The sequence below is a fragment of the Colius striatus genome, chromosome 6, assembly GCF_028858725.1.
Source record: "Colius striatus isolate bColStr4 chromosome 6, bColStr4.1.hap1, whole genome shotgun sequence".
NCBI lineage: Eukaryota > Metazoa > Chordata > Aves > Coliiformes > Coliidae > Colius > Colius striatus.
In genome coordinates, this window is record NC_084764.1 from 13,086,980 (window position 1) to 13,159,068 (window position 72,089).

Genomic DNA, 72,089 nt, shown 5'->3' on the forward strand with positions numbered 1-72,089 from the left:
TCTGGGTCCTTTCTCCTTGCTCTAGAATTAAACTGGCAGGACAACATAACAGGTGCCAAATAAGCGTGGAGTGTTTAAAATAATGTCAATGTGGTTATCTCGGTGTTGTGGAAGCAACAGCACTGAGCAGATTGACTTCCAGAGGTGTGTTCCACAAACACAGCTCACTTGACTCTTGCCTCGGCCGCCGCGGCAGAGCTGAGCGACCCACGACCCGTTCCCCTCAGCCAGGCCCCGCCCACTCACTCAGCCGGGCCCGCCCTCGGGTAGCCACCGCGCGGGCCGGGCGGCCGCCCGCAGGTAGCGGCGCGGAGAAAGCGCCGCTTGACGCCTCGGCCGGGCGGTGTCGAGCCAGCCAATCAGAGCGCGCGGGTTCAGGGCGCGCGTGGGTCCATCCCACCTGGGGTCACGTAACCTCGGGGAAATGGGGGGGAGCGGGCATAAGGGTCCGGCAGTGGCTGGTGCTGTGACAGCGGCAGTGTCGGGGAGAGCGGTCGGCTTGGCTTCCGTTCATCCCCTTGCCCCGCCCCGTGCTGGGCGCAGCTCTGCCAGGTTTAGTTACAGCGCTGGTCCTGGGCCGGTAGGGGCCGCGGCTCGAGCGTGCCCCGGGGTGTGCCGGCTGCTGGGGCTCGGCCGGCGGGGAGAGCCTGCCCCTCCGGGCCGAAGCTGTGCCGTGCAAAAAGTTGCGGCGGCTGGAGAGCCAGCTGGGCGGTGCAGCGAGCAGGAGAGCGTGCTGCGGTACCTGGTAAATCCGGTGGCTTCAGAGAAGAGCAGCCCAGTAACTCAGTACTTCCTTCTACCGATAAGATCTTCGCCTGCGCTCGTCACGGGTGGCGGCTGCCGCTGCCGCGCTTGGATAGGTTTGAAGCTCCTCCCGAGATGAGGCAGGGAGCGGGAGAGCAGCGAGGCGGGCGGCGGCGATGAGCGGGGCCGTGCTGCTCTTCCCGGCCCCCTCCATCCCGCGTAGCCCCGCGCCTTGCGTTGCTGGCGGAGCCGGCTGGGCGGCGGAGCCGCGGCTGGCGCCGACATGGGAACCTTAGGGAAAAGGAGAGAAAAGCGGTGAGTTCGCCGTTACTGCTTTATTCTCTGCTCTACCCCGGCGGCGGCTGGACAGTGTCTTGCCAGGGGGCCGTCAGCGGTCTGGCGGTGGGCAGCGGGTCTCAGGGTGGTGAGGTACCCGCCTGGGGCAGAGCGGAGGTCGCGATGCACTGCCCCGCGGAGGGGCCGGCGGGGACTTCCGCGGGGCACGGGGACGGTAGCGCGGGCGGCGGGGGCTTCGCAGGGGCCGGCCGAGGCCTTCCCGAGTGGGAAAGAGAAGGGGAAAGACGGCACGTGCCTGGGGAGGACAGTGTTTCACGCTTTTGAGTGCCGTATGCGCCGGGCTGGTGGGTCAGTGAGGGCCGAGGAGACCCTCGCGTTACGGTCGCGGCGTTACGGCTGAGCGGGAGGGGCGGCTTGACTCCCGCCCGCTCTCTGGTTACCTGCGGCACAGCCAGTGGCCCGCCGGGGCCGTGAGCAAGGCTGTCCCCTCCTTGCCGGGGAATTGCCAGCCCTGCGAGTCAGTCTGGGAGTCGATGATCATTTGCTTGCGGTCTCTTCCCCACCGACAAATTCGCTTCCCAAGCACAGCTGTGATCTCTTTTTTTTCATAAGTCACTGCTGTAAGGGAGTCTAGTCTAATCAGTGTTTGGTTTCTAACGTGTCACTGGCTGTTTTTGCCTGTCTAGTGTGTCCAAATCGGTAACAACGTTATTGTAAACTTTTTGGGGAGTGTGGACTCTGTTGCCAGGACTTGAAATACCTTCTGTCCTGTAACTCCTGTTTCATTCCTGCTGCATTGTTAGAATCCCAAACCTTGTGTTGGAAGAGGCACTGGAATAAAGTTAGGAGAGGGGTTTAAGCCTGTAAAAAGAAAACCCAGAAAGCTGATCAGGCCCTTGCCCTTTTTATTTGAGAACAGGAAGTCAGATCACAAAGCTAAGAGGGAAATTTAGAGAAAGGGGGAAGGGAAGAGAACATTCTTTGCATAGCCACTGTCAGCTTAGCTCTGGAGGATCTGAGTGATGGTCACTAGGTGAGGCCTGTATTTTCCTGACTTTGAAACTGGGGAGATTTGGGGTCAGTCTTGTGTTTTAAGTGACATCACATGCAGTTTTGTGGCTTTCACAGCATTCAAATGTGAAAGACATTTAAAGCTAAGGCTTAAAATTCACTGCAGTGTGGTAGGGTCCACTCTGTCTTCACAAGGCATGTGTATTTTCAGCTTCACCCATGAATGGTTATATGGGAATGTTTGTGTTGTCACTATCTCTATCTTTATGTAATATGCACACTGGATAAATTTCTACGCCTGTGCTTCCCAAGACTGTCAGTTTACTAATAAAGTAAAATAATAAAGTCTTGCATAGTGTTCCAAGAAGAGTTGTATGAAAGCTTAAGATAGCATCTTTAGGATGCTGGAGTCACTTGTTTAGGAAGACGGCAAAGTGCAAGATGTCCCTGCAATAAACCGAAGCAGTGGTTGTTGCCCTTTTGGGAACTCTATGGTTATACTCTCAAGTGGATTTTAATTGATTCCTATTATTTGCAGGCAAAAATGTTTTGGCACTTTTCATTGATATAATGTACCTATTTATTGTTTCATACACAATTATGAACTTGTATTCAAACAATGAACAGTCTTTAATATCTGTCAACATGCACATTCTTGAAATCTAAGATATTATATGATCAGAATACCAGCCTAAAAATAGGTAGGTGCTTTATTTTGGTATCTTTTACATTTATCAAATACATTAATTTAGTTGTATATGCAGTTTTTAAAAAACATAATAGCAAATAATATAGAATGGATGCAAATTAATCTGGTTTAGGGTTTGTGGGTTTGGGGTTTTTTATAAGTTGTGAAATGTAAATTTGCACTGATATTTTGTTGACTTAATAGTGATTTTTCCAAATCAAGTTATTAATGCTAGTCCAGTATTTTCCAATGTATGTAATAGCTGATTGTAGTTAGAATATTTTACTAATTCTACTTTTGATGGGCACATAAATATGTGATGGTAGATTAGTGCGTAACAATATTCCTGCTACATAGTTTGAGGAGGGATTGTGCTTGTGCTGAAATTGCAATGTAAACGCAACTCCCCAACAATGAAACAAGACTTCAGATAATCTTGACAGATGGTTCAAGGAGCTCCCTAGCGGTGTGCTGTACAGTCCACATTTAGCAGAGAAATAAAACAAAAAAGTCACTTAGCAGCTTGTTTGGTGTGCGTGTTGAGTGGGAGGGTTATGTCTTTCAGCACCCTACCTACAGGGTGTTAATTGTTCTTTAAATCGCACCTCCTTTCCCATGCAGTGTAAAATTTAAAACTGGATCTTACTGTATTTACTTGACTATTATGCTTTTTTTTTTTTTTTTTTTTAGGCAACCTTCCCAAGCATGCAGCGCTGCCCCTGAATCAGCACTTGAGCTGAAGCAGATCAGTCACTGTCCCAGCCTCTCAAATCTTACACAGGTCACGATGGTGCCATTGGGGCACTTAGCCAAAGGGGCCACTTTGGAAGATCTTCTTGAAACCTGCATTCAGTCTTTTGGTGAGTGTCTAAAGGTTTTTATAATTATATTATTTTTTTTTCTCTCCTGGTTACATTCAGGTCACTGTCTAGTGAATGACAGTGAGTTATTAGTGGAGCAGAAAGGCGTAACTGCACATTTTCTATCCTGTAAGTGACCATGTATTTTTAAAGCTTTATGGATCTGTGTATGCATATGTGCGTAATATATGCTAAGAAATTAGTGTCACTGTAGCTTTTGCTTGAGAGAACAAGACAGATGCTAGTCATGTACTTCTTATATGTGTGTTATTTGTTCCTTCATGTAGCAATTTGGTAAACTTCAAGTAATATTTTGTGTATTTTATAACATTCTCATACCATCTGTAAACATGTTTAATATAAACATTTTGAAATGAGCAGAATTATTTTTAAACTAGGTGAAAAAAGCTCGTTGGATTGCTCTTGCATAATATAGCTTTAAAGTATAGCTTTAAAATTGCTTCAATACAAAAGGGAAAGAATCCAAACAAAAATCACAACTATATACCTTTTGGAGACTTGTCAATTATCTATTTGTCTCTTTACAATAAGAATTGTAATACACGGACAAGCATGACTATTGACTGAGCCCTACATCTCTACTTTCCTTTTCCAACTTTTTCATGACTGTGTTTAATTTTTTTATTACTAAAATGTTAGTACTGAAGGCACTCTAAATGATTCCAAATAATTTGCTTGTAAGCAGTGCATCTGTTCTTTACTGCTGTGTCTTTCACTACTATGAGCTACTCCTACAGTGTATGTGGCAAAGTCGTAGTTGCAAAGTAGTCCTTGGAAGAGAAATGCATCAGAACACCCGCTAAAGTCTAAAATAATTAATCTATATAGTTAAATAGTAACAGGTAGTACTGATCTAGTGTTACAGTACACACATACTGTATAAACAGTGACTAATCTTTCATGTGCAATGGAAATATTTTTCTTTTCCTTAACTTTAAAGCCTTTTAATCAGTACATACAGAGAAACACACATCTGAGAAATGCTGATGAAACGTATATTTGTCAGTAATGTTTTGTTTCTTTTGGTCTTATTTTATCCTCCATTTAACTGTTGTAAAGAACCTATCCATTACATTGCTATAAAGCCCTAACTCCTAAACAAATGTTGGTTCATAGATTTGACTCACTGGGAGTAAGATAAGACAACTGAAACATGTGTAAAACCTTCATAAAGTTTTAATATCTTGACTGCCTGGCCAGTATTAATGTGTCCATGTTCTTATGCAAAAAAGTACTATAAATGTAACATTATAAAAAGCTAGTAAAATGGTTATGGTGGTTGACTTCAAGTAGTGTAGGTGAAACCCTGAATGGGAAATTATTCTTGGCTTAAAAATTTTAATACTTTTTTGATACTCTGTTTATATTGGTATACACATGCTTATGTATACTTGGATTCCTGGACATCCATATATTTTTAAGGGCTAAGATGACAAAAGCAAAAGTACATGTCCAGTTCAGCTGTATATGCATGCAAATATTTCTAAAGGGTTTCGTACTTCAGTTAGAAAATTTACCATAGTCCACTAAAACTAGTTTTCTCGAATGTTGACAAGTGGTGTGTAAGTCTAGCAAAGCTAATTGTAGGGAATCTGCAAACATAATCTGAAATTCACAAAGGACTGCTAGAATTGTGATATGTGCTACAGAAGTTTAAAGTTTCCACTAGGCAAGTCATAGTTGTGTCTATATTTGTAAATCAAGTATGACATTATGAATGATCTTAAACTATTCTGGAATTTCCCAGTAGGGTATTAAAATAAATTGTAGAGTGCAGTTGTTACAATTAGAGAACCTACATACTGAAGGTCGTTAAAGAAGATTCTTGTAGCTACAAACAAAACCACCATGCAAAACACATTTGTAGCATTGTGCCAATAAAGGAAGAGATGTAAAAAACTGTAATCTGGGAGTTTGAGAGTGGTGGTGGATAAGGAGAAAAATGGTGTTTAAAAAAAAAAAAAAAGCATAGTTGCTGAATAATTACAAGTAAACTGAGTGACTGAGCAAGTTACTTCCCATGCCTAATACTGAAGTAAAGCTATCAACCTGTACTCTAATAGTTCTGTGCAAACTGAGGTTGTAGCTTCAATCTCAGGTATGCTGACCTATAATATTTTGTGTACTTGCATAATTAATTATTATGATCTGAGAAAGTTTTATCTCAATTTTAAGAACACAGAACTGTACCCCTCTCCCCTCCAAGACATAAGCATAGATTTCCTTTGTATATTTTAAGTTTTTACTTTCTTGAAAAAGGCCTTTATTTGTTAGCTGCCTGGGGTTAAGGAGAACAATAGTCAAGAGAGATGGTAATGTATCACATTTCGGAGTATATACTGCATCACATCAATATTATACTGCACCTGATAATATTCACAGAATCACAGAATGGTAAGGGTCAGAAGATATTATGTGTACAATTAAAAATACAATTCCTATATAAAATATGCAGCTGAGTTTATGTTCCTGGGCTCAATTATACAAGTTTGGAAGACAAATGTGTAAGAGGGGCAGCTGTCAACAATGGTGTGTAAGGGGAAGTTGCCATATTTTGCCATATGTGCAGAGACTATCACAAGGAGGTTCTAACCAAGAAAGTATTAAGAATTAATACATAGAGCTGTGAAGAACACAATAATATGTTTTTAATTTTTTTCCCTTATCCATACTGTAATAAGAGGTGCATACCAAGTTTAAAAAGTGAGAAGGCTAAGATTTGCCATGGTGTTTGAAGAAAGACAGATTTTATCCAAAGTGCCAAGTTAATCCAAAACCAATGCTAAAGAGATGAGGAGCAAAGATTCAGTCTTGGAGTTAGTGCTACTGTCTCTGTATCTTGGACAGTAATGGTAGAAAATGAAGCAAGAATGTGGACAGAATGATGTGAATTACAATGGTGGTGGTCTACCTGCTCATTCCAAAAGTAAAGAGTTAGAAGGTCATTTGCTTTCTTGTTGTTTTGGTGAGGTTTTTTGATATTTTTTTTCCTTAGTTTGTTTTTTTGGGGGGTTTTTAGGGTCTTGTTTTTCTTTTTGGAACAAAAGTTTAGTCAGTGTAATTAACTTAAACATCTACTTTGGGATGATTATTGTATGTTCTTTCACCTCTCAGATTTGGTCTTTTTAGCTTGAACTGATGAATGATAGGTGATTTAGAGAAAGAAAGAGTGAGGATCATACAAGGTAGTGTGAAGTCATATACATGATTGCTACATCTGAGAGATCAGCATTACACCAGTGTTTATTCAATAACATGATGAGAAGGAGATGCTGAAAGTAGAAATGTCTTCAAGTCCCATGAAAGGTTGCATCAGGATGAGGAAGAGGGATTATCCTGCAAATGAACAGAAAATTCAGGATATAAGCTAAGGCAAGAGTTCAGGGAAAATAATATGAGAGAGTGAAGGCAGGAAGTGTCGTAGAAGAGGAATATTGGTACTGAGATTAGGAAAATATTTGTAATGATTTTAAACTGATTTCATCAGTTTAAAGAGGAGAGATTTGATTATATAGGAGAGTGATTCACAGAATCGTAGAACAGTAGGGTTGGAAGGGACCTTTAGAGATCATCTAGTCCAACTGCCCTGCAGAAGCAGGTCAACCTAGATCAGGTCGCATAGGAACGTGTCCAGGGGGGTCTTGAAGACCTCCAAGGAAGGAGACTCCTTAACATAAAGAGCTGTAGAGCACAAGTAAATGTATCACGTGATTGCATTTAAATGAAGGGGAAATGTTGCATCTAAGTGAAGCTGGCCATAACTTTTAAGGTGAAAAAGTGATTGTGTGGAAAGAAAGAATAGTCAAAATGGGTAAGTGGAGGAAAGGGGAAATCAAAGGAGGTGACTGCATAGAGAAAAAGAGCAGGAGATAGGGTAAAATGATTGAAAAGACTAGAAAATATAGAGGCTGTAGAAATGTTACTTTCAATGAAAGCTCTCCATTAGAGACGTTAATTCTTAATAGAAAGCTCATAAAGATAAAATTAAAGGTAGATGTTAATTGACAGTAAAATGGCTGAAAGATCTTGGCTTGGAATTTCACAGCTTCTGGGGGAGATTATTTATTCTGGAGGAAATCTGTGATTCTGTACTGCAAATGTGAGTAGAACAGTGGCATTAACCCCCTGTGTCCATGTTTTTTCTATTATGTAATATGTAAAATGCCTGGAAAAGAGTGTACTTTTGACTGGCAGACAGTTCTCTGAAACTCAATATGGATTTGTCTCCTACTTTGTTGTTAGTTGTAAAGACACTCTAGCGGCTTTGTTGTTGAAACCAGCAGAGTAGGATCTAATTTGCTGGCCCACTGCCATATTGACTATTTAATGCTGACAGTTCAGTAGAACACAGGAAACATATGCTTAGTAGCAGAGTCCTACTTCTTGCTACTTCTTCTTAGAGTAATCTCTGTGAGACTGCATAAATGCATGTTAATATATGTATTTAATCCAGAAAGTGTTACAAATCAGGGAGGAAAAATGTCATCAGTGTTCACTTCACCGGATATCTTAATTTGTTAACTGTATATCTACTAACTATAGAAATGAAATTATTATTCATAACAGTTTTCACCCTAGGCTATCTTGTACTACTGTGAGCTTGATGTTCTGACTGTGTGTTAGCAAGTCAGTTTCTATTGTAGCAGATCTTTTTCCTCTTTGTAACTTCACTATATGTTTGTGAATAACAGATCCCTGTTTCTTTGCTTTGACTGTAAATGTCTACCTTATAAATGTATCCTTTTTTTTTTAACCTTGAGTAAGGTTTAAGTAAGCTTGTTAAAAAAAAAACCAAACCAAAACAGATGCCTTTCAAAGGTTCAGTGCATTATTTTAGCATGCATTCAAGCTTATAGGCTCTGTAGGGTCAGAGGTCCTCTGCCTTGCCCACACAAAACATATGTTTAAATGTTTTTTACAAGCATTTTAAAACTTTTGCTATCAGCATAGTGTCAATTTGCTATCTCCCTGCTTTGTCTGCAGTGAAGTCCTGAAAGATTGCTTAGAACTACCTAAAAAACCATTCAAAGAGTGCACTTGAAAGTCATATTATATACCAACGTGTGTCTTTATAACAACATCTGAGGGTCATTTAAGAGCTCAGAAATCCCTGAGACTTAAAAATTCTAACATGAAGATATTTCTATCCTTAATCATTGAGTGTGAGATCTTACTCATTTGCCTCTTACATCCAAGTACTGGAAGCATATTCACTATTGCACACAGAAAACCTATGCTTATCTACAATCCAAGCACTTCAGTTACTGCTAGATAAGTTGAATGTGCTCAAGAGAAAAAGAAATCAGGAAACATCATCTTACAATGCATGTCATCATGTGGTGTCCCTGTACCCGGTTTCTTGAGAGATGGAAGTGCTTTAGGAAATATTTTGCAGAGCATGTAGCATAATTCTATGTGGAAGCTCAGCCACAGTAAACCATTTACAGTGGACTTAGTTGCTTATACCACTGTATCAATATTCAATATGATAAATTATAGAAAAGACATTTAAATACATGGTTACTGCTTTTCAAGGAAATTAAAAGTCAACCTCAAAGATCAGCGTTGTTCTTAATATAGTTAACATAGTGCAATTTGCAACTTCTGATAGTCATAATACTCTTAGACGTCTAGGCTGTGATGCAAATTACTCTTCAGCTCCTGATCAGTGCTAAACTATATTGTTGCCTCAATATGTGAGAAAGGGAGATGTTTGTAAGCAGAAAATCTGGAAACCACTTCCACTCTGATCTGGATGAAAGATGCCATGGAACTGTTTTGTTAGAAATCAGAAATCTGACAAAGATGCTGGGGCTGGTTGCCTCTTAGGTGCTAGCTGCCTAAAACTACAATTTAATCACAGCTAAGATTTTCTACAATAAACCCTCCCTGCATTAGCAGAGGTGCCTATCTCTGTGAACTGATAATATTTTCATAGCTCACTTGTGTGTCAATATCATGCAGAAATATATTGTCTTAGGATTTCTATGAGAGCCAAATAAGGATTGCATCCATTCTACAAAGAAAGATACAGGCAAATTAAAAATTTGCTCATTAAGAGAACTGTAGCCATTTTCTCCTCTAAAATACAGGCCATTTGAAAGTTTTAACTAGTTTTTCCTCTTTCAGTTATGTAGAAAACCACATGCTACTTTTTAAGTACAGTCTTTCAGTCTAATTAAAACAGAGAATAACTAGTAAAACAACCACAGTTCAAGTACTGAGTTATTTTTATTCTTTTACCAAAGTTACCATATACCAAATTCTAACATAGAATTCTGAACCAGTTACATCTTTCACGATATATGCACACCTACAGAAGGCAACTTTGGTCATTTGCTTTTTTCTGTTATATTTGTTTGAACAGTCTTTTGTCTTTATCTCCTGCTCCCCAATCTTGCTTGTTTCCATCCCTCTCCCCTGAAGCATTGGCTGAATGTTGAGATGTCTAGTCTCCTTAAAAGTAGTTGAAGTTTGTTCACCATTCTTCTGTATTAAAATGCTGTTCATCATTGTGTGTTAAGTAATCTGGGTTTGGTCAAATACACAGCAGAAACTTTAGTATTGCTTGGCAACAGAAACTATGTTAACTATCAAGTAATGACCTTGTGGGAACAGAGGCATCATTACTGCTCTGTAGAGGCATGACATTGTGGGAACAGAAGAGTAGCTACTGCTCTGGAGAATACTAAGTGCTGTTTAGTTAACTATTAAAGTTAATTGTGACTGTACCAAGGTGAAAATAGATTTCTTTTTTAACTTGATGCCTGTGGAAAAAAAATTCCAAAATAAAAGAAACTCTATATGCCTTTATATAAACTTTAAAGTTCCATTTAGCTAATTTGACTTCAGTCTTTTCAATGTAATTTTCCACAGTCAAGAAATAAGTAATAAAAGAAAACAAAGAAAACTCAGACTTCTTGGTTTATAAAGTAGTCTGCCATTTACTTGTATTTACTACAGGGATATGACAGAAAATTCTATCTTTGTACCTCTAACTATAACTTAAGAAAAAAACCAATAAAACTTATGTTTAGCAATGCAAAAAAAGCTTAGATAACAATGGAAAACAGTTAATTCTCCTGAGAATGTTGTATTAGTTTAATTCTCTCTCATCCTCAATCTATGTATGAAGTTGAAACAAGATGTATGTCACTTGTTCTTTAGGCTTCCTCACACATTTTACTTTCTGTGTTACTTGGTTTGGTTTGTATGTGATTTATTGTGAAGTCTTTCAGTGTTTTTATGTGTATCAGAGACATACTTTTGCATTGCTTTTTTTAAACTTCGGAAGAGGAAGGAGCTTCCATTGGACTGTTACATAGTTCAGTAGACTTTTCTGATATGCAAGACAGGCTGGAAGTTAAAAGCTAACTTTCTAAACATGATACTGCTTTTTTCCGTCATTACTGAGGTTACAAGATGTAAATGCAGCAGCTGGTAAAAGGCAAAGATTAGCTGTTGGGAGCTGTCGTCAGGAATCCTCAAACACTGCAGTTTTAATACTCAAATGTATTTATAGATTGTGTTAAGGAAAATTCAGTGCCTTGGGCTACCTATATTGTGATGAAAGATCATTTAGAGATATGCCGTACTGTCTTTCCTTCAAAACATAGTACTTCTCTGGCAGAGAAAAATAGGGTGATATGTCAAGCACTTCTTTTCCTTTTTAACCTTTTTTTTTTTTTTTTTTTTTTAAGTTTCCCCTTCAGAATATTCACTTTTGGTATGTAGTGTTGCTTTTTGAAAAGTATACATTAAAAAACAAAACAAAACCAAACTTGAACTTGTTTCAGGTTGAATAACATGTAAAATTATCAAATACGTTTATAAGTAATATTAAGAAATGCCCTGGAATGGTATTTAGGAGGCAAGACTCTTGTTTTGTGCTAGATATAGCTGATACAGTGAGGCCAATAAAATTTACACTTGAACATATGTGGCAATGAGTCTCTGGTGAAAATTTGGCATGCTGCAGCTAGCTTGAAGGAGCAGTTGAGGAGCTTCTTCTGTATGCAGGTGTTTGATAGTGCTACCTCGTGATTAGTTATATTTTATGTTTGGATTAAAGCTGTGGGATTTTTGGTTTGTGGTTTTTTTTTTTTTTTGGAACTTCATATTTTTTGGTCCATGGTGAACAACAGATATTTCAGTCTGAGGGTGAACTCTTGAGGTTTTCATTCCAGCCACTGGTCAAATATCACAGCTGTTCCCTTATTCCCCAGCTCTCAGTGGCATGGTAGAGAGAATTGGAAGGGTAAAAAGTTAGAAAACTCATGGGTTGAGGTAAAGACAGTTTAATAAGTTTAAAGCAAACCCCAAACTCAACAACCAAAAACCTAAACAAAACCAAGAAAACCATGTGATTTTATAAACCCTAATTGCTAATCACCAAGAAACTAATGCCCAGCTAGTCCCTGAAAGATGGCAGCCCTGACAAACTTGCACTCATCATTTTGTGCTCAGCAACAGAAACTATGGACCATCCCTTATGTCAGCTTGGGTCAGCTGTCCTAGTTGTGTCCCATTCTAGCTGCTTCTTACCCACTCCCAGTCTACTCACTGGTAGGACAGCATGAGAAGGCATGCTCCAGCTGCTGGATTAGCAACTAGTTTGCCTAGGAGTCTGTAAACATTAATTCCAGTAATTTATCTAGAAGTTAGAAGTGCAGACTAGGAGGCTGAGGTATGTAAGGGAGGCAAACCTGAAACAGTCAGAAATATAAGAGCAGGAGTAGAGTCAGAGCATGCTTTGGTAGTGAAATTCAAGGTCAGGAACTGGGATCTAAGAGATCTGCAATGTTGCCCAGTCCCTGAGAGGAAGCAACTTGATGTCTGTTAGTCCATTACAGTTTGAACCTGTGGATAGGGCTGACTTTAGGCTTTCTTGGATCTGATGCCTGGCCGGCCGCACCAGGATCAATCATGCAGTTAGAGAGAAGCTTTTCATAAAATACTGAAGTTGTGGGATGAATAAGTTCTAAACATGCAACTGAGTTTGGTGTTCAGATATTGACACCAGCCTCAGAAGTTTATGATTTTGTTCTTGGAGTTGTATTTGTGTTATCTCTCAGTGCTCATGCCAGCACAGCTGTGTTGCCAGGTATTATACTTGAATTATTCAAGAGTTGCCTGCAGTGTGGCTTCAGTGTCATGATTTAAAGCTTTGGAAAAAATCTGGAATGCTTAAATTGTTTTGTAGACTTCAGAGAAAGACTATTTGATTAAAAAGTTCTCATCTAAATTTGCTAAAATCAGTATGTTAAACACACTGTAGAACAATGTATAGGAGGGGTGTGTGTGTTAACTTTTTCTCTTGTTCTGTGTACTTGATCTGAATTTCCAAGGCTAATGGAGTGCTTTCCACCCACATTTCATTTGGTTTCTCTCAAAGTACACTTTAATTTCTCACAATCATCCCATTTTTCCCTTGACAAGAGCTTTTATCTTCTTGTTTTCATTTTGAAGTATTACCCACTCAGCTCTTCCTGAGAGATGTAGCTTTCCAAAAGCTGTTTCTGAGAGTGAGTAATGACTTTCCCTTGAGATTTTTCTCCCTAATGTTCTCTACCCTCACACAGAACAGTCTTATTATCTTTTTGGATGCATATTAGACTCATTCGTTTCTTAGATCTATTTACATTGTTAATGAGTATTTGGAGGAGCAGCAGTTAAGGACTTTGAAGGAGGAAGTAGACTTGGAGAAACATAAAGTTTATAGGATTTCTTCCTACATCTGTGTTTCCTTTTCTTATTTATCATTCTATTGGTACAGGATTGATCACAAAATAGAATGACTCTTTCCTTTCTGGAAAATACTGATTTGTTCTCATTTTAATTTTGGAGTTTTTCCTCCTAAGACCAGTTACTTGTATATATAAATTTACATATGACACAATAATTATAAGCATATGTGGACAATAGGCCAATTAGAGAAAAAAGTTTCAGAGCAATTCCCTGCATATTTTGGTGCTGTCTGCTGCACATGGTAGCATTCTGGTTGCATGAGGCCTAACACCACCAACCTACATACAATTTGTCAGCTGGAGAGCTCAAGACTTCACCTGCTTTCTGCTGCAGCTAAAATTAAAACAAGTATTCTCTTGCCTAATTAGCAAGTCATCTTTGTAAGAACATTGTAATTAAGTTATGTTATTTCTGAAAGATGTTAAGCACTTAATGATCTGAAGTAAGGAAATCTTCACTAAGGACAAGTATGAAGTTCCACAGAGTAATCGGTTAAAATCAGTACAGTAAAGTAATGAATATACAGCATTTCTGCAAAAAAGAATCTCACTGTGAAGGTGGATTTTAAAACTGGAAATGGTTTAATGCCGAAATTGCTGAAATCAGTGCAGAAATTTTAGGGAGATAAGTACATGCATAGAAGGATGTGTGTGCTTTTAAAATTTTTTTATATATATATGTAAATTTACATTTATAAATGTCTATGTATATAAAGGTATTTTGTACACGAGATTAAAAATAATATTCTAACTCTGATGCTAAGACCTCCTCTAGAGTACTGTATTCAGGTTTGCTACATAAAAGTGCAAACTGCAAAGGGTTCAGAAAAGGATGTCAAAGTTGACCAGAGATCTAGAAAACTTGGCTTCTGAGGGGAAAAAAAAAAAGACAAATTGGATGTGTCCTGGCTCAGAAAGAAATGAGGGGAGCAATCCTGAAATGGAGGAATTATATTGATAAGGGAAAGAGAATATTTGTTCTGTCTGCTGAGGGCTAGGTATAATGGGCTTAATCTGGTCAAATTGTCTAAAGTCTTTGATTAGACAGTAAGAACTCTGCAATGACAGAGGTGCTCCAAGTGCTGGAATAAGTCACCTGCAGAGGCTATGAAATGCTCCAGTCCTCATCACTGTAGAATTTTAACAACAAATTGAACTGGTTCTGAAGCATACTGGCTTCACAAAAGCTGATTAGGTGTTGGAGTAAGGGAACAGAGTACACTAGCTCCTAGCTCTGATTTGTCATCAGCTGAGCTTAAAGCTGTCATTAAAAAACAAAGGCTATTTTGAACTCAAAGAATCAACAGCCTAGTTTAAGTTGAATCTACTTGCTGACCCTTTATGATGGTGTTATAACTGATGAGCAGGATGGTGGCTTCTTATAAATCTGACCAAACACAATCAATTTTATGAGGACGGTTAAATGACTACCTCTGTTACAGGGTACCAAATTCCAATGTGGCAGTAAGGAGCCTGTAGTAAGGAGACTCTTGCATAAGTTTTAAGTTGAAAGGGAATAGAGTGTTTCCTATTTGTGAAGAGAAGGTCCAAGAAGTGTTCATTAAATACTCATGATATAGTTCATGCAGTTTTGTTTGCTTCTAGCCATTCTCAGATTATCTTGTAGTACTCCACCTCATGTGTTGGGCAGAGGCATTGACTTCTGGTTGTTTCAGTTTGGTCACTAAACCTTGGTACATACACCCACTTATAAATCCATGTGTCATACATATCTGTGTGTTCCATCAAGATCTTTGAGAACTTGAGAACATTAATTCTCCCAGTTTTCAAATTACATGCTGCATTAATAATCTCTGCAGGTGTCTGTAACACCATCCCCACACTATCTTCTTTAAGCTACCAAAAAAAAATACTCTAGAAATCTTGAAGAATTCTTTCTAATACATCAATATAGCATCCTGCAGCTTTCAGTTTTGCCCTTAATAAGACCACCTGGCAATCATTTGATACTTCCTTGCATTGCATGGTTTTTTTGGTGCTACTTTTTGACAACCACTGGAAGAGTTAAGGGAGTTTACAAGAAGTTATTAATGTTCTTAGCAGCTTAATCACCAATCACGTGATGTCAATACTCTGATTCATTTGTGAGTCATTTCAAATTGTACACTTGGTGATGGAGTTGTAACCTGCTTATGAAAGAAAGGCCTCTTAGACCTAGAAAAGCTAACTTTTCTTTCTTGCAAAATTCAGTTTGGTTAAGACATCCTTGACATTTTTCCTGTTGCTATATCATTGCATTTATGAGTGGGAAGATCTTGGTACAACAGTCTTGTCTATTGAGCATACTCTTTTTGTTAAGTATACTTACCACAGGCTTGGGGGCCATCAAGACCTAGTGAGAAGCGGGCAGTTTGCTCTTAAAGCCTTGCTTATTGGCTTTTCATTACTTTGGTTCTTTCAACTGTTCTAGGAAAAAGTGGTGCTTCACTTATCTTTAAATCATGGATTACAGGGAGCCACCAGCTGGGTCATTCAATAGGCTAATGGGCCTACTTTAGGATGTTCTTCCATTGCATATATGAGACTCCGGACACACAAGGGAACTTTTGTAATTGTAGTTTTTAGTACCTTTGTGCTACTAGATAGATAATAAAATACTTAGCCCTAAATTTCTTTGTGTTTTAGCTCATGTAGTTAAATAGTGGAAAAGAGTATTCAACTCCTGCTTCCTTGTTCGTTTCAGAGAATATTCATTAAAACATCTTAATACAGTAAGGGAATTTAGAGAAGGAAAAGCATGTAATCAGTGGATTATGTTTTGCTGCAGTGAAACAAAGCTAAGGCTTATGCCGAATCTTGCAGTGTTCTTTAAGATAAATTGACAAACTGAAACACACCCATTCCACTTTATTTAGTATTCACTTCGTGGTTTTTGCTGAGCAGGGTATGTGGTTAGAAACAGGTATAGAAACGGAAATGAAAATGAGTCTCAAAGTTTTAAAACAAACTGCTGGAGGTTAAAAAAGATACTGCAGAGGCATTCAGAAACATTCTTGCGACACAGTCAGGAAAGCCCTATTTATTCATACACAGATAGTTTACTGTAACTTTTGTTAACTTCCTTACACAGAGCTACCTTTAGTGGGTTAGCTCTCCCAAAAAGAAGAGACCTAGAGGTCAGAGATGTGAAAGATCCAACTACAGTTCTGAAACTGAAACTGAGTTGCAATCTCTTTTCACCTAAGGCCCATTTCTACCAGTTTAACTCCATGGATTTTTTTTAATTATAGATTTTAGAAATACAAATGTAAGAGGAATGAGACTCAATATTTTTCTTTTTAGTAACATTTGCTGTATCATGATGTATGCACTCAAAAAGTTCTTCCTTTCAAAGCTGGGCAGGAAGGTGACATTAAATATTTGATACTGCATGTGTTTATAAAATTCTGTGCTGCTACAATTCCTTGCAGGCTTGCTGTTCTGTGCTGAACTGTACTTAAGATTTTTTTTTTTTTCCTGCAGGGTGTTTATTTTGGTTTTTAAATCATTGTTGATATAATGTTTTTCTTTGTGGAGATGAGCCTTTTAGCTGAGTGAGAGAAAAACAAACTTAGTACTGCTTTAATGTGTGCAAAATAATTGGATGTTGTAATGAAATCTGTCTCTTCTGTGAGATAATCAGGTCTAGATTTTGTGAGGCATAAATGCACTTTTATTATGCAAGAAAATAGCATAAATGTACTGATGCAATCACTAATAGTAGGCAGAACGTACTGTTTTTCTCTGCATGTTTGTGAAATGGAAGAAAGATCTCCTAAAAGGCAGAAATTCAATCTGTAAGCTGGTGCCAAGTGGTACCTGTGTTATATCATGGCAGAAGAGTTTGGAATATGCACAGAGGACAAATACCCAGAAGAGAGAGTTACTTGTTATCTTTTTCAGCTGGTGACAATCTATATTGAGCACTTCTGAAAAGCTGATGATTTAATTACAGCTGTATATACTTAATAGTATATGTGCACGTAACCATTTGGCTTCCAAGTTAAGCATATATAAACTACTTTTCTGATTATACAAGAGCTGTTGGATGAAGGCTCTGGTAGAACACCAGGTTTTGTAAAATGGATGAAAATTTATACAGGCCTGTGTGTGCAAGATAATTTTACTGTTTCTGAAGACATTGGAAGAGTACAAAATGTCAGATACTAAAGGCCTGACTAAATATTGATTCCTCGTGTCTCACCCTTCCTCTGCCAATTTCTGACTTCTGTGGCTGAGTTCTTCACTGTTTTGCCCACAGTGTACCTGCTGCAATATCTAGGCAGTTTACATCCCAGAAAGTTTCTTTAGGTAACGGACGAAATTGTGTGAGGGCATGAACCAGGAATGCATAAACATGGTAATGCCATAAATCTGAGAGCTTGCAGTCTGACAAGTTACTTGCAATCTGAACTGCAATTATTTCTAGGGCTGTAGGACAGGTGGATTTTCCCCTTGCCCATAGCACTGTAGGTAGAATTGCTCCTTACAATTTAAGTGTAACTACAGGAGGTAGATTTGGAAAACAGTCTCTCATGTTCAGTATTGAAGATCACCTGGTGCATAAAGTTATCATTCTGGGATTGATAGTGCTGAGTGGGTTGCTTCATGTTCACATAGGCTCTGGCAGAATTTACTGATCATGATTTTTCTGCTTGTATTGCCTGAGAGGCTAACTGTAGTGAGCTGTTTCAACACTGTTCATTGTATTGAGTTTCTCCCAAACTGACTATGATTTTGCTAAAAGAATGAAGTTACCCCCACCAGATATATGATACCCAGCATGTCTTCTGCTTTCAGGGCTTCAAACAGTCAACTAGAACAATAACTTTACCTGTAACTGTTACAAGTCACCTTTCTACTAAACTACATTTTTCTGCATGAAATAGTCAAGCTGTCTGCCAACTTAAACTAAATTTGATGGAAACATGGGAATCTCAGAGATTTGCCTGTATAGAAGAAAGCCATACAGAACTTATCCAGAGTGCCCAGTCCAGGCAGCTGTGGGAGCCCAGCATGGATTTGGTTGGATTTCATTTGCTGTCTGGCCAGTCAGCCTGGATTCAACCACAGCATGTGTCTTGGTTTAGGCCCATTAGGGAGCAAAAGACTACGATTAGCCTCACGTACCAAAGACCTGAGGATTGCCAAAGCGCGCGGAAAGCTTAATTGCTGCTTAAGGTTCAGGACAAAACAGTTCAGGCTACTTGGCTTGAAGAAGAAAACAGAAAATAATTTAATGCAATACCAACTAAAACATAACCATAAAACCCCAAAACATAACCAAAATAAAAACAACACAGAGTGGTACAACAATGAAGAGTCCGATGCGCCCTTTAAGAACACTTTCTCCCCACTCCTCCCCTCTTCCTGGGCTCAGAGCCCTGATCCTGGTTTTTTTACCTCCTCCCCCCTGAACCACCCAGGGGGGCAGGGAGTGGGGGTTTCAGTCTGTCTATTCCTGATAGCTTCTGTTGTTTGTCTCTCCTCAGGGCAACTGGGCTCTGCAACAGTCCTCCCTGCAAGTCTGTGGGGTACCTCACACACAGGGCAGCCCTGCACGGGCTGCTCTGATGTGCATTTATCCCAAAAGCTGCAGCTCCTCTCTGCCTCTTGTGTGGGGCTGCTCTGCGGCGCTCAGGCTCTCCAGCATGGCCTTGTGCCATGGCTGTCTCCTCACACAGTCCCTCACCCATCCGAGTGCACTCACATGGAGCTGCTGGTGGCTCTCAGTCCTGCCATGGCCCTGCATGGGTTGCAGGGGTACAACCTGCATTCTCGCTATGGCTTGCAGAGGGGTCTCTGGTCTAGTGCTCCTCCTTCCTTCTCTGACTGCAGGGTCCACGTGGTCACCTCCATCTTGTATCACTCATACACCTCCTGCCAGCACTTCAAATTCTCGTCCCTAAATAGTGATCACAGAGGTACCAGATTGGCCCAGCTGGGCCAGAGGTGGGTGTGAACCCAGGAGGCGGGGAGAGTCCAAAAACTCTTTACTGGGTCTTCTCTGCAACCCCCTCCCCCTATTACCAAGCAAAAGCTGCTCCTTGCTAAACCATGACAGCATGTGTTGTATCGCTTCCATGAGGCTGATAGCTTTGAATCATTATGATGTTGTGTGGAAGAGAAGGAAAAGAATTTCAGGGGAGAGTACAGTGATAAAAGGCATGAATAGTAGTATTGTGGAGTGAAGAATAAGAGAGACAGATCTAGAGGAAATCAGGCTTTATTAGGTCTACCAAAGATTTGATGTGTTGTCCAAAAGGACTCTGGGGTTCTCTCTTCACATTTGTTACATTCCTGTAAAAGGACATGGAAACTCTTGCTCAGTGGTGAACATGGATTATATTGTTTTGCAAGTGGGCTAAGTTTTTCTTGTTCCTTGTTGCTGTTGTGCAATTCAAAAATGTTGGGGTGTTTTTTTTTCTCTCTAGTAATAGATGTCATCTCATATGCTGCAAATCTACTGTCTCACCTACCTCTTTGCCATATCATTCATTGCTTCTATTTAGTGTTTATGTTACTACTATTTTAAGTGAAAACTACATTTATCCTCTTAAAGATTTGTATTTAAAATTATTCAAAAAGGTGAATTTTCTTTTGTTTGAAAGTGTGTCTAATTCCAGTTCAGGTTACTTCAGTTCTCTCATGGCAGGCTGTAGAAAAATATCATCTGTTAGTATTTACAAACACTTTCACTACTGTCTTTGTTACAGAAATGGAAACTTTAAAAAAATGTTCTGCTACATGTGATGTCCTTGATGTTTTCTGAATATGGAAAAAAACTCCACAAGACTCAAAAGATAGATGTAGTTTAAAAGCCTTCTTCAAGTGAAGTCTCTGTAAAGCATAGTGCAAGGAAATGTGTTGACTTGTTTAGGTGCCCCACTGCGACTATGTGCATGTGGGCTTCCACATGGTTACATCTTGTTCTATGCACACCTAGGTACTGAACCTAACTTCAACGTATACTTTCATGTTACATATGTCAGCTGTAAAAAGCCTATCAAATGTCATCATTCTGTTTGGTAAGTTTAGTCACACTACTGACTGGCTGTTGTACATCAGTAACTGAATTCCTTTTCTCTACAATTCATTAACCTGTTTCCAAGGTTGTACTCATCTGCTTAAAGATGAGCATTTAAGTGTGTTGCTGAACTGAGATCATTACGTATAATTATCTGGATATTTTGAGTTCTTGTGAAACACAGCTGCTTTATTGTTTACTCCCCCTTTTTTTTTTTAATTTTGGTCTTCAAAGTCCTGGTAGTGAAATAAATACAGCTGTTGTATAGCTCTCATCAGAAAAATTATGTACTTCCTTAGTAAGTTACTGCTATCTTTGAAACAGCATAGATGAAGAAGCCTGATTCAAGTTAGTACTCTAAAAGGCTTCTTGCAAGTTATTTACTAAGGTGTATCAAGATTTCAATATGAATATTCCTCTTTTTTTTTTTTTTCAGATTTAGAAGGAAATGCATATCAAAACAACCAGCTGCTAAAGATAATTCTGGCCATGCATCAGTTTGTCATCTCTTCTGCAGACATGCTCCAGAAACTCATTGATCTATATCCTTTGTAATGTTCACCTGCTATTCAGGTAACAAAACTTGACAATTTTTAAATGGGTAAGTAGAAGATATTCAATCTATGGATGTATTACTGTTCCAGTCCTGTCATGATAAGAATCTCCAGCCAATTTTGATAAACTTAATTTAGATAATCTTTTCTACCCTCAAACTCTGTATCTGACTGGCTTTTAAAAGCACCATAATTTACAACAGGGCTTTGCTGTAGCATTAAGTAGCAGGACAGTCAGAACCTATTTTGCAGCTTAGCACACTCAGTCTAATACCTGTGGCGTAGTATTGCATTTAACTTCGCCTCATGTGCTCTTTAAAAATGGAAGAAAGTGATTGCTTGCATGTTTCTGAGAAGTAACGTTTTCTACCGCCAGAGAAGAGATTCAAACTATGATCAGACTTACATGTTTTGCAAGCTTGGTTTCTGACTCTGTGTCTAGCTCCCTGTAAAGACATTGAAGGGTAAAGACAGTTTTGAATGGCTCAGATAGTCTGGGAACCTTAGAAATGTTCCAATTTCACCATTTTCCATCCACTAAATTATGTGACTGATTTTAGATGGTTAGGATGATTTGTAACCCATCTAACTTCAGACATTCAGTTTGGAGCCCTTAAAAATATTTGGGAACTTATTCTAATCTCACTAGTTTAATACCCATCCTCATTTAAGTACTTAATATGAGTACTTAAATTGTGGACGGTATGTCCTCTCAGTGTAGTAGATTTAGACTACAGTTAATTTCAGTCATTGTGGTAGGATCCACTGTGTATTTTCATTGAATTATGAGGGTTTTTGTACTGAAAATGTGTGTAATCTAGAGCAGAAGAATCAAGATACGTGTAATATGTTTTGCGAATGGATTTTTCATGTGTTAAAAAGACATTGGCTACAACATCAAAATATGTTTTGTAGAGCTAATAGACTAAAAATGTAGATGTTTCTTTCCAGTTATTGTAGCAAGTCAAATGAAAGCTGTTGCATAGTTAGAAATGTGAGGTTAGCAAGGAAAGACATGTCATGTTTTTCTCTACTGTTACATACAACTGGTTATTAAAAGAAAATAGGGGTTTTTTTGTTTTGTTTTGGAAAAGCTTCAATGAATCATAATCAACTGAAAAGGATTTCTTCCTAAAACCAATAATTGACAAATTTGGCATTACTGTTTCAAATTTTAGCGAGATGGGCAAGTACATGAGTTCTATTAGAAATTGTGAGGCATGTTGCCAAGAAACACATGCAGAAAGCAGAATCATTTCATTACTTAACACTACTTGGTACTTGGGCTCCTACATCAGTGTTACTCATAGTAGTCACATTTGCAATAAACTTTTACTAACAATCAAGGAGTATACTTATATACACCTGTGCAAAACCCTAATCTGATATTATATGCCATCAGTAAAATGATTCCTATTGCTTACAAGTAGGGAAGTACCAAGCATTTTACATTTCATATCATATGAGAATGGCTGTGTTTTTTCCTTAACAGTTTTGTACCTATCTTACTGCTTTAGAAAATAAATCTTCCATGCTATGTGTAAAGATATGTTATTTTGTGAGGTAAGAATATTTTTGCTTGATAGCTATTGGTCTGCAGCTATCCATATGCCATACATAAGAATGCCTTTGCATATCTTAAGCGAACATTAAAAAGAAACAGCTAGACTGCTTCAGTGTTTCAAGGTCCACTTGAGCAGCTTTGCACAAAAAAGCCCAACTGTTTTTGTGCAGATTCATGGAAGTCAGTTGCATGAATTGCTGAGTCACACTTTTGAACTGAGTCTGTATGAATCTGTATCCTAAATATCAGTAAAACAGTGCTTAAGAATTTGGTAGCATTATTATGTGAATCTATTAAAAAAACAAACTGGGATATTGCAGCTGTTTTTACATGAGACAAAACTATTGTATTCAGTAGGTAATTCTACTTAGTAATTCTATGTAGTGACTTGCAATGATCACCAATCCCTGTATTTAATTTTTTTAATTAAGTATAATGAAGTTTGATTTCTCAGAAGACAAGGAAAAAATGCAAGTCTGATAATAGATTAGCTTATGATACCTCTTTTTTACACAAAATAGTAAATAAATAGTAACAGAAAGGTAACATTTGTTTTAAATGGCAAGTTTTTGTTACCTCAGGATTATTGGTCAAGTCAGAGTGCTTTGTTGTATGTGATCTGGGAACATTTTTTGCTTCTAGGCAAATTTACACATATGCATCCGTAGGAATGTGCATTTCTGTTTTTCTAACAAGCACAGATTTTTACATGCACAGGTGTTGTGAATCTGGCTGGAATGGAGTTAACTTTCTTCATAGCAGCCCCTGTGCTGCTGTGCTTTGCATTTGTGAGTAAAACACACCAACGTTTCAGCTATTGCTGAACAGTGATTGCACAGTGTCAATCTGCTTCTCACTCTGCCTCCCCAGAGTGTAGGTGGGGGGTGAGCTTGAGGCTGAGAGGGGGCACAGCCAGGACAGCTGACCTGAACTGACCAAAGGGGTGTTACATGGCAGACAGTGTCATGCCCAGCAATAAAAACTTACATGTCATTCTAAGGTAGTTGTGGCTTGGATACTGATTAGGCATCTTGTGGGAGATGGTGAGTGACTGCCTCTGCTCTGCATCACTTGTTTGTTTGGTTGGCTTTTTTCTTTCAGTCGTTTATTAAACTGTCTTTTATCGCGACCCACAGATTTTTCTCACTCTTGCCCTTCCTGTTCTCTCCCCTCCTCTGCTGAGAGGGAGAAGTGAACAAGCACAGGGGGGTAATTAGTTGCTGGCCAGAGTCAACTGATCACAATAGGTGACAAGTCACATACATTTTTATATATCAATTCCTGTATGACAGAAACACAGAAGAGTGTAGTTATCTGAAAATACTTTATGCATGTAAGACTGAATCACCCATAAACTAATAAATGTATTTAATTAGTAATTCTTTATTTAATGGATAAAATTCTGCCTAGCATAGTGTATTTTTTTTCTACGTTCAAACCAAATAATTTCAAGTTTCAAAGGAATATATAAAATTATGTAGAAGTTCATGAAGAAAAAAATCAGCATGCACACTCTCTAGATTTAATGGGAAACTAGACATTTTTAAGGTTGAATTTATTTCAAACATGTAAGTAGTATAGTTCTATACAGCATTAAGCCTAGTAGTTCCTAATTTCTTTTGAATCTTGACTGGTTTGGTGGGGGTTTTTTTGGTAAAATTAAGCACAAACATCTAAAAGCACGATTTATCCTCTGAAGTTGGTCAGAAAGAAATACAGTTCATAAACAGAACTATCTAAATTTCAGCCTTACTGATATTACAGGTAAACTTTTCTACTTTTATATTTCTGTATTTTGAATGTGCAATAGGTATTGGATTACAGAGTTCTGGGTTATGTTCAAAATGGACTCTAAACTATCCACAACTATGGAGGAATTTCAAGAACTGGTTAAAGCTAATGGTGAGGAGTTACACTGTCGTCTGATTGACACAACTCAAATGTGAGTGCCAAAGTCTCAATGTGCTCGGGAAATAAACTTTTTCTCTGAATTTCCTTTACTCAAATGTGTCTCTCCAATATAGGAGAATAATGGTCCTATAGTGGGTTAATTTTAATAAGTCACATGTAATCTATCCTTAGAATAGATAACATCATTATAGATAGCATCATTATAGATGAAATATGTATTATGTAAAGGAACAGAATACCAATCAAGGATAGCTTAAATTGAATCTAACTGCTGTGTAGGCTTTGTACCTATTCTCTACTCTAGATAAATTTTACTCTATCTAGGGAACTTAGAAAATTTGTAGTCGTAGTGATTTTGAAAGATCAGTTGAAGTCAATCATAAAGAGGAATTTTGATTGAGGAACAGGTGTGGTATATAAAAAAACCATGGTGTTTATATTTTTAACAACAAATGTCAGTTAGTGTCTAGAGCTTGACAATGTAATAAACTACATCTTCTGTTTTGTTTTATTTTAGTTAGAAAATTACTTGTCCTATCACGAATAAATCCTGTATCTGTACACCACACAGTTCTTTTCTGGGAAGAAAATGTTCCCTGTTATATGAGTGTAAGATAGTTTGGTGGAGTTGTATAACAGTGTCAATTCATACTTTAGAAGTGCACAGAGTATTTTATATCTGGTTATGAAATAAGGTATTTAGTTTTTCAAATTCAATTAAATTTTGTTCCTCCATGAGTGAGTAAGGTAGGGATACATTCATACTCAGAGGTTGGTCAAGGAAATCTGTAAGAATTATTAAATGGAGAAGCACTGGGTATGTTCAAAGAAGACAGAGTAACAGTAATTCTGGAAGTGCAATATATAATCTCATGCTGTTTAGTGATATAGTTGTATTGTACTTATGTGCTACATCAGTATATTGAAGACTAACAATTTTTTGTGGTAATCTCTAACGCATGAAAGGAGCTCTATGTTTAGAAATTAAAATAATTCATTTTTTCTTGCAGTAAGGAATTTAAAAAATGTTACTTTTGTGTCAGGGAGTGGAAAAGTTTTCTCTTCAGAAAATAACTCTGGGTAATTCTATTTCAAAATTTCTTTAAAAGCAATTCTAGAGATTGGTCTAGAAAGTTGACACAGCGTGTAAAGGCCAACACCAGTAAGAAGCGGAAAGTCTCGCTTCTTTTTGATCACCTTGAGCCAGAGGAACTGTCAGACCACCTTACCTATCTTGAATTTAAGTCTTTCAGAAGAATATCAGTAAGTGATGTGTTTTATTTTGTTTTATGTATTTGTTTATTTTAAACAAAGTTGGGAGGAATGTAGAGAAGACAACCTGCAGTGCAAGCTGTTGGAAAAATTGCATCTGTGTCTAGACTTTTTTTGTTTCACTAGGGTTGAAGGTGGCCAGTGGTACTTTTTCTGAATACATATACTTTTGCTGCGGTCACTTGAGAGAGGGAGAGTGAACCTCTTGAGCAACTGTGAAACAGAGTTGGGGCAACAGTCATTTGGAAGGCAGAGGAGTAAACCATTTGATCTTCCAAATCACCTATTTGTTAGAACAAGGGATGTCACTGGACACAGGAACAAGCAGCCTCCTTTGACTCAAATCTGTAATCAGGCTGAAACTGAATGATGGAATCTTGGAATATTCTTCTAGACTGCTCACCTCCTGTGGCTGTAGGAAACAGTGATGTGTTCTTGTTCAGTGACTAATGGACTGTCTATGTAGATGATGTCCACTGGACTTGGCTTTCCATTTTAATTGTCCATAATAAAATAAAGCATTTGAAAATGCCACTTTTTAATGTAAGAGAGGCTTAAAATATTTTATTAGGCGAGCCTTCAAGTAGACAAAAATTTTCTTGAGGATTTATCTCCTTTCTGTTTGCTTTTGTTTCACTTGTTTTCTCAGTTGTGTTGGTAGTTGGTAAGATGCTAGATTGCCTATGCACCTTGGCTTCACTTGCATCCTTGTATACTACAACATTACTTGATACGAACGTGATACAATTCATTTATGGGGGGAAAAAAAAGTGAACAGTGGAGACCAAAATCTAAGATGGCTGAAAAGTCAATTTGATGATAACAATAAAAGAAAACTATTTTTTTAAGATTTTTTGTTTGGTTTTGTGTGGTTTTTTTTTTTTTTAATACTACAATTTGAACATGTCTTGCAAAGAAAGGGGCTTTCAGTAGATTGTGGAAGATTTCACAGCTGCATGTTATTGTACTTTATGTTGAGTATGACAGTATGACTCTTCATGTTTTGTGTTACAGTTAAGTGTCAGATGTCTCAAAGTTCCAACAGTTACATACGTGTATGTGTGTTATATGCAGGGTCCCTGCATATGTTTTAGGATGAATTGAGTTTACTGAGACTTCAGATCAGAAAATACTGTGTCATTAATAAACAGCTATATTCAGTAACTCTGCAGAATGTATTCATTGTATGTTAAGCCATAGAATCCTTTTGTTATTCTAACGTGGCAGTATATACTGGGAGAGGCTGCAAATCACCTGCTGTGTTATCAGTCACTGTAATAACTATTCATAGGTTCAATCATTTGAAAGTCAGAAAGGTGTACTTGATCCTCTGAACACATACAGCACATATCAAAATCTTCCACAATGCACCAGGTATCTTGTAGCAAAGTAACATACAGGGAGGTGGTGTTCAGAGAGCAATGTCTGCAGGTGTGCTGGTGTTTGGAAACCATTTTAATTTATAGTTGTAAAAGACAGGGAGGCTATGTTGTTTTTTAAGGATCTGGATTCTGCTTTCCTGTTGAGGCTCCTAAGTTAGTCACTGCAACATCAGACTCTTGCATTATTTAAGTACCTGGGCTTCTTTACTGCATCTGCCACTAACAGTCATGTTACAGATGACCTCATTAATACATTCTTTCACCACAGTTATTTCAAAACTTTAAGTAGGATGTTGGATCTAGATCTAAATTTGTTCAACATCTTTTCTGGACGATAAGCTGCTGAGAACATAAACTAATCAAACCAATTCATAATTGTACTGAAACTGCTATGAGGTCCATAATTATGTGGTCAGATTTGAAAGATTATCTGTATAGAGAAGCTGTTTAAATTTCAAGATCCAGACAAATCTGGCAGGGATTCAAAATTCAAACAATAATTGTAAGTACGTACTACATAATGTCAGAGACAGCTCTACTTATTACTGTTAATTTTTCTTCCATTTTTAATTTCATAAGAGGACAAATCCAGAAATGTCTACTATCATATCTGCTTTCCAAAGTGTTAATAGTTCTTATTAAACAGTGATAAAGTGGAGAGAAAAGGGGAGAGGGAGAGCAAACAGCAGCCTGAGAATTTATGACTTTTTCATAAGGATCAGTGCCATTCAGCATATTTCTTTGGCCTTAAGAAAGGAAGATGTGTCTATGAATGCTTTTGGTAAGATTTTAGAATCAATGGCCATAGTAAAGGATGGATATTTAAATCCCATGTCACATTTTGTGGTGTTCGAATTCTTGTGTATTCTTGTAAATGGATAAATCAAGAGAATGGATAACATTGCATAAACAGCAACAAAAAAGCTTGCAACCCTTTGATCTGAATGGGGCGAATGGTCTAAAAATAATTTATGTGGCAGATGTCTACTGAACAATTTTAGATGATTTTGGTTAAATAAGAGAATCTCACAAGCTGTATTAAAAATATTAAGGAATCTGGTTTCATCTCAGTTTTATACTAATCTCATTGAACTTGCTTTTTTATATTAGGGTAGCTTAATTCAAAAGTATGGCCTAATTTAAGTACATCAACTGAATACTTAACTGCCTTACGCTATCACTGAGGTACTAGATTTCACTTTGAATTGAATTTAACCCTTCCTGTAGAAGCCTAGATTCAACAGATCTATGAAGCCACAGAGGGTAGAAGGAAAGCGGCAATTCTGCTAATCCTAGGGTTTACAAGAGCCAAGGCTCCTGAGATAGACATGATGCAAGTGATGTGGTATAAATTAGGGGGGGAAAAAAAGCTTTCAGTGAATTCAATCAGTTGACACCTTCTGCTTTGAACCTAAGAAAGCTTTGACAAAGGAGGGATTTCAGCCTTATGGATATTTAAGGTTCAAAATGTATTGTGTCTATTTCATTTGAAAATGTGATCTATATGTGCATACAGATCATGAGGTTTATGTGTAGAAGAGTTTTCTTTTACACTTCTCTTGTTTTTTTTTTAAGTTCTCAGATTATCAGAACTACATTGTGAATAGTTGTGTGAAGGAGAATCCAACAATGGAAAGATCAATTGCTCTTTGCAATGGTATCTCTCAATGGGTGCAGCTGATGGTTCTCAGCAGACCAACACCACAGCTTCGGGCTGAAGTGTTCATCAAGTTCATTCATGTTGCACAGGTCAGTTAAATTTTGACGTGTGGTGTTTATTTTGTCTTTCTCTGATGCAGCCCTTCAGTTGCTCTTCCCATGCTCCTACTGTAGGTTCAGTTAGGGATGTTGGCACTGGTCTCCTGGTTCATACATAACAACATGAGTATTTGTGTATGCTGTATTCATATTTGTGTATTCAGATATTACAGTGTCATGGCACAATGACTTTCTCATGTCCCTTCTGAAGAAACTGTTTTCACTGAAAAACTAGACTTGCTTTTGAATGAACTGGTGAAATTCCAAACCATGACTATGTACCTTTCCAAAGCATGATCCACTACCTTGTCTTGGGCTGTAATTAGAAGCATTTCTACTAGATAGGCCTTACTGGAAAGAAGCGGAGCTACGGAGCTATTTGTATTCCTTGCATACTAATTCAACTGCAAGTCATAACTAAGACAATAAATAGTGTTCCCTAGTTGTGGTAGACTAGGAAGAGGGGTGAGTACTGAAGAAGTATTTTGAAGACTTGGTGTATATGTAGAATTAATATCTGATTTAACAGCAGTAGGAAAGTACATGTTACACCCAGTAAAATCACAGTGCACTACCTAAATCAGTGAAATCAAATGGATAGTGGCACAAAACTTACAAAACTTCAGAGAAGGGCAATAGAGGAAATGTAGAATCTGTATGTGCATATTGAACAACTTGAACCTTTAAGTTATAAATACTGGAGGGTTTTTTTTTGTTTGTTTTTCAACACAGAAGCTCCACCAGTTGCAGAATTTCAATACGTTAATGGCAGTGATAGGAGGTCTTTGTCACAGTTCTATTTCCAGACTCAAGGAAACAAGCTCATGTGTTCCTCATGATGTAATTAAGGTTGGTATTGCTGTTCCAAGTTTTACAAATAAGATAACCTTCCGCTTTTTTGTCATTGCACACACAAAACTGAGTTTGTTCATCTGATCTTTCCCTATGAGAGATTTTGTCTAGTTTAGATGTGAACAAACTCAGCCCTAATATACACACCTTCTAATAAAGTGGTGGAATGTTAGGGATAAGTTGTAATTTCCACTTTAATTATTGTGAAATATATATGTGCGGATATATTTTTTGCTGAGATTCTGGCTACTAAAACTGTGAAGGAAAGCATAATTTTTAGCAGTGAAATCACTTCTTAAGAGTCTAAAATGCTTTATTATTTCAATAGGTGTGGGGCCAGAAAGATTTCATATAGATATGTAATGAAACTGTTTTGATCACAGTATGGTGAGCTTGAATGAGCAGTGCATACCTGGAGTATGACCTCCCACTGAGGATGTTTGCAGCTCTCAGGATCTGTAAAACCAGCTAGCAAGTTGATTTTCAATTCCAGCAATTCCATGTTGTTTTACGGATGTTGGCATTCTTAGGAGTGGACTGTATGTGTGTCCATCATTTTAGTAACTTTTTGCATCAAATTGTATGCAAGTGTTAATAGAAAACAGGTAAAATAAGACTAGTAATAGTGACTTGAAATCACACTTCAAAGTTCAACTATAACAGTTTGTGAAGGGTTTAGACAGAAACTTCCAAAAGACAACACTAATCCATTGATTTTATAATGTTAAGAGTCAGCTTTGTACCTACATAGTTTTAAACAACGGAAATATTTATACTGATAAGATTCATTTGGCCTTTACAACAAGTCCAATATTCCGTGGAAAAAAAGTTTTCTTAAAAGCACAGATGTGTCATGTTGAACTATAGCAGGAAGTTTGGTCATGCTGTGATGGGGCCATAGCACAGTGTAGGGTTTCTCTGCCAGGACTTTCCAATTCCAGCAATTCCAGACAGTGAACTGGAAGCCTGAGAAGTGCATATCACATTTTAAGGTAAAGGTACTTGCTTTTGTGATGGTCAGAGAGCTCATGCTGTGCTTATTGCATTAACTGCATAGACATCCTATTGTTCTGAGAGGACCCTATTTCTTCTCTTTGACTAAATAGGGAATGTAGGAAGACCAGCTTATAGATTAGGCTATAGATTAACTGTATATAATTACATAGTATAGATAAATTAGGTGAGGTGAATACTTAGATTTCGTCTGAAGCCTAAAGTTTTAAAATCTGTTTCAAGAGTCATTGTGAGTAAACCCTTTAACAATAACGTGGGAAATTCTTGTGCTGTAACCAACAGTAACCAATGCTGATTTTTTGTTTGTTTGTTTTATTTGTAGGTGTTTAATGAAATGACAGAACTGCTATCGTCGTACAGAAATTATGATAGTTACCGACGTGCCTATAATGAGTGCAGTAACTTTAAGATCCCAATCCTTGGAGTCCACCTGAAAGACTTGATATCACTTTATGAGGGCATGCCAGACTACTTGGATAACAAAAAAATTAACATAAACAAACTATATTCTCTGTATAACCACATAAATGAGCTGATAAAACTCCAGGAAATGCCACTTCCCCTGGAGGCTAATATGGACCTTGTTCATTTGCTTACAGTAAGTCTGTTAGATGAGACAGATAGTAAATTTTGTAAAAATAATTTCAAGTACCTTTCAAACAGCTAAGTAGAGAATTCCAGTAATTAAATATATATAATATTGTAATATTATTTTTTTTTAATTTTGTTAAGGAAATGTACAATAATAGAAGAAGAGGAAGAAGTTAGTGATAGTGATTTTTCTGGCAGCAAGGGTAGAGGTGTCAGTTCAACAGTATGCTTCCAGTTATTTCTATAAGAGAAGGGAATGGTTATTTCTGCATATAGTAGTATGCATCCTTTGTACTAAGGCAGAACTTTGAATCCTCTGCTGATTAAGCCTAAATAAGGGAGACAGGTCAAAAGCCTCCTTAGATGCATCTTGGAGACAGAAAATTGCTTCCTTGTGTTGAAACACACAAACTTTCACTTAAATGTTCAGTCCCTCAAGATATGTAGGGTTAAACATACCACACTTCTAGCCAAGTTTCTGGTACAAAAAACCTGTCAGACATAAATGTTAGTGAAATATAGTTGTTGTATTAATCTTCCAGTCAAATCCACTCAGTGACATATCACTAACAACATTGATAATACCTAGGAAGTATGTCACAATAGTAGTTTTAGATTCTCCTAGTAAGTTAAAATACTACCTTTTATAAAAAACAGAATATCCACCTTTCTTGTTTCTCTCTTTTGTTTGCTCTTTACACAAGTACCTCAGCTTGGAAGAACTACATGGGCTACTTCCACTTTCTGGTTACACACTCTGTTTTGGCAAAAAGCTTATAGATGCTTACGTGCTTGAGGCTATTTGTTCTCTCTGTGAGCGCTTGTGTGTGAAATCAAGCACATATGCCCAGGGCCTGAAACAAACTTACTGAAAGTGGTAACTTTCTTTCTGCTAAATGTATTGCATGTTTTGTCACAAATTATTTTAGGTCTTCCTAAAAGTTTTTATAGATACAATGTTTTATACAAATGGTTACTAAAATATGTTGAACTTTGGCCACAATTTCATGCAGCTGTATATGACAGGATATAAATTAAAACAAATACTGCATTTCAAAGCAGGAGCTTCTGGACCTGCTTCTGCAGGAGGGTTGGACTACATGATCTTTAAAGATCCCTTCTAAACCCTACCATTCCATGATTCTTCTAATCTGCTAATATTATAGGGCTTTTTTTTTTTTTTTTTTTTTTACTGCTTGTTCCCTGACTTTTCTAACTGCCTCTATCCTTCTGTTTCTTTTAGTCATATGCTTTCCCTTTAGCAAGCAAATCAGTTTGAAGAGGTATTAGTAGTTACATATGTAAGTCACTAATTCAGTGAAGTATCATAACATGTGGATTTTTTTTTGACTATCAGAAAGTATTTTAAGATTTCCCCAAGTATCTAAAATTATTCAATCTAAAGTTATTATTTGAACTACAATAGTAATTCTTGCAGTTGTTCCCAAAGAAGTTATTGTATATCCGCAATTAATAAGGTTGTTCATTGGATTCAAAAGTATATTTCATTTTCTCAGTTTATATACATTTGCCTGCCACAATCTCAACTCTCTGTAACAAGCTTATATTTTCTTTGGACTTGCCATAGACTGAGGCTTGTAAAACATTTACACCCAGCTTTTCTATTTGATCATGTGTTTAGTGTGAATATTTTCATGTAAATATTAAAAAATGTCATGTTACTACTCTTAAATCTTAGCTTGAAATTCAATAAAACAATGTCAATAAAACATTTGTTACACTCACATGCAAAAGCAAAGGTATAAATTTGTTCTGTTTTTTTAATTCCTTGTTTTACCCAGGTGGAATGTTTCCTGCTTTACATAACTGCTAGTGGCAGCTAAAGGTTCTCGCTAAATATATATGCAAGTCCATCTTATCGGCATTGTGTACTTCTTAGTTCAATGTGATCATAGCTGGATTGGATAAATATGCGTATTTCAACAGGATTTTTCTGAGAATCTGAGTTGATGGACAGTTTCATTGGACTGGTGCTTTTGTGCCTAGTTGCGCTATAGACCATGTGAATACTAGAGAAGTAACAGTATTTTGAGGTTACTTATTGACTGCTAATTAATACCTAGAGACACTTGCTGTGCTAATGACTGTAGCTGTGCAATATTACAGATTTCCAGATAATGATAGTAGCAGTCTGGAATTTCAAAATGTTCCCAGTTCAAGTCATGCTGAACCCTTATGTAGCCCAAGTGCATTTCTTTCTATCTGCAACCTAAATGAAAAAATAATCCACCAAAAATACTAATGTATGCATGGAGCAAGTTTATCAAGTAGTACTGACTGTTTTAGAATTAAATTGATGTGCTTTTTTTTTTTCCAGCTGTCCCTTGATCTTTACTACACAGAAGATGAGATTTATGAGCTTTCATATGCCCGGGAGCCACGAAGTCACCGAGCTGCTGTAAGGGCCTTCCTAGATTCTTAACCAAAATTTTTTAATTAGTAATGTAACTCTTATCCTTTGCATTAGTTTTGTTTTCTTTTATGCTAAATTGAAAACATTTTAGCTTTATAGACTGAGCAAAATGTGTTTAAAAACCTAAATTGTTTGGTTGATGATGAAGCCTAGATTGGAATATGCGGGAAGGCTGGCATCATATCGGATTTTATAGTATGAATACAAATGCAAATAAAGTTACTTGTGTAGAGACAGGATATCAGTCTTGGGAACTGATACTGGTTCTTTTCAATGAAGAGTTATTATGTCATTGAAATGATGAGACTCACAAGTGTTCCTGTTTTATAAATACAGAAAAGGCAGGGAATTTACAGGGCTGACAGTGAACTGTGACAATTTAAGGAAAAACTGCTGTTTTGGATGGGGCAGGGAAGAGCTTCCTCTGAAGTACCACGTAATTATCAGAAGTATGACACTGGGTCCAACAGGTCATTTTTGCAGTCACATAGTCCATTGTCACAATTGAAAGAAAGAAGTGTAATAATGAAAATCTGACTATGTTGTCCTAGTCGGTGCTGGGACCAGTACTGGTCAATATATTGATTTATGACCTTGATGAGGGATCAGAGGGCACTGTCAGCAAGTTTGCTGATGATACTAAACTGGGGGGAGTGGCTGACACACCAGAAGTCTATGCTGCTATTTGAGACCTGGACAGGCTGAGGGTTGGGCAAGGAGAAATCTAATGAAATTCAACAAGGGCAAGTGTAGCATCTTGCATCTGGGAAAGAATCACCCCATGCACTGGGGAATAACCCCGGTGTGCAGCAGGATGACCATGAGCCACCAATGTGCCCTTATGGCCAAGAAGGCCAATGGCATCCTGGGGTGTTTCAGAAAGGCTGTTGGCAATAGGTCAAGAGAGGTTCTCCTTCCCCTCTATTCTGCCCTTGTGAGACCACATCTGGAATATTGTGTCCAGTTCTGGGCCCCTCAGTTCAAGAAGGACAGGGAGCTGCTGGAGAGAGTTCAGCACAGGGCCACAAAGATGATGGAGTGGAGTATCTCCCTTATGATGAAAGGGTGAGGGAGCTGGGGCTCTTTAGCTGGAGGAGACTGAAAGGTGATCTCATTAATGTTTACAAATACTTAAAGGGCAGGTGTCAGGAGGATTGAGCCAGGCTCTTCTCAGTGATGTCCAACGATAGGACAAGGGGCAACATAAGAGATTCCAAAGAAATATAAGGAAGAATTTCTTCACTGTGGGAGTGACAGAGCACTGGAACAGGCTGCCCAAATGGGTTGTGGAGCCTCCTTCTCTGGGGACATCCCAGACCCACCTGGATGAGTTCCTGTGTGACCTACACTAGGGGGTCCTGCTCTGGCAGGGAGGTAGGACTGATGATCTTTTGAGGTCCCTTCCAACCTTTATGATTCTGTGATTCTGTGATGAAGCTCCATTCAATTTTTTCTAGCCTTTGACACCTTCCAGACCACCAGTAGTTGCAGACTGGGCCTCAGGAGTGGCCCCAAAACCTGACCCCAAAACCATCAGCAAACATGTTCAGAGGATGGTAGATGTAAGTATGGTTGACACATTTACATTGCCTGTCACTTGTAGTCTTAATCTCTGGGTATGAAAAGATGCAAAGAAGAGAAAAAGATACTGGACACATTGAAAGCTGTGGTGAGTTCGTAAGCACTTCTGTCCTCACTCATACACATTTGTGCCTAGCTGTAAATAGCAGCAGTGGCCTGTGAAGCATGGCAGGAAATGCCTGAAATGGCTAAGGAGCCAGCAGGGAGTGTGAATACAGTTTTATATGCTTCCAGAGTTATCTGCCAGAGAGTCCATTTCCACCAGGGACTCCAACATCATGTTACTGGTGGTGTCTGAAAGTGAGCCTCTCAGTGGCTTTGTTACTAGCAGCCATTGTTTTTTTCTCTTCTTTTGCTCAGCTGCTTTACTCAAAACTATCAAGTAAGCTCAGGTGATTGATTCAAAAACTCATGGAGAGGAGTAAAGAATTTTGTCCTTTCATCCCTGCTTTATCTCTTTTCCTTCTAAACCCTTCTAATATTGCTAGACATCCTCTGACACACAACATTGTGGAATACTTTTCCAAATTTGGCCTAAGTGTGGTCCTTGTCTTAGACCAGAGACAAACTGTAATGCTTTTCCACTGGTTGGAAATAGGTGTCTACATGATAATTATGCCATATAACTTTCCACATAACATTGACCTGATGAAATAAGCTAGGCAGCTACACTGGTTTGGCTTCTAAGAGCACTAATGGAGAGCAATGGTACAAGCTCCCTATCTAGGCCTGGAGATAATGATCTTAATACTAAAAAAGAACTGTCATTCATTGTAAAGGGAGGCTTTTAGTCCAGCCTATGTTGACTTAACTACATTTTGCTACAAATCAAGAAATCGTAATACTTCTGTAGTCTCAAATGAAATAAGCAGTTAGGCTGTTGTACTGTCTAATAGATAGTGGGACAAAGTGGTAGCAGAAATCTATGAATGTTGTGAAGACTTCTAAGGTTGGAATTTAGCCTATCCTCATTGTAAACTGTTCTGCTATTATCTTGCACAGTCTGTCTTCAAAAATTATGACCATGATCAAGACGGATACATTTCCCAGGAAGAATTTGAAAAGATAGCTGCCAGTTTTCCATTCTCATTTTGTGTAATGGCTAAGGACTGGTAGGTACCTGGTTCTGCTTATTAATTTTGTAGTAGCTGTTTTGAGAGGGGTTTTTTGGGAGCTGTTTTGGGCGCTGTTTTTAACTTTTTATTTGTGTCATGAGAGTGGTAAAATCATCCTCTTCACCTGCAAACAGAAGTGAAAACATAACTGACAAAAGCATCTTTTAAATGTGTTGTGAATGACATCTTCATGAGCTTCCAACAATGATGTAGGAGAACCTCATCAACAGAACTAGGCTGATGGAAGAGGAAGAACAGATAATAGAAAAAGTAGTATTTTTTGAATGATATTCAGTACATACTACCAAAGAACTTTCCTAATATGAAGCTGTGCCTCAGAAATAGACACAAATGTATCTTTTGGCCAAACTGAGGGCATTTTTCTAAACATACAAAGGCATGGAAAAATATAGTAGTGATTATTCAGACATTTTTCCATGAAGTAATTTTGAGGCTGTATCACATATGCAGATATTTCATTTATCCTTCCAGGCTGCATTTTAAATGAGTAGATAAGCTTCTGTAGGCTTTGGGAGCAGATGCCAAGATTAGCGAGGTCACTGGAGTTATTGGCCCGTGACACTATTCCCATTATAAATTATGAAGATATGTTTAATTTTCCTTATGCTTTGAAGAAAATGTATGTCACTAACAACTGTTCTTGTTTATTTCCAGGGAAGGTCTGATTAGCAGGGATGAAATAACAGCTTACTTTATGAGGGCTAGCTCAATCTATTCCAAATTAGGACTTGGCTTTGCTCACAACTTCCAAGAGACTACATACTTGAGGCCTACTTTTTGCGACAACTGTGCTGGATTTGTAAGCTTACTTTTTAGTAAATTAATGTTGTTTGGAATAATGTCTTTATCTCATAATCACCACGTGTCATATACAGAAATGGATGTATATAAACACCTGTGAAGCTACGTAGAACACCAGACTTCTGCCTGTGTAGCTATCTCGGGTACCCTTTACACCTCCCTTAGCAGTACCATTATCTGTTTAAACGTGGCTCCTACCTTGCGGTGTTGTGTTACCAGATACAATCTCAGGCAAGGCTTCCAAAGCCAGAGCCTTCCACTCCATGGTGCCGTTAGAACTCCTGTCCCGGTACAGACATGACATGCCCCCTGCCTATGGGACAGAAAGATTTGGTAAAGCTGACTGTCTTACTGATCCCCAGTTTATCTGGGATCAAACAAGGGTGCTGAGATAAAATTCTCCATGTACTCCAGCACCACAGCTTCTTTGGGGGCTGTCAGAGCTGCTGATGGATTCTTTAGAGCCTAGCTCAAGGTATTTGGTTTGTGACTGAGGAACACAAATTGAATATTCTGTTTATGCTAAAGCGGTAAATAGTTCATATTTTGACCATATCATCAAAGGGGTAGTAAAACAAGATCCTCTGCTGGTGCTCAGGTCTTAGAAATGAGTGGGGCTTTTAGTCAGTTTTTATATCGGGAGGTATCAAATGTGAGAATTATATTAATGCATGGTATTTATTTGAATTTCAGCTATGGGGAGTCATTAAACAAGGATACAGATGCAAAGGTAAAGTACTTTATACTTTGATAATTTTAATCTGTGATTGACAGTGAATAACAAAAAACGTGATATTCCTGAGATCCATTGCTATGTCCATGGACCTATTTAATCTGGCTTCTTGGGAGGGGGAGAAGAGTGATTCAAGAACAGTAGGACAGAGAGATGGTCTGGAAGAAATCTAAAGATGAAGGAACTCATAACTAATAGGTCTAAAACTTTGCAACACATCACTGAACAAAAGATTTGGGAACAGACCCTTCTCCTCCAATGGTTGCAAACACCAACACTCTGAAAACTGTGCAGCACATTCACAACATGTATTTTGCTGAGTTTTCTTCCTCATACAGGTACCTGCTTTCTCTGCCACTCCTACAGTCAGCACACTGTTGCAACTGAATGTTGCTGTTTTGTATTTTCATAACAAAAAAACAGTTTTAGGCCTGTTTACCACTTGTATGTTTTTAACAGATAATGCAGGCAAAGAACACCAAAGCAGCTTTCCTGATTCCTGAGGAGACAACACAGTGTGAGAGCTGATCTTAGATACTACAACAGAGCTGCTGAGTCATGTAAACGTTATTTTGTTTGCAGACTGTGGAATGAACTGTCACAAGCAATGCAAAGACTTGGTTGTGATAGAGTGCAAGAAAAGACCCAAAACATCCATTGCAGACAGCAGCCCAACAACTGCTCTTGCTTCAAGCCTCTGCCCAATAGGCGTCAAAGAGCCATTTCATGGTGAGAGATCAAGGATCAAAAGTATCCATATAACCTTTCCTTTTCCTCTTTTCCTTTTAAAGCTGGGTTGTACGGCATCAGTTTAGGTTTTGACAGTGAACTGCATTGTTTTATCAACATATAAACTAGAACCAGAGGTAAGCAAGCCTGTACATTCTGGTTCTAGTCTAAGTGAGGACTCCCTTTCTGGGTGATCTCTTGTCACACTACACAATGTGTGGTGCACAAATTCTACAAAAAAATAGTTAATCTGCTAGACTCTCATGGGAACTAGATGCTGTGAACTGAACAGCTGACACATTCCTTTAACTCTCTTACCATTGGTACACTCCAGTTTCTACCACTTTTGTCACATTAAGTGGCTACTGCACAACTGTTACAAGTCTGACTCAGTTTTTGTATTTAACTACAGAAGTATTTGAGGATGAACTATAGAAAAGCAGTAAAAAAATTAAAATGTCATTATTTCACCTTTATAAAGTGTCCCAAGTTCCATCTCACAGCTGCAAGTTGTGATAATGCTGACCTAAGACATTTAATCATCCAGCCCAATCACTAAGATCAATGATCTACATAAAACCTCTTAGCCACCTAGAGATTTTTCTCTAGCTGACCTTGATGGTGCACACTTGTTTTCATCTGATCCATATTTATGTTAACTGAGACAGGGCAAAGAGTTGTTCCAGGAGACACAACATTGAGAAACTTCCAGTGATACCTATTTTGGAGAGCAATGACTCTAAAATCAATAAAGAAGAAATGTTGTTTATTTATTACAATCGTGTTTAATTACGGTGCCTTCTGTTTCTCCTTTCCTAGGATAAGATCTTAACTCAATTTACCATATATATTCTACAGGACAAGAAGAAGGACCATTCACATTTCCTAATGGAGAAGTAGCGGAACACAATGAAGAGAGCAAGGACAGAACCATTATGCTCATGGGTTCCTCAGCTCAGAAAATCTCAGTGAGACTGAAACCCGCTGTGGTTCATAAAGGTACACAGACTGATCCTATACTGCTGGCTGGTGATGTATCTCGTAGGCAGTCAGAGAAGAAAGACCATAAGATGCCAGAAAATCCTTATCTCCAGACAGCTCCACCATCCCCATGTCCCAGCCCAATTCTAGGCCGCAGAAAGGCATATGTTAAATGGGAAAACAAGGACTGCAAACAGAAGATGAAGGAGGAGCATCACAGCTGCAAACCCTCATACCAAGAACTGGAGCAGGTACAAGAGTGATGAAAGAAACCATTTTGTGCAGCAGTATCCTAAAGTGGTTGGAGAGTGTGTGGGAATGGCTGGCACAGGGGGAAAGGTGTCACTTCAATGTAATTAATTGCTAGAACAATCTGTAAGTTCTTTGCCACTTTAACTCCAGCAATGCCAGTCTACCCAAACATACGACCAGATGGTCCTGAAACAAACTCAAAATGCCATTCTCTTTTTTTTTGTTTGTTTAGGAAAGAAATAGCCTGAAGGCAGACAATGAAGGCTTAAAGATCCAACTGGAACAAGCACATAAAACAATTGAATCTCTCACAATCCAGAGAAGAAACCACGTGGTCGACCACCGACAACACCAAGACTGCTCCTAGCAGGCAAGAGAGGAAATCTCCCATGGAAGACTGAAGGAGGGGTTGTCATAAAGCTGCTTTACCGAGTGAATCTGAGAGAGAGTCTGAAGTACGTCGAACAGAAATATTCTCTTTACTCAAGATTCCATATTAAATACAAACTCCTAAGTGTATTCATCTATTCCTTTGACTTTTCAAGGTAATTTAGCATTATCTCTGCAATGAAACTAGTATCTTCCGAGTTTGCTTTTAAAAGGACAGACACTGTTGCTGAAGTTTCTGTTCATGATAAAGACCCAGCAGATTCCCCAGTGACTTGGCTTCCAGCAGCACACCTTACCCCATAAGTGTTCTGACAAAGTAACTATACATAAGACTCTGTTGCCTCAGATTTTTCCCAAATTGAGGCTACTGTTTAACTACTGAAATATTCCAGTAATATTCCTTCTCATTCTGGCTGAAAACAATTAAAGTCCTGAACTGTCATCTCTATTTACAAAGTTTAACAATAATATTAAAATGAGTAGTTTATACAATCACAGAATGGTAGGGGTTTGAAGGGACCTTTGGAGATGATCCAGTCCAACCCCTCTGCAGAAGCAGGTCCATCTAGATCAAGTCACACAGGAACATGTCCAGGCGGGTTTTGAAAACTTCCAGAGAAGGAGACTCTGTGCCAGGGCTCCCTCACCTGAGCAGAAGTATTTTCTTATGTTTCAGTGGAACTTGGTGTTCCAGCTTAATCCCATTACCTCTTGTCCTGTCACTAGACACAAGTTAAATTAATGCTATTTGAATATCTTAACCAAGCCTAACCAAGGTTTTTTTAAACCCATCTCAGAGCTTTACAAGTCCTGCTGCTCAAATGCTTACCTTTGTTAAGGTAAAAATTGATGAGCCTGGGGAGAAGTGACATTGAATACTGCTTCCACTGTTCTCATTCCATGCCACAGCTTGGAACACTCAGCCCTACCTACTTGGCTTAAAGGATAACTTGTTGTCTACATACAGTACATATGGGACAAGGCTGATTATTTTTCCCTCAGGTCAGACTGAATGCTGTTGTTGAGTAGAACCTTGAGGGCCATATTAGGAGGGTAATACAGTAATTCCTGTGTGACAGTTACTGTATTCCAGAGTTAACATCTGTTTGAACCAAGGTCTCTCCATTTTCTTTCTCCTAGATTTCACATGCACTTTAGGTAAAGAGTCAAATGGAGTGTGCTCTTATGTGTGTAAATTTTGTACAGCAAAAGGTGTTACAGCAGTAATGTGGTTTTCTTCAAGCTACAAAGTGTACATATTGTCAAGAAATAAATCTTTCAAGTTACTGATAAATGAAATGTACTTGTCAGAACAGCCAATTTGAAAACTGCATTTGCATTCCAAGAGAATCTGTGTATTTACAGCTGTATAAAACTTGCTTGTGTTTATCCCCCCCAGGGTTTGTCATCACACATCTGAACACCAGAAACTTATGACTTGGATATATTTATCTAGAAAGTCCACTTAATGCTCCTCAAACTTGTACATCACAAGTCCATTAGCAATTGAAATTTAGTCAGCCTATTTCAAGAGCATGTGTGCTTTGTCTTCAAAGTGGTGTAAATGTACTTTCCATCCACTATTTAAAATTATTATCAAGTATAGGAATGCTTTATCTATAAAAAGAAGTCCATTTGAAGCTACTTAGCAGTCTAGTGACTTGTTTTGAACTTGGATTGTGCTTGCATCTTCATGTACAAGTAAAATCAAATGGAGGGAAATAGCAGCACTAGTAGGTCTTCTGTTACCTTACTGTAAACACCTGAAAGGCAAAGGCCAGGAGCCAGGAGCTGTGAAGATAATGCAGCTTTTTTACCTCATACACTAAACCTGAAATATTAACAACTAACATGGAATTGCACTTTGATCAAAGAAACAATCTCAGTGGATTTCAGGTCATGTTTGTGAACTTGCTTTGCCTATTTTCTGTAAGCTTCTTACTTCAAGGAACTACAGCAATAGGAGCTATAGCATATTTTTAACAGATATTTAGTGAATAAAATGTTTCTGCAACAATTAAAACAAACGAGATAAAAGTTGTATATATTTTCACATATTTTGAAGATACACCAAAAGAGAAGCTAGGACCAATAAATCTTGTGCAGCTAAGAGAACTGCTTGCTTGTTGTCTAAGCTCTGGATTCTAACAGAATTTGTGTATACGCATATACTTTGTGCTGCAGGCTGAAGGTTGAGAACAAACCCTTACTGAAAAAGAAAATGCCCTAGCATCAGCAGCTGGCCCAAGGCTACTGTTACTAGGTTAAGAGTTCAAAGTTACGACCCTAGATTTGTACAGCCTTAAGTGCTAACTTAGTGTTTCTCTCTGTTGCCTTTTTGCTCTACAATGTGAAATCACTTAGAAGAGATCTGTTTGCAGGAATGTCTTACAGAACAAACCTGTGGTGCTTCAAGAAGTCAGTTGATACCTGGAAAACTTCAGACCTCTCAAAAGTACCTTCAGCTTCTGTTTCCCAAAGCTTCTTACAGTTTTTTGTTTGTTTTGGTTTTTATTCTTTTTATTCTTTTCAAATGGTTTTAGTCCCTTCTTAATTCTTTTGGGACTTCCCTTTTGTTGCATGCAAGACTAATGGCAGAAACTGACCACAGTGATACTGCTAAAACTGACAAAGCTACTGACAAAAATCAGTTACATCATATTAATTATCTCCAAGCTGCTTTATGCTAGGAAAAAACATACCATTAAAGTACCAAGTGCAGTTTAAAAGCTATGTTAGCAAACATGGATATTGAAGTTTATCATGTCAGAGCTAGTTTAAAAGAAAAGCACTCACCTTAATTCCTTCTCCAGGCTCAGCTGTGTTTCTGTGTACTTAGAAGAAGGAAAAAAACAAATGTGTGCGCCTCAACGCCCCCTTTGTTTTTTAAGGGTGAGTTCTGATCATTTAAAGATAAAAGTAAATAGGTTGTGATATTACTCATTAACAAGGCAGAGCTATTGTTCATATTCAGGTTAAACCCAACTGCCTTTAAAGTAGCCCACTTATGGTTTTGGAAATACGTTTTTGTTTCAGTAGCAATCTTGTTATTTTATTCTGATATCTAATTGAACTTGAAAAATTTTCCTTCTAATGCTGTTCAAGAAGAATGAAAATGTGTACAGATTGTAAAGATTTTATATAAATTGTAAGATTTCACTTAAATATTTATAACAGAAAAGATATTAAAACTGCACTTCATGCCTCTGAGTTTGTATCTCAAAGGAATCTAATCAACCTCTCCTCCTCTTCCTTGACATCTAAGACACTTATGCAAGATGAACCTAGTCCCAGAGACCCTAGTCTAGCTTCACCGTCTGCCATCCTTGGAATGTTGCCTGAAAAAACTTCAGAAACCTGGTATGTGCAGATTGTTTTCAGTATTTTAGTAGTGCTACTCACTATTCCAAGGATTACAAATTAACAGTCCTTCATTAGCACAATCCCTCACTCATGTTAAGAATGCTAATTGTGAAGAGATGTCACAGCCTGATAGCCAGTCAGTCCTTACAGCCACTACAGAACCCTCAGTTAAACTTGGCTATCTCACAGGCACCACTGCAGAGCCCCAGGACTTCACCTTGGACTAAACTGCTGAGTGCTGTCTCTCAAATATGGTTTTATATGGGGTGATGAATGTTCACTCAGTTACCTTCAGGCACCTGAAGGAGGTGAGGGAAGCAGACAAGGACTGCAGGTGAAGTACAGAAACCATAATTCCTATTTATCTGGGCAAATTAGCTTTACTGGCTTGCACATACAAGATATGTTGCGTTTCATTTTGCAATTATACAAACTAAAGAAAGAGAATTTCAAAATTAATTGGAAGATAGTATTTCCTTCATTTCCATATAGATAAAAGTAATGATCATAAAGAGCTATGGATTTTTTTAAGCTAATATAAAATTTAACAGGGATTCCTTAGTAATCCCAGACAATGCAATAGGGATGTATTTGTGACAGGCTCTGTTGAGATTCTCATATATTGTTCCTAGACCCCTCTTAATTTTAGTCACAATATATTTGTTAGTTTTCCCTGCCATTAAAAGTAAGTTCCATCACTACTGTAAATCACCAGAAGGAATTCTTCCTTACGAACACAGGAGGAACATGATAGTGGATCCAAATCACAATACACAAATGATGCAAATAATACAGTACTTTATTCCTCAGTGTTTACAGCTGTTAACAAAAGTGTCTCTCAAATCCTGAAAAAAGCACCCCCAGCTCAACCTATTTTTCAGTTCTTGTTCAAACAAAACAATATGCAGGTAGATATTTGCTAAGTATGACTAAACACAAAAATGCTCACACGTGTCTCTATGAACATCTTTTAGTCACAACACAATTTTTGAAATTTTTTTTTCAAGACATGAAGAGGTTTAAATCAATTACTCTTATGGCATTAGTGCATCTTTTGATAAATTAAAAGCATACATTCTGACAAGACGAGACAGAAAAGGATACCTCTGCGAAACGTGGTGGTGCTTACTTTAGTTTTCAACTACTGGCTTCACACTGTGGTTTGGGATTATTTAAGAAAAACTGAAAGGGCCAGATTAAAAACCAAAAGCTCAAATCTATTTAAATTCCCATGTTTTACATGGCCTTCGTAAATATAATTTAACTGTTACAATTCCATGTGGGCATGTAGCTGCTTTACCTCATTCAGAAGTGTCCTGCGTGCTGCAAACAGGACAACCTGTTGAGTGCCAAAGCACTGAAACACATCGCCATACATACTCACAAGAGGAAACCAGGGCAACCTCACATCTTAAGACTGATGGAATCATTGTGCAAAGATAAGGTAGCTGATCTTCCTAGCGTCCTTGGTCAACCTAAACTGCTTCACTGCTGTTCAGAAATCACTTGTAGCAAAAAATAAATACTGCTATGAGCAAATGGAATTCTGAATTAAGGCTTTGGAAGTTAAAAAAACTACTCTCACCATGCCTTTGCTGACCCACACTTTGCTTTGCTATGGGCAGCAGTCTCACTTGGTATGTCGTCAGTCTGTGAGCTGTTCCAGAGCATTTGACAAAATAAAAGCTCCAAAGCAGGAAACCCAGAACGATGCTCCCACATGACCTACAAGGGCCTTTCCATTAGGGCTGCAGAGGCTGGCAATGGTGCAGAAAACAATCATGAAAGGAACAATATTGCTAGCAGGGAGGTGAAAATAAGCCTTTATTTCAGGAGTTCACATCCAAGCTAACATGTTCAAGCAAAGAAAACTGCCTTTTAGGCACTGCCTGGGACCCTAAAGTGTAGGCAAGGCTGTACCTATCACATCACAACCAGCATTCTCAAGCAGACTATGATTGGAGAGGAAATAACAGGAGAGAAACTTCTTAACTTTATCTGGATTAAAAGTTCAAATTAGTAGGTCTCTGATGACTAATTAATAAAACCTGATGCAGGCTCTTGATGAGAATTTGACTGAGGTTTACATTCATGAGTAAATCTGCCTATGAAACAAGACACGATACATATGTTCCTGAATGAAATTTGTACAGAAAGAACTCGTAACTGCAGAACATCAAATCAAAACCAAATCCTAATGTCCAACCTGCAGTTAAGCCTATGGCTACATACTCAAAGTGCTTCAAAGTTTCTGTGCTATGAAATAAACAGACACTCCCAGATTTATCAGCTACCTTCCTGAATCTCTCTGCAGTAACCTGACCTTGATAAATACTGCCACGTGTATATACTTGGGCATCATCATTCTGTTCCACCTCCGTACTCAGAAGCAGCCTCACAACAGGAGAGATCTAAAAGACAACAAAAACTGTCTTCTTTAATGGACAGCTTTAAATTTACTTATTTTCTATATGTATTTACAGCAATAACTGTATGAAAGCCAATTCCTTCTGCTAGAGTAACACTATGAAGGGAGAAGGCACCCAGACTGTATCAAGACAGAGGTTTTTTTCCAGCTTATCAGACCAATTGTTGGGCAGAATAAGCAAGAGAGAAATCATTAAAGAGGGGTTGCTGCTGAATGAGACATCTTATTAGCTGGGCAGCTGGTGATTTCTAAACATAGGACAGGCAGAGAGGAAAAAAAGGTATGTTCTTTCTTAAGAGGCTCAGCTCATTCAACCTTTATGTCTCAAGGCTGACTCAAGAAGGAATATATAAATGAACTCTTACCAGTCACAAAGGCTGCAGAAGCTTCCTGCCCAATCTGATCTTAAAATATTTTTATGAAACACCAATCAAAGGAAAACAGGTAAAATGAAAATAGACACCATCAAAACTCACCATGACTCTGAGTTTACAGAATGTCCTGCCCTTCAAATAGTCTCTGATATATTTATCAACACATAAATATAAACAACCTGATTTTATTAGTTTCTGTAGAAAATTCAGAATGTTATTTCTTTGTGAAGTCCTGGAAGAATATGAAACCTAATTGAGTAATTTTGAAGAAAGTCTTAGGATTTAATATTTGACATTTAATTAATTTCATGCCCCACATGGAAACCCGAAGGAGAGAAAAAAACCTGAAAGCAGCATTCTGGGTTCTTTTTCAAGTGTTTCCATCTAGTTCTTCGGCCTATTTTTTTTCTACACAGCATTTTGGAGCAGGGGAATGGACATACAACATGCAATAATTAGAGGTCTGAACATTAAATAATATAGTTTTTGTTTAGAAAGAGTTTTATTCAGTTTTCTGAGGCTTATTTTAAATAAAATGACATGATAAAAAACACCATATGAGCAGTATGAAAAACAAGGAGTTTAGTCATCACATTTTAGTAGAAAAGTTCTGTTCAGTTAACTAAAAATTCAATGACAACATCAGTTGGTCTAATGCAGTGATTCATGTGGTCATACGTAATTCTAACCTAAATCTAAGTTACCATATATAAATTCCTGACACCAGTAAACACCACCACTATATTTTGCCAGTTACTCAATAATTAACAGCATTTCAGTATCTTCGGTATCCTCCCCCTCCCCTTCCACCGTATGGATCACCGTAACCTCCCCTACCACCATAGCCTCCCCTGCTGCCATAATCTCCTCCCCTGCCACCTTGGAAGCCACCTCCACCTCTTCCACCACCTCTGAAACCTCCACCCCCGAAGCCCCCACCTCCAAAACCTCCACCTCCTCCTCTACCCCCTCCACCCCCCCAGTTGCCCCTTCCACCACCACCTCCCCAGCCACCTCTTCCAGCACCTTCTTGTCTTTTTTGCCAAGGAGGCATTTCGGGAGGGGGTGGTTCAATCTCTGTTGGTCTGCCTCCACGGTCAGGTACTCTCCCCATCAAAACCTATATGGAAAAATAAGTCATGCTTAGCTAAAAAAAAGAAATTAACAATAACTTAAAGGGACACAAGATTCTTCTCCTATTTTCAAAGACGTGATGCCTGCTTGCCACAGGAAACGTGGTCCCCTTGCTATGGAGCTTGACAACAGAATCCTTATTTCCTGTCCTTGTCACTTGCCACAACACAAGAGAACTCTGAAAGTGACCCCATTTTCCACCTATGAAACTAAAATAACTACAACTAGCTAGCTCATGCTACTTTTATAAAATCTTTATGAGAAAAATACATGTGATATATTAGTATTACAATAACCAATATACAGAATTCATCTTATGAATACTATATATTATTAATCTAACAATTATACAAATATACTATGTATTCATTTATATACATATAGAAATAAACAAAGTTAATTAGTATATACTTATTGTGTAATTATAGTATTTGTATATTTAGAATGTATATGGACAATCATAAAAATATATGTTCATATAGGAAACACTCCTTATGATGCAGCTCTTCTACTTAGATTTCAAAGTTTAAATTTAAACCTAATTAAACAGATGGCAAAAAACAAATTGACAAAATGATGTGCAGCTCTAAGAGAAATACCAGTTGCCTCAGATTGACACGACTTGACACTAGGTAGAGAGCTGGAATGGACAAAAGAGATAACAAGCTGCAGTAACGTTTGTAAGAAAATAATTTTTTTTTAAAAAAGGGATCTTGACTTCAGTGGATGTCAGTGCACAAAAAGGGAGACTGCGCTGCACAAACTTACACGAAACACTGAGAAACAAACTGGTATTCAAGTAGGTCTTTTTGTTGTTGATTTTGCATTTCCTAAACTCTCTGTGTGATGAATTTTAACGTACTCTGGTGAGTCCCAGGCACTTCCAATTAAAGTCTCTTAAAAGGAAATCTCTCTGAGATCCTACAAGAATTAAGAACTTTCAGAATCTTTGGGATCAAGATGTACTAAGGGTATCTAAATGAGGCATAACATTTTTGAAAAATAAACAGTTAATAAAACCAGTCTTAGTCACCATTTGAATGGTGAAACTAATGTCATTACTCACTAGCTTCAGCTTTCCTCATACACAAGAAAGCAGTACAATACTGATTTACTACTGTAGTCAAACCAAATAATTTTACTTTGCAGCAAAATTACAATTCCACAGGAACGTTTGTCATTTATAATATACTGATAATTTCAGAATTGTTTTTCATATGTCTGTCAACTCCCATGTCCTTTTATCATATCCCAGAACGAAAAAGTGTACCTTGTTGATGGCACAGACTGTGTTTTCCCGTGTTGATCCACTACTTGTTCTTATAATCTTCGACAGATCTTCTCGAGCAGCAAGAAGATGAGCTAATGTAACAGTTGACTTTGGAGACAAGGCATAACGCTTGGGCTGGTAGATCCGTGCTATGTCATCCGTTTTTACCTAAAGGATAAAATCAAACACAACTTAACTCAGTGGGCATAAAGCACACATATGTTTACTGTAAACCACCTACAGGCCTCAGGAAGTTTCAATTTGGACACAGGGTGTAATGTAGGTTATCTTAAGAAACACTGCCAGTTGTTACCAATTGTCTTCATATTGATGGAGCTACTGTACAAAAAAATGCTGCCGATTATGTTTAATTGATGCTGAAATTTAGCACCATTACAAAAGAAACTCTCCAATCCACTGGCATCAAATATTCTTTGGTGGTTTCCAACATACCTAAAGACTAAAAGACCAAATTTCTCTCTGAAGAGGTTTACATAGCCATATTTAACAGATCACTTCTAAATATAATGAAGACAGAGCTGCTTCAAAGTAAGGTCAATTTGTGGAAAAAAGTTAAAACGTACCAATGCAGCAAAACTCTTGTTCAAGCCATGAAAAAGTGAGACTGAGAAGGGGAGAAGATTTTTTCCAAATAAGCTTTGATGTTTAATTTGTTTAACAAAAAAGAAAAAATAAATACACTTCCAGGGAACATCTACAAGCTCTTATAAATCTGAACTTCCAGGTTCAGATAAAACACAGCTCAAATTTCAAAATATATAATTGTATTAATTAGTACAGCTGTAAGGAAGTTATGCACCTAGGGATATCTCCTGGCTTCTGTGAGCTAAATGCCCTGTTTTTCCTTTCTTGCAGCACAAAAGCATTCTCAACCCCTACAGAAATTAAATAGTGAACCATTCCAAAGCAGCCCAGCAGCCTCTACACTGATGTCTTCCAGTGATACTTAAGTAAGCTTCATGAAACCCATCTGTCTGCAAGTGTCAACAACAAGTTATGACACCAAGACTTGGAACAATTTGTACTTTCAGTAGGCTCTCAAAGTTTTAAAACTTACGGACCTTAAACTTTCTACACAAACCTTTGGAAGGAAAGCTTATCTTGCTGCTCATGAGCAAAAAAAAAAAAAAAATCTTTCTCTAGCTTCCCATGTGCATATTCATCAAATGATAAACTTTTTCTATTTTGTCTCCCTATCCTTGCCCTTTTGCATCCTCATGATAAATACCAGGGTTCTCTCCTAATTCACTTGATTGGACGGGGGTGGATATATGAAAGAAGAAGGAGAGATGTGAACTTATTAAAAGTAAGAAACCCCAACAGAGAATGCTAGAATTTGTAACTGTGAAGCTATAAACAGTCACAAAGGATAGACTGTGCCATCTGGTCAAATCCTTCCCCTAATCCTTTACCTAGGACTTGGAAACCAGAAAGAAGCCAGAAGTAATGGAAGTGTATTTACACAATATGTATATGCCGTACGAGACCTGGGGAATTGTAGCAGACTCCCACCTATAGGAAGCAAAAGATACAGCAACTCACCTTAGCTCTATCTGACCAGCCAAAAGACTGTACTGTCACATCGAGCCTCTTCATTAACATACGGCGACGACATTCGTACTCACTGCGAAGAGCATCATTGATTTTTTCCAATCTTTCCTGCAGTGTTACAAGAAAAAAAAATCCAAACACTAAAATCTATAAAGTTAGTCAAGTTAATTTAAAATTAACCCCATTTAGCAACAGAGATGTCTATTCCCAGGTGACTGCTATGAACTACATAAAATTAAGGGTGGATCTGTGTAGTGCTACAGCAGTATGCGTATAGAAGATATTTTGAAAGTTAATAATTGGATGAAGCAACACAAAGTGCTTTATAATATCAATTCTAGAAGTACTTGGTTAGCATTGTTACTGTTTTGCAATCAAAGCACTAGTATTTAGCAACAGAACAGTGACTGTAAAATGGGCAAAGTCACACAAAGCTACATACATTCCTTTTGACCATCCTGCTAAATACAGGGGAAGAAAAAAAAAAAAGAGACTTTTTTTTACCACTTGGTCAGAATTCAGAGGTTTTGTTAGCAGCGATTTCCCCACGTGGTTATTTTGAACTTTTGAGAGAATGTCCTTTATCTGAAATGAAACACATACTTCTTCTCAGCACACAAATTTACATTTATTTCAGCACAATTTGCAGCAATCACTATTTGCTACTTGTAAGATCAAAACCAGCAGACACAGAAAAACAGATGTGAATCTTCCAGCTTATCGTAACATTTCCTCAATACCCCTACTACATGACCAACCTCTGTACAAAAACCTATGATAGCACACCACTTCTCCTGATTATAAAATAATGGTATCTACACAGCAAATTTATTGAGTGCGTACAGGCAGCAGGACCAGTGAAATTACTCATTTTATTTATTATTAAGTGTTTTAACTACAACTAAGGAAATGTAACAACTGGAAGTAGGGACTTTGCTGCCAAATGCTAGAGTTGACTACACAACCCTAGTGATGGGTGTCAGGGTGAAAGGCAGGAGATATGATAGCTATGCAGTCATTCTAATTTTCTTCTAATCTTAGAATTGGTTCCACTTAACATCATGTTTTAAGACTTTGGCATTCACTTCAGATCAGCCTTGCTTATACCTCTTGCCTTTGTTTTTACCCTCAATAATCTTTCTGCCTTCCCAACTCCAATGCCTTTTTACTCTCCCACTACAAGAAGTATCCACCTCCTTTTCCTGAAGGAACTTGCTTTGGCATGGTTCTTCTAAAATCATTGTCATGAACACCCATAGCACCTGTACAGAACTTTACTGATTTTGCAGCTGGAATAGACTGCATGCATATTATTGTTCCTGCAAGTTTTACACACACGTTGATGGAAAGAATTGCATCTTCCTTTGCTTTTGTAAATAATTATGGGGAACCAAGTCAAGTAAGATGAAAACTAGAGTTAATTTTCTTTTACATTGTCAAAGGGAACGATTAAAGTAGTGCATAATCTACAGAAAAACCTGCAGCTGAGGACAACCACTAGATACATTTGCAGGGGTTTTTATATGTGTGTATATATATATATACACACACACACACATATATAAAAGATAATGTGTAAATATTTTGTATATATATAAAATATACAATATACATAATGTATGTGTATATATATATGTCATATATATGTAGGCACACAGGCATTTCCATTAAATTTATCTGAAAGGTATCGTTCAAAGCTCACTCTTCCAGCATGAGCTCAGTTCATTTTGTGAGTTTTGAGCTCTACATACTACAGAACTACCATCTCCAGTGTTCATCATGGAAAAAAAAAATCTAGGGGACAGAAAAGGAATACTTGATAAATCAACTCCTGCATTTCAGGGTTTGGGGAATTATTGCCTTTTCCCCTCTTTTGCATATACCAAGGAAAGAGTCCAATCTCAATTTTTTGGTGAAAACCAAGGTGTGTGTTTTGTTCTTTTTACATCACCTTTGGGCAGCACTGTGACAAGTTAAAAACTTGAAATTTCCAGCAGAAGAGACAGTCTAACAGTATCTGAAAAGTAGCCATCTAATTAGTAATATACCCTGCTAGTATACTCCATCCATATCAAAAAAGAGGTAACAATAAGGGGTGAAAGTTTAGTTCCACATACCCTACTGATCCCTACACTTCTCTTTCCCTAATTTTTGCTTCTTTGCAGACTTTAATTTTGTTTTACAGAAAGCCCAACAGGGTTGTCTGATTTGTCTGTCTTTGAAATGTTGCCAACTTGACTTGATTTCAGTGAGGCGTGTACACAATCTACTTCAAACTCAAATGTAGAAGAATGAAAACCTAAAGCTAGTAATCAATACAAGATCAATACAAGATGAAGGAATAAACATCTGATGAACTAAAACTTATATTAGGCAAGAGGTCAGAAATACAACCTCAGAGGTTCTAACAAGTTGATGGAAGTATTTCAAAGTGAGACTTGGCTGCTCGAAAAAAACAACACAACAAAACCAAAACAAATCTTCAATGTAATTTGTAGCTATACAGTGAAAAAGGCCAGAAGCCAGTGATGCTGAATACTATGTAGAGACTGTAATTATTGCAAGTTTGCAGCTGCAATGATAGCTAAGAGGTAAATACAATAGCATGTGATGGCAGAATGTATGACTCTCATAAGTGCATCACAATTAAAAGACCTAACCCAGCACTGAGTACTCCTGATTTCCATAAACTGAAGAATGAAGGAAGAGAATCAGTGAAAATCAGAACTAGAAGAAATGATCAGCTAAACGAAACAACCTTTTACTGACTGGGAAACTGCCCCCAAATTTCTATGACCTTTTCTTTCCACGTTAAAGAGAATATGTACGTAATTTTATCCAGTGACAGGTTTATTAATCAAGGAACATTTAAGAAAGAACCATTTAAGGAGGAACCTTTTCACTGATTAAGTCATCTCTGTTCATGTTTGTGACACGTGTGACACTGTAAAGTCACACGCACATTACTGAACCTCTGCTTTAGTCCCTCACTTCCATTAACAGGACTCTGTGGGCACAATCTCAGCTATACCTTACAGTTGCAGAATACTTTTTCAGCTTTGAGTGATTACAGGGCTATAAGCACAAGAGCTTTGACATACACTTGTCTGCTCAAGGACAAGAATAAAACTGATGTGAGAATCTATGCTACATCCCACAATAGTTGCCCTAGACTAAGAAGGATAAGCAAGAGTTTAAAAAACACCACCAAAACCCAGAAAGCATTCTGTATGTGTAAGTGGGAACAATATCAAAAGCAACACCCGGGTAAAAGAGCAGTGAAAACACAGTCAGAGAGATGCAGAATGCACTTTAACAACCAAATCATCCTAAAGTTGTCACACACACAGAGCTGTAAACAGCAAACCATATCATTGAAAGCTAGATGGAGATGAATATAGTTGACTATGTGACATACTGTGTAATTGGTGATCTTGGTAACTTTTAATATTTGTGGGGTTGCTCTGGCATTTTCCACACTCTCTAGAAATAGTTTACAAATGTATCAGTCATTGGATAAGACAAATTATTTATTTACTTCAAACTCTGCTGTATAAAAATATACAGTTATCCCTTAGTTACTAAATAAAGCATCTTTATGTATTAAATATGACACTTCTCATGTTTTACAACTCCTTTAAAAAATTTTAGCTCACATTTCACTACTATGTTCCATATACATGTATTAATTATCTTTACTCTCTGTCAAAACAGAGCAATACTTTTTATGTACATAGTAAGATTTTGAAAAAACCTGATGTAGGGAGAGGTGTCATTTTCCTATTCTAAGCTAAACTATCAACACTGTCAGGAAGGAATAGTTGTGCAGTACACTAGCCATGAAGTGTACCGGGCAACTGCAGAAGTATCACTTGAAATTTCAAGCACAAAGTATTTTTAAGCCATCCTCTGCCTCTCTTCCATTTACCTGCCAATCATTTTAATTTCAGTATTTGTCTAACTGTACAGACATTTTTGTTTGACCTTTATGCCTGTTGAACGGGACAACTCATTAATCTTGCTCCCTGCAACTACATGGCTACTTAATGTACATGCCTCATTATTAAACATTAATGGTTAAAAGCAACACATTAACTTCAATATGACTAAATTCTAGAAAGTATTCCCAAATATTTACAGATATTCTTCTCATATTGCACTTAAGTGTTATTTTCTTTTATATAATTTCTTCAGTAACCCTTTATAGCTTCTTTTCATTCCCTACTATTAGGGAATTGTTTCACATATTAGAAAACAAATAACGTAGGGAAAAAAAAATAGAAGTTTTTAAAATAATATTGTATTAACAATATTTGAACAATATTGTATTGTTTCAAATAAAAAAGTATTAAAAAGTTACTTCAATTAGGTGTGAAATTGATACTATCTTGACTGGAAAAAAGCCAGATGGGAACAGGAGTTACAAAGCTCAACACCAGCAGAAACTTTTTAGACTCTTTTATCATTGCTCATTTCGATTTTCTAGGGTTTTTGGTACATTTCAGAATGCCTCCCAGAGTTTTCCTTTGTAAATATGCTTTACTAGGGAACAGCTTCTTAAAACAACTTAAAAATTACTATTAGTTTTTCAGTGCTGTAGAATAAAAGATATTTAGTAGTAGGAGGTTGTAATACTGTCAACTCATATCTCACATTTTCTTATGTATGTTGACCACCACTGCCCCAGTATATTACAGGAGATGCAAATTTAAAAGGTACTTCTTATGATTGTATATTCAAAAGTGTAAGCTATTGTAAAACTCATAGTTTGAATGAAGAAAGCAATCCTGATTTTATACTAGTCTTTTATATACACTGACAAATCATTAAAAACAATCAATGTTCTAACGTTCCGTACCAAAACACAATGTGTGAGCTGTCCCTTTGGTAGACTGCTGCTGCACAGCCAAACTATCCTCAGAACTATTCCCACAGCTACTGACAATGCTGAAGACGCTAGACAGAGATAAGAGTAGACATATTGAAATGCTGCAGATACATTTGCAAAGTAAACAAAAATTAGTATTTAAGCTGTTAACAAAAATTACATAGTAGAATACTAAAAATTGACAGCGAAAATTTACACAGAACCTAATTAAATCAGAAGCAACAAAATACTTGGAAAAGAAATTTATTTCAAGAGAATCTTTATGGAAATATATAAAAAAAAAAAAAGGTAACAAATGACACTGGAAAAAAACAATGTTTAGAAAGTCAATTCCAGTTAGTGGTATCACCATTCTAACACAGCGACATCTACAAATGTAGGTGTCTAACTACATACTGTATCAAAATAACTCTGAATCTGTTCTGTACTGCAGTGAGGAATGAAGGACAAGGAAACATACAGTAGAATTTCTACAAAATCTCCTGAGAGGCAGGAAATCCCAACTTTGTCTGTAAGGAATGAAACACACATAGAACAAATTACACTATTAATTTGCTGCCTTTCTACCATCTGAACCGAGAATAAGTGATATAAACATTGTGGAACTGAGAAACCAAAAAAACATCACAAATCAGCCCTACACACCAATTCAAGCCTGTGATCCTATCTGAAAGGAAATCTTGCAAAATGTGGCCGATATCATGAGTCTAATGATCCAAAGAAAACTTTCTAGACTGTCCATAAGTGCATGAAGGATATGGTCCACCAGGTCTGTTCCTGCTGTGCTGCAATTGTAGAACTAACTATCCCTTAACATGGGATGAAACTAAACCCAAGAAGCAAAGAAGGGAAGTAAGCAAGGAAGGCCGCTGCCCATAGCTGCAGCCTACAAACCTGCATGGATGTAAGCAAAACTATTACCCACAAAGACAGAGAGAGTACTACACAAGTTTCAATCAGTTATTAGTTAGAATTCTGACATTCTCATCCTCAGAAAATATTGCCAGAAGTATTTATTCATCCTTTCAAAAATATTTAATGGAGAGACTAGATATGAAGATTTTGTTAGAACTGAATAGATCAAGCACAGTTAATACTGCAGGAACAGGCATTTCACCATCACCTGGCTGCTGCTTTTTATATATGAATCTATAAAAGATTCTGTCTTGTCACACTAGAGATGTATAGATGTAAGAAAACCATGTAAATAACAGGCCCTCTCCCCAAAACCACTGAATGTTCAACTGCCCGCTGGCCAATGACAGGAGAAGGAAGAAAAAAAGCAGCACAATCATGTAAATTTGTTAAACTCAGCAGCAGAGGAATATTCATTCCATGTGTCTTCCATAATTCTTAAAGGGGATCAGTCACCCGCCCTCTCCCCAAGTACTAGGGAGTAACAAAGAGAAAATCTTTTAGCTGCCTAAGAGAGTAGATAAATTCTACCCAACAAGCCTTACATCTGCAGTGAGGAAAATTAAGGATCACATTGGTGAAATGAGTTAGAAACTACTGGGACACAACTGAAAGAACTATTCTGCTGAATAAGGTTTAGGTTGGTTCATTCCCTGGCTGTTAGTAACACACCCTCTTCTGAAACTATAAGGAAATGGCAACAACAAATCAATACTTGCAATTAAGAAATTAATCGACTAAAAAGCAAAAGTTTAAGGTTTGGATATTAAATTTAAACACATCCCAGAAATGACTACGAGTACTTAAATGCACAACCAGTTATCACTCAAAGGCTTCTGCATGCTGCAGCACATCTGAATGGGTAACAGGAAAACTATGTTACTTCAACTCATATCTTAAATCTGCACGGCAAGTTATTCCTCACCAGGTACCTCATATCCCCAGGGAAATGCTGAAGCACTTCATCTCATAACAAAACCACTAAGCTGGCTTTCAGAATTAACACTCCTTTGCACTTCTTACACAGGGTTTTTATGGATTAGACTGTTGGGCCTCTAACTCTTAAGAGAAAGGCTTACAGTTTAACAACTGAGAGATCATCCATAAAAGTCCATACCTTTTCTTCCACATGGATTAACAAAGGAGCAATATCACAAGATGAGGAGTTTGGCAGGCCCAGTGCATTGCAAATAGCTTGCACTTCCTGATAAATTTCATTGTGCTTTTCCAGGTGAGAGCCCTTTGTTTTCTTGCTGTGCAATATCTTCAAAGCCTGAAGTTCTGTACTTAGAAATACTAGAGAGAAGAGTGTCATAATGGCAGAGTTAGACATTTGAATTATTCCACACCCACATTCTCACATAAAAATACAATATATATATATTAATAAGGCTATGACAAAAGGGAAATGGTTTCTTAGTTCACTCCTGGGCAGTCAGTATCAGTTTCCCATCCTTTACTTGATGAAATGAGTTAGTCATTGAACTAACTCCTGACTTTCTACCTTCACTCTACACATCACATTTAACTGCTTAACCCACTTATGCCACCAGATCTTTAGTTCCTTGGCAGCTTTCACGTTATCATGCTATTTCCTGCTGCTTAAATCTAGGGTTTGCCTCACTGAATCGGCTTTCCACACCTTCAAATCACGTAGCATTTTCTTTTAAGCTGCCCAGAAACCTCTCAGAAGCAAGGGAAGCAAGGTCTCAATTTCAGCTGAGCTGGAACTAGCTCAAGAGAAGGATCAGGAAGCCTCAGCAGGTTGAACCATACTTGACAAAGAAATTTCAGTTTCTACTAAAACAGTTTTCTATTTCCACTTCTGCACAAGTGAGCTGATGTACACTCAGCTTGGTTGCAATGATTGCACACATATACTTAAATACACATAAAGAAGTACTTAATGTGAACTGTACAATGAGAATAGAGCATGCATGTAAAATACTGTATAATACTGTTTTCACTGTGAGGGTAACAGAGCAGTGGCACAGGCTGCCCAGAGGGGTTGTGAAGTTTCCTTCCTTGGAGGTCTTCAAGACCTGCCTGGATGTGTTCCTATGTGACCTGATCTAGGTGACCCTGCTTCTAGGGAGGTTGGACTAGATGATCTCTAAAGATCCCTTCCAACCTGTACCATTCTAAAACAATAAATGAGGAAAATGGTTATAACTTACAGAGAAGTTTAAGACAATCTTCTTTCGCTCTTAATCTGTCCTTGATGTCTCCAGATATAAGCGATGTATATGGACAAGCCATTTCTCTCAGAAATCCACTAATCTCAAGCTGGAAGCTCTCTATATCTTTATTACCTATGGGAATAAATAAACGCAAAGCGGAGGGCTTTTTACAGAAACATCAATCTGTAAGCCAGTCTTCTTAAATTAGACATTTAAATTGCAGATTTCAACAGCCCAAAGATTTACCATCTATCACGGTAGTAACATTTTCCTTCTTCTGAAAGAAGTCCTATATACAAGCAGACAAGCTACTTAATAGCTACAGCAATATTGTGCTCGTGCCTTGAACAAGAAGGTGACGCTACAGCAGTCTTTGTAGACATGAGCGCAAACGAACGTCACTGAAGTGAACAGCTCATGGCACAAACCAGCATATTGATGTAATTAATTTACTAATGAATAAGTCACACGAGTTGTGAGCCCATTATTTTCAATGGTTGTTTTCAGTTTTACTACTTTTGGGGGGAAAATGGAAGCAGTATAATATCTTATTCAAGTTCCACACTCATGACAAAGAATAAGGTAGTGCTAACGAGCACCTTGTTTCCACTCTGCTGAATGGAACGCTGCATTAGACCAGATAGCTGAAAATACCAGGCACTGGAATTTAAGCCATCCAATTATGATTATGTGCAACAATCACTCATAGGACGTATGAATGTACTTCTTATATTTATGTAGATGTGGAAAAAAAACCCAAACCAACTTTTTTTTTTTCTTTTGAAAGAATCTTCATAAGACAAGACCTTAATCTAAGAGACACACACACACATACAAACATCAGCCCCAGTTTGGCTACCTTTCAGCTATATTCTGAACTTTAATGCTGTAATTTCACTATTATCTGAACAACATGGGTCTAAATCTACTGAACAAATACCAAATTGCTTTATAAAATAACATTCATATACCATCTGTGGACGTGATGCTTTCTTCCATATTACACAGTGATTTTATTTGGGAACCTAACCAAATGCAAAGCTCAGAAAATTCTGGTGAAGACAATCCACTTTCTGCTGCCTTCTTCAGTGCTTCCTCCTCCAACAGTGGTCCCGTGTACCTGCACAGATAAACACTAGTGATAAGAAGCAAGTTTAGCACAAAATATCCACATTTAAAAATCATTCTACTATAAGCTGGTTAGAAACCACACTGAAAGAAATTGATCTTTGCAAGTTCCTTTTGTTAATTCAGATTTTTTTTAACAAAGTGGTAATTTATCAGCAAAATAGTTTGTCAGAAAACAGGAGGCAGACATTTCATATATCACATGTGCACACAAAACGAGAATTTCACATCCTGATACATTCTAAATAAAGAATTCAAGCATTAATTCAAGCGTTTAATCAAACAAATTTCCTTCCAACATTAACAATGCACTGCCCCAGAGTACTGACAAGAAGATAACTAAAACTTAAACTACATTTTACATTGCTTCTGTTCTGTTATATCTTTGCAGAAGGTTAACAGGTGGGAATGAAAGAATCAGGCAGACAGCCTGGCTGGGGGGGAGACATGAAGGCTCATACTGAGGTGCTGCTAAGCCAGTCACCTAGCCCAGTCCCCTTGACTGCTCCAGTGTAACCCAACACCATGCAGCCACTTATCATAAAATTAGAGAATTATTTCAGCCGGAAAGACCTTTAAGATCATCAAGTCCAACCACTAACCTCACCCTGCCAAGCCCATCACTAAACCATGCCCCTCAGCACCTCATCTACGTGTCTTTTAAATATGTCCAGGGATTGTGACTTCACCACCTCCCTGGGCAGCCTCTGCCAGTGTTTAACCCTCTCAGGAAAAAAAAAATTTATTCTAATCTCCCATCTAAACCTCCCCTAGAGCAACTTGAGCACATTTCTTCTTGTCCTTCCTTTCAGGTAGTTGTAGAAAGTGATCACGTCTCCCCTCAACTTCCTCTTCTCCCAACTAAACAACCCCAGCTCCCTCAGGTGCTCCTCAGCAGACTCATTCTCCAGACCCTTCCCTAGCTTTTGTGCCTGTCTCTGGGCACACTCCAGCACCTCAATGTCCTTGCAGTGAGGGCCCCACAACTGAACACAGTATTTGAGATGAAGCCTCATCAGTGTCGAGTACAGGAGTACAATCACTGCCCTGGTCCTGCTGGTCATACTATTCTGATTCAAGCCAGGATGCCACTGGCCTTCTTGGCCACCTGGGCACACTGCTGGCTCATATTCAGCTGGCTGTTGATTAACATCCCCAGGTCTTTTTCCTCTGTGCAGCTTTCCAGCGCTGTAGCATTGCACGGGGTTGTTGTGGCACAAGTGCAGGACCCGGCACTTGGCCTTGTTGAACCTCATACAATTGGCCTCGGCCCAGGTCCCTCTGAAGAGCCTCAAGCAGATCTACACTTCCTGGGCCTTCCCTCTACTCCAAGCAAAGCCAGCCCAAGGCCGCGGCCGTGGCCCCGCAGGAAGCCCAGACCCAGCCGCCGTCGGGCCTCCTCCGGCCCCCGCCGGAACGCGGGGCCTGTCCCTCCGCCATCCCTGCTCGCCGCGGCCGGCGTCGCGCTCCGCTCCCTTCGGCCCCCGCCTCCGGCCCGGCCTCCCACCCGCGGCGAAGGGTCCCGGCTAGGCGCACGGCCACTGAGGCACAGCTGCCCGATTACCCCAAAGCCTCCAGAGCGTCCAAGATATCGCACTCCATATTGGGCCCGGGCGCCAGCTCCGGCATGCCGGCACCGCGGCTCCCCGCCGCTCCGCGACGCGCTGTGCCCGCCTCAAACCGGCCCCCCGCAACCTGTGCCTGCCGCTGCGTTCCGCCGCCACCGCCGCAGGCCCCGGGCTGCCGCTGCCCCGCCCCCTCTGCCGGCAGCTGCCCGCCCCGACCAGCGGGGCCGCACTCTGCCGGCGAATTCGTGACCTTCTGTGTCGAAGAGGCCTGCGTTGCTCACGTACCGAGAGGCGAACGAGCCCGCGCACCTTTCCCTGGCGGGGCCTGGCTTTAAGGCAGTCCCTGCTGCCCTGATCAGGATTTGGCCGCAGACCACTGCCTGCTGCGGTCGGCTCACTGCCCCCTGCCCTTCCGCCCCATCAGGTACTAGCCACTTGGAGAAATGAAGACCAGGAGTGACAACAGATGCCCTTTCAGCCCATGGGCACGGCTGATGGCTGAGGTGCCAGCTCTGTCACCCACAGATCCGTAGAGCCGCCCCATGCCTCTTCTGGGATGTGCTTAAGAAAAGCATGTTGTGGAGCCTGGACCTCTGCAGTATTTCTGGCATCTGTCTGGCATAGCTTTCATGTCACTCAACAGTGCGTGTTAAGAAAAGGAACTTGGAACAACTGGAAGTGAAACTAGCATAACAGTTACGAAAACTAAAAAGTACTCTGGTAATTGAAGAGTTACTGTGTGGTACAAGTAGGTGTCAGCATTTTTCTCTGTGCCTTTGTAAATTTTCCTACATGCCATAATTGTATTTTGCTAATTTGCATTGCAGAACAATACATAAACTAGTAATTTATTGTACTTTTGATGATGTTGCATATATATCTACAATAGCTGTCGTGGGTTTGTGAGGAACCGCTTTTGCTTGGTAATGGGGAGCGGGTTGCAGTACAGGCCCGGTAAAGAGATCTTGGGCTTTCCCCCAGCTCTTGGGTTCTGACCCACCTGCAGCCCAGCTGGGCTAATCTGGCACCTCTGCCATCGCTATTTAAGGATGGAAATTTGAAGTGCTTGGAAGGAGGTATAGGAGCTGAATAAGATGGAGGTGACCATGTGGATCCCACAGTCAGAGAAAGGGGAAGGAAGGAGGAGTAACAGACTGGAGACCCCTCTGCAAACCGTGGCGAGAATGCAGGCTGTACTCCTCCAACCCTTGGAGGGCAATGGCAGGACTGAGAGCCACCATCAGCAACATGTGAGTACACCCAGACAGGCGAGAGAATGTATGAGGAGGTGGCCATGGCAAAGCCGTGCTGGAGAGCCTGCAGGCCGTAGAGCAGACCCCCACGAGAGGCAGAGAGGAGCTGCAGCCTTTGGCATGAACGCATGTCAGAGTAGCCCGTGCAGGGCTGCCATATGTGTGAGGTACCCTGCAGAGGAGCAGGGAGGATCAGCGAGGAGCCTGCCTGCCCCAAGGAGAGACAAATGGCAGAAGCCATTGGGAACAGACTGACTGAAACCCCCATTCCCTGCCCCACTGAGCACTTCATGGGGGGAGGAAAAATACACCAGGATTAGGGCTCTGAGCCCAGGAATAGGGGAGGGGTGAGAGAGAGAAAGTGGTCTTAAAGGGCTGGTTGTTCTCTTCATCATTATGCCACTCTGTGGTGTTTTCTGTTTGTTATGTTTTGGGGGTTTATGGTTATGTTTTAATTGGATTAAATTATTTTCTATTTTCTTCCCCAAGCTGAGTAGCCTGGTCTGTTTTGTCCATAAGTGTCAATTAAGACCCTCCCTGTCTTTGGAGAGTTCAGAAGTCTGGGGTACTTAAGTCTAATCATGGTCCCTGGATGGACCTAAACCACAACAATAGCCAAACACGTGCATCAGTCATTGTTTTAATCCCACAATACTAACTTTTCTGTATGGTAGAGATATTAGGTATGTGAGGGAATACAAGTCTGAAAATCACAAACTGTCTTGAGACCCAGAAGTGAAAGACATTTCAGTTGCATTCATGTACTTAGGCTACCTAACACCTTCTCACAACTTTGGTCTTCATTCTGTCCATGACTTTCTCTATGCCTCTTTCTGAGTTTCCAATCCCTGGGGAAGGAAAAAAAAAACAGCCTGAAAACATGGTATAGCTGGATTTAAAAAAAAAAAAGTAGCTTGAACCAATGCAAAATGGCATCTTAATCGGGCATGCAGCTGCCTACATCTCTCTTAAATATATTGGAAAGTACCCCAAGTTGAGAGAAGTGAAGGTCTTCTGCCCATTCATATTAAATCTCTTGAGGTAAATCTCAACCACTTACTGAACTACTTGTATGGCTATGACGAGTTATATGTTGCTATTCCATTCCAAACTGCTAGAGAAGCGTTCCTGCTGCCAGGCTTGCAAATGGGCACTGACTTCTCATATTGCCTGGTGGTACAGGTAGGCTGGAGCGGCCACCTCCGTGGCTGCACTGCCAGCAGAGTAGCGGGGTGTTACAATCTGTCTGCTCCTAGTAGGGAAAGCAAAACAGCCCACAGATACACTACCTGCACCTTTCGAAAGATTCCGTTGTGTTGTCTGTCTCGTGTACAGCACAGGAATAAAACGCCAGATCACTCGAATTCAAATGAGGAGGAGACAGACTCTGCTTTAATGCAGAAAAGGTGCCAGTAATTTGGAGCACTAAGAAACGTTTAGCAGACAATTATTGACCGCTAGAGGGGATCACAGGAGTGGAGAAAGAATTGAATATACTGCATAACAAATGCTTTCCTCCAAGACGAGCTTGCCTACGTGGGATATTATACTGTATGTGCACAGTTCAAAAACAGTTGACAAAAGATAGCAGTTTATGTGAGCTCAAGTCAATATAAGCAGCTTAAATAAACTGAGTTTCAAACAGATCATCAATAGGTTTAATTGTTAAAATGTAATAACTTTACACGGATTTTTTCTTCATCAGTTTAATACAGGTGAAACCTGCTCAGCTTCCGTCTGTAAAAAAGTACTAGATATTCTTTTAATCTATGAAAAAATAGGCACTGTTCTTCAGACTTAGTGATGTTTAAACAAGTATAGCCTGCTTTTAAAAAAGCTAATGTTAAATTGCTTTTAATCTTTCTATAAACTATTTCTTATCTGTATGGGTAATTTGTGAGTACCCACCCCAGACAGTATCAGCTTAACTACATCAGTGTGGAACCAGACTGCAAGTTAAAATTGATCTCTATATAAATTACATCAATCTTGCAAATAAAGTCAATGTGAATGATGGGTGTACTAACTTCACTGAACCTGAATGGATTTATACTAGCTACAAGAATGCTGCCCATCAATTTAAGGGCTACCCTATGACCTCTCATCATAAACATTTGATTTAGAAATCACCCTTCTAAACTCTCAAAGACCAAACCAAGCCACCTGAAGTAGTGACATCCAAGTTTTCAATCCTAAATACAGTCTTTTAAGAAATTTGGCACAGTGATAAATTCTGCAGAACGGACATTTCAATTTCTTGAAAATGGTCTGCTCTCAAACTACTTTCTTGGACACTTGTCTCTGCACAGGTGGAAAGGGAGAGGTCAGAACTAGGCAGTCATCAACACCTGGCACAATGACTGCAATGTATTGACTGGTCTCCTTTTTTCATTACTTGTCTAAGGAGATAGTGGCTCTTCATTGTCCTTAAGCTGGAGTAAAATTAATAAGGCAGAGTCTAACTCTGTAATGTTTTAGCCTTAATTGCACATAGTTGAAGTTACTGATATTTTTCTCATTTACTTTAGAAGGAATAGGTGTAGGGCCTAAATATTTCAATAAGAAGTGCTCGTACCTTTTATTATTACTGATAAAGATCAATAATTTCTTGCAGACAAGGCATCTACATTTATTTGTCTCTGTTTTGTTTTGGTTTTTTTTCTGGTGGTGCATTACAAGAGAAGTGTTATGACTACTAAAAGAAGCTAGATTTCCTTTTGCTTAAGTGGAGTCTCACATTGACTATAAGAATACACAGCAATATAAGAAAGGTGTTGACCATAAGCAGCTTTACAAAAAGGAAAGCTGAGTGACTGATGGAATTGCCAGCAGCTTTCACTTCCGTCAGGGGACTCAATTTAATTGTCTTCTCACTACTGTAACAGTCATTATACCATGAGGACTATTTCCTTCTAAGTGTCTCCTAGAATTTTTAAAGAGAAAGTGAGAATATGATTTAGTCTCTAGGTGCTATGGGAACATTTTTTTTCAGAAGATGCTGCTGAATACTGATCCTAATCTTGTGGACATTATTCCACTATGAATGAGACTGAGCCCTCAAACCAGTACAACGTATTAAGTGAGCAAAAAAAGACAGACCTGCAATAAGTCTGGCCCCTGCTACAGCAAATGTTCAGCCTGGCAGGACAAAGCAATGAATAATCCAAGTTCGTATTTCTCATTCTTTTAAAAATAAACTGTGCCCATTTTGCTCTTCAGACCATATGGCATGAATCATTTCAGTGAAGCATTCATCACATCATGATTTACACTGACATTATTTCTTAGAAGTTAAGTGGTGGGGCTTCACTTTGAGGAGCTTTGTGTATTTCATCCATTCTCAGTTCTCTTTCATTTGTTTCACTGAAAGGTAACTTTATTCATCTCAGCTCAAAACTAGAGTTACAGGAGTGAAAAATGAAGAACAAAAAGTTCCTGCTTTTAGGGTTTTTTGGTTGAAAATTAATCTCCCCATAAATGTGCACAAGCTTTTATTTTAAGCTTCGATACTGATTTATGATGTAGTCATAGGTGCTTGTTTGATATTTATTCTATTTTCATATTTAAAAAGTAAAAGAGTGAAAAGTTTTATGATAGTTCATAATTAAAATATGCTGAATATGAGCAGAGAAAAGTCTTATTATAATTCATAATTAAGATATTAATATGGTGAAGAAGACATGTGCCTGTGTGTGTGAGTTGCCCAAGAGGGATTCTCTGAGGTCAGAAACCTGTTACTGAGTCCCTACAGCCTATGTCAGTAACACTGGAAGACTGCAGAGTTCTCCAAGAAAGTGTGTGTGCCAGGACACCACAGGGGCTATGCTGCCTCCATAGGGAAACTGGGCACACAGATTTACAAAGGCTTGCTCTTTCAGCTCACAACTCGTTTTTTAGCAACTACTTGTTTCTTTCTTCTATGGATTTGCTGCAGCTATTTTTCTGTGGTTTATTTTTTTCCCCCTATTACCTTCTTTCTGATGAAGAGAACAGAAATTAGAGAAGGAAAGATCTTTTGCATGCAGTAAGATGAAGTTATTTCTCTGCTAATCAGGTGCACAGGGTGACCTTGGGAAATCATATAAAACTCTTTGTGCTTCAGGTGTAAAGAACAGTGTTATCTGAGTAGTAAAGATGGTAGATCAGGACTTAATAAAGAAATACTCTCCTCAAATGATAAAATGTGAAGTATTAGAATATTTGTCCTAGTTAAAATAAAAGACAGGAAGCATGAGATGGGAATAGTTTACCTCTAAAAAATAAAATAAAATCATCACGAATTGGCAAATGTTGGGTCTTGAATGCGAAGCTGAGATTTTCAAAGTATGAGACATCCATTCCACTGGGGCTTTGACTCACAAGTTATACTTCACAATTTGCAGCAAAACTGGATTCTTAACATATTGGAATAAAGATTTTTAACAAGCTTCCATCTGTTAAACCAGCAAGTTGGCTTGGTCTGATCATGCTTGCTGTTTTAATAAATAGCCAGCATCATTTTTCAAACCACAGCTTTCAAATTACTTCAGAGGATTTCAACTTGCACTAGTTGTGGCTGGTCCTGAAAGGTTTATGTTGCTTGTATGTTCAGAGGAGCCTATGCCACAAAGAAGGCCAAACCTCATAGCGCTGTGGCTTAGAAGAAAAGCCTACCAGTGTCATTTAGGAAGGGTGGGCTGAGAAGTGACCTCAGGATAGCCACTTCCTTGACTAATGGTATTGCAAATGAGACGTAATTGGTCTCAAACAGGAAGAGAGTGAACCACTAAAGTCCAAAAGCAACTCCTCATCTGGAAGGTGTGTTTGCCACTGTACAAAAAGCTATGCTGTTACCATGGGAAAATGAACTGAGGGCATATTTGCCTTTTTGCCGGGTTTTATTTTTTCAACAGCGCAAATGAAAATATCAACAAAGCAGCATGCATGACATGAAATTCTTGCTTTTCCCTCTCTAAAAGAAGACACACTTCTAATTTAAAGGCTTCAGTAGTGCTACATAAGCAGTTTTCAGGGAGCCTGGTAACGGAAAGTCTTCAACAAGCAAGATTAGAACCTAATGTTTTGCATTCTCTGCCAGAATTCCCTTCTAGACAGGGGATTAAGCTCTAAATCAAAGAGTGACCTGAATGTAAATCAGCATAAATTTGTGATTCTTAAACTGTAAACAGGCTACTCACCTCTGTGTGTACTAACTCAGAAAGTTAGTAATGATGTATCAAGAATGGATACTTACTGATAATCGTGTTGTGAGGGGAAATCCAACAAAGGCTCCCCCTAACTTACCTGGCCAAAACATTTCTCCAAGCACTCCATTCTAATCACTGTATGTGCAAAAATTAAAAATCAATTCAATATTCTCAATGGTTTTCTTTGGAAAACAGACATCAAATTAATAACCTATTGTACCTATGCCTAGAGTTTGTGGATAACATAACTGAAAGAATCTGAGGAGGAGAGAGGCAACAGGAGGCTGTGAGAAGGTGGGAGAAGAGACATTTAGGGTATATATATACATTTTTACATATTATTTTTAAAGGTTAAAGCACCAATAAAGATGAATACTTGTCACAACCACCATAGACAAAGCCAATGGGAGAAGTGATTTAAAAAAAAACCCACCTAAATATTAACAGCTAAAAAGATACACTGGCTAGAAAGTCTGAGCATATTTGCTTTATGCCCCTTACCTCTCAAGTCTTGCATGTGAGTATCCAAAATAGGAAGTGGTGAGGACTTGGATCATGGCCTCCAACTCATACCATTAAAGGTATGAAAAAAAAAAAAGAATTGTTCAGTCTGTTGTCTCTTCTCCATCTGTTTCTATATCCAAGCTTATCAGTTTCTCGTACTTTCCTGGGGTGTTCAATTCAGACTTTTTCTCCCTCCCATTTCAGTCTTGTCCTTGTCTTAGTTCCCCTCATGAATTTCAAGAGACTGCAAAGTACAAGAAGTGCTAAAGGTTCCAAGAAAAGGTTGCTTAAATAATCTAATCTATGTGAAGCAGCTGACCTGACATGACTGAAGTAATAAAGAATTACATAAATTAAAGGAGCTTGAAACATTTGAGCCCAAATGATAAAGTCTGACAACATTAGAAGCAATAATGAATGTATGATGTGGCCTTTAATGCAATACAGTCTTCCACTCATGGAAATTTTAACGCGAACACATAGTTGTGTAACATACATGCACATATGCATGTATATGTAAAAGCAGGTCACTAACTTTTATTTAAGGTTGGGGGTAGGTTTTGGTTCTTAGGCTCTCTCAATTAAATAATTCACCTAGGTACTGTTCTTTTAAAAAGTTCTTAACCTAATTCTATTGGATTCTCCTAGAAAAAAAAAGAAGTTATTTTTAGAAATCTTATTTTGCTTTGCTTTGAACTGTAAGTCTTTTTTTAAAATAGTAACTCAGCCTTTTGGTTTTCTTTCACCCCTTTCACCCCCTCTGTTGCTACTCCTTGAGAACTGTGGGTGGCCAATGAGGCAGTGAACATCACATGTTGTCACTTAGCAACCTGATGTTCATAAATAGCAACAATCGTTTTCCTAATGGATATTTTTCCCCATCAGGAAAAATGCTTAGTCTCAGTCCATTCTGATAGTGCCAAATTCTTCCTCTGGCTTTCCAGCATATTTATTGCTTATGCTTTCCCTTTTGGTGGTCTGATTCCAAATGACAACATAATGGCTGATACTCTTAGAAGGCTCATAACATACTTCTGATCTTATTGGTAACATATAATGACAATAATTGTTAGCACCCTTGAAGGTCTTTAAGAATGGTCTCCTCTCTCCCTTTCCCCAAATGTCTGCATGACATAAATCTCAGAAAACTCAACATACTGTTGATGAGATGAAGGCAGAAGGGTCATCCACAAATTAATATTTTTCTCTTAAAACACCTAAGGGAATACTCAAAGAAGGTCAGATTTTTTTTCAATTCTTTCAGAAAGAATCTAGCCAGAATTTCGTCTATTCTCTTCATATTAGTGTAATTCTCTAAAACGTTGGCTATGCTGTGAAGGACTGTTAAAAGACAGATTTTTGCCAGTAGCATACCTGGAAAATACAGGTACCTTATTAAGACAGGAACCAAAAGATAAGATTATAAACTAAGAAAAGTAAATTGTGCAAGCCTTTGAAAAGGATCTTGCAAAAAATTTGCTTGGGAAATCTAGCAAAATTATGCAACCACCTAGGCCCAGCTTGTCCCCAAGGAGATCTCTGTCTGAGAGTACAGAAAAAAACCCCAAATCCTGTCTGTGCAGCATCAGTTCCCCTTTCCATAACCATATGGCTACACCTCAAGGAGTTGGGGGCTTTGTAACTGAGAAGAGGGAGTAACGTGGGTGAAACCAAGACACTGTCATCATGTGTGTGTGAAGGCTTCCACAAATCCTCCAGCTACTCTGTAAATACTCTTCTCCCTCACTATTTGCATTGCTAATTCATACACCAAGTAGCTACTGGCTAAACTACACAGATAGGGAAAAGGTATCTGAATTTCTCGCTCCCTGTATTGATTTTAATTTGATTTTTTTAAAAAATTAATATGCTATGGAACAGAGAAATAAGGAAGGCTCAACTTCCTTTTTATCTCCAAGACATCTTTTGTCATTCATGCCTTCTCTCTGTGGAACTGCATTTCATGTCTGTAAAACTGGGGGGGGTGGTGGTGTAAATCTACATTAGAAACATTTTGCCCACAGAAATCTGTACAGCTCTCACATAGCCACATTATCTCATATCACCAAACTGTTGTTATCTGAGCCACTTCAGGGACACGGTCTCATATCTGGAGAATGACAGCAACAAAAGTGCTACCAGCAGTCTTCAAATTTCAACTTCAGCATGTCTCGTGGAAGCCAGAGGAGTAGGAACTGTGACATAACACCACTTCCTCTTGTTTGAGGGAAGTCAGGACAGTGTCACGTAACCAATGTCTCTCTAATAAGCTGCTAAGGCCTTTATACTCAGTTTAATGGGAGAAACAGACAGAGTGATCCCTGTAATACATTACTTTGGACTGTTTCTTCCCACAAGCAAGCGAAGTTAAGACTATTGTAATGAAAGATGAATTAATCCGAGCTGGGCTTTGATGTGAATTATGCAGACTGAGAAAATGAATGAGAGATTATGGCCTCTGCAAGTGCATGTTTTATTCTCTGCCAATGCAAAGAGTTACTTTTTTTAATTCATATTTTCATTACACATATTTCAATGCACATCATACAATTACTCACAGAAATCATCACATTCAAGACGTGCTGCATGGAGACATAGGAAGAGCAAATGCTTAGCCTGATTACTTCCCAGCATATTATTTTCTACCTACAAATGTATTATCTACATGTTATAGTGTGAATTAGAGTTGGAAGACATGGCTAAATAAAGGACAGGTTGTGGGCTGTAACAAAACTAAACCCACAAACAGTTATGAGCCACAATGAAGATGATTTAGGAAGAAAGATATTTCATGCTCTTCGTATATCAGTAGATGGTGCTCCGTATACCTTCTACATCACAAGGTATGTGTGCAGAGTGGTTTTATGGACAGTGATTACTATGCAGCCTTCTCTTAGTGGGACAGAAAGGACTTCTGGGAAGAAAAAAATATATTCAATTAAAAATATTTGTAATTTTAGTTATAGTAACTTTAAAAATACACTTTTTTGCCCCTAATTTTTTTTCTAACTCATCTCTCTGTTCAAAAGTGTTCTTAGAAGGCTTTTTGCTTCTATATGAGCATTTAAGATAGTAAATAAGGTTGCTTCCCAATGTAACTGATTTTCATTTTAGCCCCCATACACACAACTACATGTAGTTTCATATGTAGATCCATTTAGGTCTTTACCTGAGAACAGTCTTTCTTAATAGTCTTTCAAAACCCCCATTTTAGCAATAAACTTACTTTGTGATAGCTCTTGATGATGACCTTCACAAATTATCATTCCGTCTATTTGTTCCCATCATTAGGTGACACCTATACACGTTAGTATTATTTAAGAGTCCTCTTGTAGCAGCTTTTGCTCATCCATGATTGATTTTTTACAATATGGACATCCATTCAGACACCAGACTACCTAGAAAATTTCCAATCATACATACAAATAAAAAGCAGAAGCCGTGTTGAGACATGACCAAACTTTGAGGTATGCTGTTTCCTATTGGCTTTACTGAGAGGAAGAGTTCAGCATCCTGCAAAGACAGGAAGCTCTTTGTTTGGGAACAGTTACAAATCACAGCATGTACAGAGTATACAATTTGTGGGTGCCCCACTCTAGTCTGATGTCAATGGAAAAGCTCCTTTAAGACAAACTGAGTATGCCTTGTGGGCACTCATGGATCTTTTAATCTCTCCTTTCTCACACAGGGTTGGTAGTGAAAAAGAAAGTTAGATGTGAAAAAAGATGATTTTAACTTGTGATTCCACTGAGACAGTGCTATCTCAGAAGAAAAAAAAAAAAGTTACAGGAAGGGAGGAATCAGCGTAAGATTTGAAAAACGAGTTTCCAGGATAGTTTTCAGCTCTGTTATTTAACTTGCAGGCAAGTTAATGGAGGTGCTCAAATCTTCAGCTAAGTTCTGCATGCTACAAGCTGTAACGTGTGCCCTGAGTTAGTGGCCATCCCATACTCCGTAATGCATGAAAAGACTTAAATGTCGAAGGGTGAAGTTCTTA

The 72,089-nt window shown here is 38.5% G+C and overlaps 2 protein-coding genes and 1 long non-coding RNA gene across 6 annotated transcripts; 1 reads left to right on the forward strand and 2 right to left on the reverse strand.

The window, feature by feature from the left end:
- The first annotated feature begins 623 nt into the window (after positions 1-623).
- RASGRP1 (RAS guanyl releasing protein 1) lies at positions 624-43,621 on the forward strand. Of its 4 annotated transcripts, none has more exons than XR_009818940.1 (18): positions 627-1,059; positions 3,431-3,600; positions 20,831-20,936; positions 22,449-22,511; positions 24,323-24,454; positions 25,533-25,686; positions 28,653-28,826; positions 29,568-29,684; positions 31,024-31,299; positions 33,631-33,711; positions 35,184-35,288; positions 36,310-36,419; positions 37,098-37,242; positions 37,938-37,974; positions 38,560-38,706; positions 39,565-39,938; positions 40,172-43,221; positions 43,595-43,621. XR_009818940.1 is itself a non-coding variant. In XM_061998431.1 (17 exons), exons 1-17 carry the CDS (start codon positions 1,028-1,030, stop codon positions 40,180-40,182), a joined length of 2,001 nt encoding a protein of 666 aa, XP_061854415.1. In that variant the 5' UTR covers positions 624-1,027; the 3' UTR covers positions 40,183-40,262. The 4 variants fall into 4 exon arrangements, 2 of the variants coding, with proteins under 2 accessions (XP_061854415.1, XP_061854414.1); XR_009818941.1 differs by lacking the exon at positions 43,595-43,621 and having other exon boundaries at positions 40,172-40,484; positions 42,711-42,739; XM_061998431.1 differs by lacking the exon at positions 43,595-43,621 and having other exon boundaries at positions 624-1,059; positions 39,565-39,705; positions 40,172-40,262.
- Positions 43,622-46,977: 3,356 nt separating this feature from the next.
- FAM98B (family with sequence similarity 98 member B) lies at positions 46,978-61,292 on the reverse strand. Its single transcript, XM_061998464.1, has 8 exons — positions 61,146-61,292; positions 59,425-59,573; positions 58,451-58,585; positions 57,391-57,569; positions 50,975-51,055; positions 50,462-50,578; positions 48,899-49,066; positions 46,978-47,614 (listed from the first exon to the last, which is right to left on the reverse strand). Exons 1-8 carry the CDS (start codon positions 61,208-61,210, stop codon positions 47,270-47,272), a joined length of 1,239 nt encoding a protein of 412 aa, XP_061854448.1. The 5' UTR covers positions 61,211-61,292; the 3' UTR covers positions 46,978-47,269.
- Positions 61,293-63,112: 1,820 nt separating this feature from the next.
- On the reverse strand, positions 63,113-68,213 carry LOC133625606 (uncharacterized). The gene is made up of 3 exons (XR_009818858.1): positions 68,090-68,213; positions 67,686-67,723; positions 63,113-63,250 (listed from the first exon to the last, which is right to left on the reverse strand). It is a non-coding gene; the product is annotated as an uncharacterized LOC133625606 (long non-coding RNA).
- Between the last annotated feature and the right edge of the window lie 3,876 nt (positions 68,214-72,089).

Bases quoted from the DNA above. Each gene is read 5' to 3' on its own strand.
- FAM98B (XM_061998464.1), bottom strand. From the start codon at position 61,210: ATGCCGGAGCTGGCGCCCGGGCCCAATATGGAGTGCGATATCTTGGAC. The intron at 58,586-59,424 runs GTATATGAATGT...TTATTCCCATAG, and splicing joins AAGCATCACGTCCACAGATG to GTAATAAAGATATAGAGAGC. The intron at 50,579-50,974 runs GTAAAAAAAAGT...GTAACACTGCAG, and splicing joins CTCTGAATTCTGACCAAGTG to GAAAGATTGGAAAAAATCAA.
- RASGRP1 (XM_061998430.1), top strand. From the start codon at position 1,028: ATGGGAACCTTAGGGAAAAGGAGAGAAAAGCG. The intron at 31,300-33,630 runs GTAAGTCTGTTA...TTTTTTTTCCAG, and splicing joins ACCTTGTTCATTTGCTTACA to CTGTCCCTTGATCTTTACTA. The intron at 37,975-38,559 runs GTAAAGTACTTT...TTTTGTTTGCAG, and splicing joins ACAAGGATACAGATGCAAAG to ACTGTGGAATGAACTGTCAC.